This window comes from Camelus ferus, chromosome 1 (assembly GCF_009834535.1).
Source record: "Camelus ferus isolate YT-003-E chromosome 1, BCGSAC_Cfer_1.0, whole genome shotgun sequence".
Classification (NCBI taxonomy): domain Eukaryota; kingdom Metazoa; phylum Chordata; class Mammalia; order Artiodactyla; family Camelidae; genus Camelus; species Camelus ferus.
This window is the reverse complement of record NC_045696.1, coordinates 2,647,846-2,708,793: the sequence shown is the minus strand read 5'-3', so window position 1 is coordinate 2,708,793 and position 60,948 is coordinate 2,647,846. Positions and strand designations below refer to the sequence as shown.

Here is a 60,948-nt window from a genome sequence, read left to right as displayed (position 1 = left end):
GACAGCAAGGTTTTGTGGAGGCAGATCTGGGCACACATTCCTGTGTCTGCTGTCGTCTTCATGGTTTGTGACACAGCAACCAGTTAATGGAGAAGGACACGAGAGCGGCTTGAACACGCTCCCGTTTCATGAGCCACTTGGGTTCCAGGAGCAAAACCAGAGGCCGCATGGATGAGAAACCTAACACTGGCAGGTCCACGCCTGCGCTGCATCAAAAGACTGGCTTCCCTGTAAACGCCAACACAGCCCGCAGCTTCTACCCCCGTCCATGCAACAGCTTCAGAATAGGAATACTGGATTACTTGTTTATACACAGACAACCAGACCGGGCTTTTCCTCACACCGCTCTCCCCGTAACTGGCAGGCACTCTCCCCCCGACGCGGTTCACCTGCACCGCGCGTGACGGGCTAAGAGCCTCACCGCGAGGGCTGGTGCCGTGCAGCTCCGCGAATGAAGACTTCAAGCAAACGCTTTCCGCAGAAATAAGGTACACGAGAACACTGTATCACTACAAATTTTATTCAGAAACCCATCTTTGTTTTTTTTTGTTGTTTTTTAAAAAAAATTCCCATTATGAACTGGTTTGGTCAATCGACTACAACACTTTCTAGCAGACATACGTAAAAACGGCATGGCTCAGAACCGCCCCGATCTCTCCCGATCTCTCGACCGCCTCCTGTCGCGCTCCCGTCCCCCGCCGCCGCCGCCGCCGCCGCCGCCGCCGCCTCGACCACGGTCTCTCGACCGAGAGCGACGCTCCCGGGACCGGGACCTTGACCTATGCCTGCAACCAAGGGCGAGAAGCAGACCATGGCTTCCGAGCCAACACGTGTGGCATGAGATCACACTCGTGACACTTTCAAATAAATAATACAGCTCATCGAACTGATGACACCAGTGAAAAAGGGAGATGCTGCCAATTAAGGCACAAGCTGAAGCTGTCAGATGTGCCCGCCCTGATTCCAGACGCTCGAGCATCAGGGATAAAAAGTGGCATCTTGGAATGGAAGAGGAGGACATCTTCTGTGGTGCCAACTCCCATGACCGAGGGAATCAGGATCAGGACTGAACTGGACCTGCACACCCCTCACCCCACCCCCGACCCTGGCCTCAGGTCCCCAGAACCGAGCTGCCGCCCCCGCCGCCGCCGCCCCGGCCCCCAGCTACACTGAGCTCAGCTGCGGTGTCTGCCAGGCCCGCTGTGGGGGTGGGGAGAGCAGGCCCTTCTGTGCTGCTTTTTGTGGACAACGAAACAATCACCAGCAGCGTCTGCATTGCCAAATGCATGCTTAACGGGAGAGGGCATGACAGCCCCTCTGGGGTCACGACTCAACTGAGTGGGCAAGTGACTCCCTACGCTGACATCTTGGTGTTTGCTCTGCTCTGTGACGTGACCGCCCACACTGAAGCACCCGGACCACTAACCTGACTGTTGGTGGTTCGCAGGGCAGTGCCCCTACCCCCACAAAGAAACCTGCCCAACCTGTAAAAACCAAGAAACCCCCAATGGAAATATGCAGCCCGTGAAGTCTGGATATCCATCTGAGGACACACATTGTGTAAATAAACCCGATTTTAATGGTGACCTGCTTAACGGCTCCCTCAGTTACTAAGGTCTGATCTACTTGAGAAGGTGTGTGTGCATGGAATGTGCTTCCAGTGTACACTTCCATATTCTCAAATACTTGCTACATTCTAAGCACTGCCTTTTAAAGAAGAGAAATGCACCAGGCCAACCTTCACCTTGAAAATACTATTTTGGTTACACTTACACACAGAGTCACGGACACACTTAAATACTCACTTCTTGCGACGGCGCCCGTACAACTCCCGCCGCAGCTCCCGAGAAATGGGCTTCAGATGCATGAAGTTGCAGAAGCCTCCTCGCGTGCACTCTCTGGAGGGAGAGCCAGAGGGTCACACCGTGCGCGCACACGCTCCCCCAACCTTCCCAGGCGTGGGCCGTGAGGCCTGCCCCACACCTACCCCATCTCGTACTGCCGGCAGCAGGCTTCTCTGAAGTCGGTCACGGGGGAGAGCTCGGCGTGGATGGGCTGCCCGTTAAACCAGCGGTTGTTCAAGTCAATCACAGCCTTTTCCGCATCCTCTTCACGGCGAAACTGAAAAGACAAGACAGAAACACTCGCCACCTGCGCTTTGGTCAGAAGTGTTCTCGATGACCGATTCAAATACACATCATGTGCTCCTCAGGGCAAGCGATTAAGAGGAACAACGTTACAGATCAATTGAAGAAGCAGACACTCACTTCTTTACTCACGATCACTCAGCTTTGCAGTGGGCCCAAATCACACCAAATATGCCATCTTGGTTTTCAAATTCAATTGGTTAAGAGAACAGACGTAGCGATTTGTGCAGGTGGTGAAAGTTTTATTTTAAAAAAAGGGAAAAAGAAACCAAACACATAAGCAGCTTCCTCTCCCTGGTCCAACAGCCCGAGATACAGACGGCCGGGGTGTGGCATCCCCAGGCCGCTGACAGAGGGCTGAGCCAGCGCAGCGGAGTCCACCGGCCGGCGTGAGCGCCACCTGGCCGCCAGGCAGCCCCAGGGGCAGGCGCCCCTCACTCCTGACCCCTGGCCAGCCGGGAAACGGATGCCACGAGCCGCCTCAGTCCTACCTTGACGTACACATTCCCCACGAGGTGGTCTCCAAGGTTGTCACAGACGTTCATCTCCTCCACCTCCCCGTACTTCTCCTCCATCTCCGTGAAAACCTCCTGTCGGGGAGGACACGGGTTTAAGGGCTACAGTACAGAGGAGAGCCACTGAACAGAACACGGGCAAGCATCTTCATCATGGGGGAGAAGCTCCAATCCCTCCCAGCAAAGGGGGGCAGCCAGCAGCTCACCTCAAAGAACTCATCATAGTGCTCCTGCATCTCCACGTCGCTCACGGCACCTGCAGACAACAGAGATCTTGCTGGTCAGAGCGGGGACCGCGGCCTGGGCTCTCGAGCTTAAACTCAAACTGCTACAGTGACACACATGAGATTGTCTAGAGAGAGAACGAGGGCTGCCCCAGCGGAGCACTGACGACACTGCGTGACACGGCTATGTGTGACAATTTCAACGTGTGCTGAGGTTTTTAAATGCCCCTTATGACAGTCTCAATCTGGCCATTAAAATACTGAAATCACAACAGGTTTTAATCAGCATCAAAGGGCCATCATTTTCAGAAAGTCTGAGGAAAAGCTGACTCTCAAGGAGATTTTAAAGGAAGATTTCTTCCTCTTTAGATTTAAAGTAGAGGCTAAGTAATCACACTGATTTTTCACCTTTCAATTGACTAGAATGAAAGCTGAAACCAGGGTAAGTGATCAAAAACGTATGATTCCTGACTAATTTCTTTTACCGATTATCAGCCACACAGAACGTTACATGATTGTTTCTGATGCGATTAAAACCCAATGACTGAAAATAAAGACTCAGTAAGATAATTGTTCAATGGCAGTCCTCTGAAGGCCCTCTTTTGCATAAAGGGAGAGTTACAATGCTTTGTTGAAGAAAGCATCATTTTGTATTTCAAACTATTTTCATCAAGTTTATTCTTTATAATCCACAGGCACTAAGTGAAACCACGCCCACTGTGCGGACAGACTTTGCAAATTTACATTCTATCCTCATCGTCATTCTGCCAAATGTTACCATTCAAACTCCGTAAAGTTCTCCGCGCCCAAATCGGAGAAAGCACAAAGCTGGCATGTCGTAAGTGGGCGTTCCAAACAGCCAGGCCAGGGAGTGGCTTGGAGGCTGGGCCGCCCTCCTGGACTGGTGGCCTCCTCCGGGCGCCCTGCCCGGGCCCTGGCTGTGGGCCCTCTCCACTCTGTGCTGCCTCGGAGAAGCTCCCTGGCTCTCTTGAAAACCTTTTTACTTTTACGGGTAAGAACTAATAACTTCAATCTTTTGATTCTGACAATGATTTGAGTTCCCTTTCTAGTCATGGGGAGGGAGGTGTCCCTGCATTTTAGTTATTTTTGGATTTCCAGGAACCCCGCCTGTTTGAGAACACACAACATACTGAATGCATCAGGCAGCATCGGCTACTCCTGACAGCGCATCCCAGTTTAAAGCTATCATGAACGTACCTCCTTTCCTGAGGGGAAATCGAGTTCCAAACAACAGAGAAGCTAGTCAAGAGGAGCCCATTCCAAAGGGCAGAGTTTAATATTTAAAACTAACTTCCTTCTCCACATCAGAAGAAACGAGAAGACAAAAATATCTACACGCTCAAAGTTTTAGCAACATTGAGAGTAAGTTTTGGTGACTGTTAAAATGCTGTCTGTATTCACGGCACTTCTGTTCTGTCACTATATAGCAGAGCACTGTATTTCAGCAACTCATGCAAAGTTGCTCTTTGAAAACACCTGACAATGGGCACATTTTATCTTCTATACTCTTTAATTTTTTGAGTCAATCAACATGATGTGAAAGGCAGAGATGAGCAATTAAAAAACTGATCAACTGAAACATTTACAGGACTTAATATATTTTAAATACAATTCAAAAATACCCAGTTTTCTCACAGAAATGTTCTTAAACTAGGGTTCTGTACATGTAAGTTTAATCCAAGAGTAGAAAGCTGACTTTCCTACAGATAAAAGGGAATTTTAAAAAGAGCCAGTAACTTTAGGAAACTGAGGAACCTCGCTGGCTGGCATTCTGTCTGGCCTGCTGCCAAATAGTTTAGGTTTATCAACTTAAACTGACATTCTTCCTAAATTGTAGCATCAGAATTTCACTTAATTTATACAATCTGGACCCCAGAACTGTAATATTTAGCACAGCTAAACTTTTATTTTGTAGCATACGCAAAACAAGAGTGCTGTGAATCACATATATAGACACAAAAAATAAATACAACATTCTTCTGTCAATAAAACATGTGCGCATCCCCAGGAAAACCGCCAGGGCAAAGACTGATTAACTGCTGCCACTCAGCCATCTACTTTTCACTTTTTCCCCAGGGTAGGGCTGTTACAAAAATTGTTTAGTAAGTCCACAGAGAAACAGTTTCCTCCACCTATTGCTCTTATTTCTTTAAAAAAACCAAACCAAACAAAAACCAGGCATTTTAAACCAAGGGCTACCAAGTAAATCCTGCTCCCATCAGATTCAGGGAAAGAAGTTAATTCTCTGTCAGGTCAGCATCAGCATCAAAACCACCGAGCGTCTTGGCAGGGAGACTGTACACACCGCCCCCCCCCAGACACGGCGCCGCCCACGCACAGGTGCACAGCCCGGAGGCCTCCCAGCGCAGGGCCAGCCTGAGTGGGTAGTGGCTGCTGGGACCAGGTCACCTACAGCCTGAGGGGCTCCAGGCCAAGGGCGTGTCTGACTCAGGTCTGGGGCCACCCACGGGTACCTTATGGTATTATTTTGTGATCTATGTTTTTCACAGTTTTAAAACAGATTGGTGAATGAGAAACATCTACCTTTTGGTTTGGACCCCTTGATTCTTGATTTTAAGATGAGTCCAGGATGCTCATTTCAATTTATCCATAGGTGACTAAATTTCTTCTACAGCTTAAGAGTTATAAACCTGAAATTTTAGTTTCTTTAACTTTCCAACAACAGCAATATTAACCCTGTTCTCTAAATGCTACCCCTCGGGAAATACAATACTCATAACCCAAAATGAGTGTTTCCCAACGTGGGAAGAAACCGGCAGTGTCCACGGGACGCCCAGTTTAGCCCTGCTCCCTACCGAGCATCCTTTACTTTCCAAACGCAGTAAGCTAACTCCTGACGTTGGAGCTAGCCACGTAAAGTACGTTAGTGAAACCTGAGTCAGCACAGGGCTGGTGGTGAAGGGAAACTTGGGGTCAGTGCACCTTGTGGGGCCCTCATTTGGGAAACACTTTCAGAGCAGTGCTCTCACAATGAAAAGCATGATCTACAAAATGGAGTCTCAGGGACAAAAAAAGTTTAGTAAGAAATAAAATCTGAAAAATAACTTCAGAGCACTTTTTCTGTAAGTCAGAGAACGTTCACTCTTACGGGGGAAGAATGTGGCCACACGTTTAAGCCGCCACGTTCTCCCTGATGACAGCCAAGGGCAGGGAGGGCAGCAGCTCCAAGCTCTTGTTGAGGACGCCCTCTCCAGTCCCTTTCTTCCTTCCTAAGTAAGTGGGTTCAAATAGCAAACAGAGGCTTCCACGGGGTCGGTGGGACAAGCTCTCGACACCGCTAATGAAAGGTGGTCCTTGACGCTACAGTGCAGACCAGATGGAGTTGACACTGAGCTCTGACACGCAAGCCCAGGGAACCAGGGAAGGAACTTGTATGAACTTACAGCGCAAACCGTCAGCAGACTGGGAAGAGTTTTGAGGGTTACGGTAAATGTTCAAGAGGGCAATGGTCTGAAATACAAAACGCAACAACTTTATATTATGGAAAATTAAATGTAAACACTTAACCGGTCTCCTGCGAAGATCGCTTCAGTCAAGACTCAGTGCTGAAAAAAGAGCAAGTTATTTTCTTTGGAAGCAGAGACGTTTCTTAGTTGATGGCTGTCTTGGAGCACCCTAACACTGCGATGGAAGAGATCCCATGATATGATAATACTGTATTTCTGCCACAGACTGTAACAATTCTCCAAGTTCCAATCCAGTTAAGGCTGCACACAACTTGGCAGGCTACTACCAAAATACTCTTGTTGCAGAAAACTTTTAATGAACACATGAGAAAGAAAAGTGCCTGTGTAAACTGATTAGAGAAATACAATTATTACATATCATGAAATCTCCACTTCCTAGAGGAAAAATCGTAATGGTGAAATAAAACCCACACTTACTGGGCAACTTACCTTATTGATTCCTAAGCATTCCTAAGATTTTTGATTTTACAGAAAGAACTTAATAATTGCCAGGGGTTCAGTCACTGCAAAGACCAATGATTGGCTGGTGACGTTCAGATGGCACAGGGACGGACCCCTCTTGTTAAGCAACGTCAATCAAGGGAAGAGGCCGGGCCATGACCTTCCCCAGACAGCCTGCTGAACGTGGCCAAGTATCAAGTTCTTGCTGTGCGCACCACGGACTTCCATCACCTTGTCCTGTTTGCAACAGCTCTATGTCAGCAGCTCAGAAGCCAACATTGTTTGTCTCAATTAAGAGTGGGCTCTTTAACACCATTGTTTTAAAAAAATTTCTCCAACTGTGGGACTTACAGTGTGAGCCGTCAGCCGTCTGTGCACTGTTTTGGGGATTACGATAGATGTTTTGAATCAAGATGGTCTGCGGGGAAAAAAAAATAAAAAGGGGAATTCTACTGGCTGCTGTGCATATATTAGACAATTGCAAAGAGACAACTTGTTTGCAAATGGCTCAACGCTTGCTGTTTGTTTGTTTCCTGCAAGTCAGACACTTGTCTTCTGAAGAACACACCCAAACCATCATATTATGAAAACAGAGTTTGAGCAGTGACTTGGGTCAAGTCAGCCAGCAACCAAGAAGAAACTGTAACTGTTACTTTGAGTAGTAGTCCCACGTTATGGAAGTGTTTTAAGGCAAGGTAAACAAGAGAACGCTAACATTTTCTTTTACTTCAAGCTAGCAGACACTAAGAGGTCAAAAAAAGTCACATTATAATCATATTCCCCATATGAAATTATTATTTTTTAAACCAAATGCATAACTCAGCTATATGCAGTCCATCAAGCTCTCTTGGTCTCGTAGGAAACAGGACACCGAATGGGTTTCCTAACTGTCACGGACACCTATCACATTCACATTTTCTTGGTGGGATCTCTGTTTACATAATACAATAGCTTAAAACATTTGCTCTTTTCCGATCCTTCTTTTAAGGGAAAAAAAATCCTTTTAGCCCTTGTGCTTTAAACTGGATCAGGCAGACTTGAAACCTTACATTGTACCGTTCTTCTTAAAACCAAGTTGTCTGAAAAAACAAACCATGTTTAAGTTAGTAGGCTAGTATATTACATGAATCCTAATGTCCACATCACTGTAAGCTTAAAAAGAAACCCACACTGAATTATGCTAGAGGTTTACAAGCTGAATCAATAAGCTGCATAATTTAGGAAAACACTTAGTCCCAACATGTGGCCACGGCAGTCTTGTAAGTGGTTTTTACAAACCCAGCCAGTTCCACCTCTAGCTGCGTTTTGAAGGGGAGTGGCTGTGAGAGCCCCCTCAAAGGTCTGCTCTGGGAAACCCACTTGGGAGGACGCCCAACAGCCAGACAGCACACCCCTAACCAGACTCCCCCCCCCCAGGGCCTGGCCTCCTGCCCAAGCCGCTGAGTACTGCCCAGAGCCAGCTTATCTCGGGCCTCAGACGCCTCCCACTCAGAACCGGACTCCCACCAGCATGACGACTCTGGTGGAAAGCTATCCTGAGCCCAGTTACTCAACAGGAAACTAATCTGAGGTCTCACTTGGGCCATCTGTGTAATGAGGGAAACTTCACTTAAAGAGAGCAGTGCAGCTCCATCAGAACCAGGGTGGTCAGGATCACCCAAAACCAACCAATCAATCAAGACAAGAGGCTCAAGTTAACACGTACAATCGAGCCCACTAAATTTTAATGGAATCGTGGCCACTGGCCTAGTGGGTGAGATTCAGTTCATAAATTGAGGCACTTGAAAAAGAAATACAACAGAAAGTGTAAGGCAAATTCTCCAATATTCTGAATTTTGAAAGAGACGTGTTCAAAGCTAATAAATTAGGAAACACTGTCTCTTTCTTACACCAATTGGCTGATTTTCCTAAATACTTACAGGAAAACATTGTTAGAGGTTCAAAACGTGAACAAACACCGTGCGCTCACAGGCAGAGCCCGGCAGACCCCGCGGGCGCTGAGAGGCCCCAGGGCCCTCCGTCGGCAAGGACAGGGGTTCGATGTTTTCACGTTCCAAGTGGTCAAGCAAACGCGGGCAGAAGTTTTCTGTTCCTCTTAGAGGTGCTTTCTCCCTTTGATTCACTTGCAAGGGTGCAAACCCTTGTGTTTTCTTCAATTAACCAAAAATAACTACCAAAAATCACAAGTTTTGACTGGTCTGAACTCACAGCAGACCCAAGCCCAAGGTAACAGGCATCTCTCGATTAACTGAATAGACTGCCCACGAATAACTGAAGATAAACGCCCCACGTTTCAATGTTAAGTTTCATTTTTCCGTAATTTCTCTGACATGACACAACTTGGTGTTCCCCTGACTGGGATCTAAGGGGACACGCCCAGGAGCACCAGAGCCCCCGCACGCACAGCACCACGGCTCTGCTGACAACCACGCAGCACCTCTGCTGAGGTGGCTCCGGACGCCCCCACGGCTGGCGAGAGCACCAGGCAGGAAGCGTGCCGCGTCCGCCAGGGCTTGAAATGAGGCTAAGTCAGTGCTGGCCGGGCCGCCCTCCCCACCTGCGTCTGTCAGAGGCAGGGAGGGTGGCTTGGCAGTGAAAGCCAGTCACAGCTAACATGCCAACGTGTAAAGTTTCTTTTTAAAAAGTTTCTCTAATGATAAAAATAGGGGTGATGCTCTCAGACCTTCCACTAGAGGTGGGTCACCTGCCTCATTCTCATTTAAACAAAACACTTATGAACACAAATGGAAAACTAGAGGGAAGAAAATGACCTGCTTAACATGAAAATTATTAACTGCCTCTGTAAAGTACATGAAGTTTTGACAATTTACATAAAAACAGGGGGAAGAAAAGGAAAAACAAACAAACCTGGCTAAAGGTCGGTTTGTTGTGCAGCCGAGAGCATCTGTCTCCATGGCGACACGCTCCGATCTTGAAATAAAATGAGCAGTTGACTCTGTGAAGGAAAATAGGAGCTGATTGTTTCTCTGGGAAGATACCAAACAGATGGAAACGCATCATCAACATGAGACATGCTATCAAACTACTCTCCCTCCGCCTCGCACACACACAGGCCAGCTGTGTTCACTGGTCGCAGTGTCTGCCCCTTCCTGGTAGCATTCTGGGACTACTCAGAGTCAGTTAGCTCCTCTACAAACACGCAGCCTTCCGACGAAGAGCGCTCTCTTCTAACTCGAGTCCTCCTCACCCCAATCCCCTCCACTTCCAAACACAGCTGACCTGCGAACAGCACAGGTTTGGACTACATGGGTCCACTTATACTTGGGTTTTTTCCACTTACTAAATACTGCAGTACTACGCGGCCCATGGGTGGATGAACCTGATTCAGAGCAGCAGACAGGCAGGGCTGACGGCCACGCACTTGGCCCGCACCACTGGCCGTGTGGGGGGCGGCACGCTAGCCCCGTGCTGCTCCAGGGTCAACTGCACTTCTTGGCTCTACTGTTTTCTCTTAAGTTGAATATGAAATTAGTCTAAAACTATATTTAACTTAAAACCTATCTGTTCTCTAGTCTCCCACGATAAAATTCTCTGGAGGACATCCACACAGGGCAGTGAGGGGTCAAGATGTGACTGCTGCTGCCTGTCCGGGCCTGAGCCAGTTTTCCCAACAGTGCGGGTCTCAAGAACCATCTGAAGACTGAGGAAAATGCCAACCTGGCATTGTTCCGAGAACCAGGATCAGATATACCGTCTGTGTGCTCATTGCACAGTGCTCATTAAATGCAATCATCGTCATCTACATAAAACACAAAGTCAGGTTCTCTCACCCAAGACACCAAACCAATAAAAAATTTCCAGAAGCAGGTCTGAAGTAAACAATTCCCCCAGCTTCAGTACACTGAAAACAAGCTCTTAGGGAGTCCACTCTACCTACAGGGCTAACGAGGCCACCTCTGTCCCCACCAGGAAGCCCTCCCTTATTATGCCCAATACTTGGACGATCCCGATAAAATCAAAAGCAGCAACCCAGCCAGCACGACAGCAATGCAGGGGGGCTCAGCAGGCCTGGGAGGTGTCCAAATTCAGACGTGAGGAGGGAAAGTTACCCTGTAGATTCAGTTTCTAGCAAGCGCCATGAGATAGCCAATCCACAATTGAGATCAAAGGACCTCGATGAAATCTGATGGGCTATGAAGATCAACTAGCCACTAATTTATTATTAGATGGAAGTAAAGATGGAAAAATCTGAATTTATCAGGGGAGAAAACGATCACTACACTATCTGCCAAATTATCTTACAAGTCTGCTCTTACTTGAGATTATTTAATTTGAGCATTAACACTGCATCTCCCAGAAGTCACTCCAAAATGAAGCGCTTATTTTAAGAACATCTCAGAATGGACAAAACTCCTGTCTCAACAATTAATACCCAACTATCGCACGTAATTAAAATGATCCTTGTCTCTGTACTTCCAGAGATGACTTTCATTTCAGGATGCGCAGTTACTTCCTAACAGTGACACAGTGTATCAGCCGGAAGTGTCCTAGCGCTCTGCTTACTAACCTACTGAAATAAAAGAAAAAGATGAAAAAGACATAATTTACTATCACAGAGAAGATAATAGAGGCTAATCCATGCTTACATTTAGATAATGTCCATAACTTTACATGCGTGATTAGCTAAATATTTTTAATTGGTAGAGGCCTACATTTTACTTTTAGCTTAAATTAAAAAAAAAAAGTTAGTGGGAATCCTCATCTTTAGTTTTTAGGAGTTGAGATGTTTCCTGGAAATTAAAACCCCACCAAGTCTCCCTGAAACAAGAAACCTGGATTAAATGATCAACTTTGCAGAACTGCAGCCATGACTTTTACAATACAGCTCCAATAGACTGAAATGTGGTTATTTACAGCAGGAATATAAAAAATGTTATTGGAATAAATCTCTGAACTAAGAGTTTTGTAGAGTAAGAAATAGTGAAGACACCACATTATGCAGCTTTTTACAAGAACAAGGGGAAAAAACCTGCATGAACAGGAGTCATGGCCCTTACTAGGATCTGCTAGAGTGAAATTAACATGGCATGTCCTTCAGAAAACTGGGAGAAGCCTCTTTTTCTACTCAATTCCAGAGGTGGCCAATTCATTCCCGATCATGTTCCCCAAGCTGCCTCCTCTGTGAGCCACATCATTCGGAGCACACACCTCTTCCACAGCACTTAACACGTTTAGGTGCATTTTACTTTAGTTACCCTTTACGCAACAAGCACCCCTCTCTCTTTGAGTTCCTTGAGAACAAGATCCAAATAAATGTTCTCCACTTCTGAGTCTCCAGATTTGGTCTCAGGTTGACACCCAATAAATGTTTCTGGAACGAGTATGACTGACGATTCTGTCTTGTGAATTTTACTAGGAAAAAACATGAACCCCTCTTCTAAACAACACAGATGATCCTAGCATGTGCAAAAGCAGACATTTTACAAGACAGACTGCACCCTGGAAAACAATTTAAATAGTGTTCGATAAAGTGGTATTAAAACATTATCTATAGCAATCTTAGGAGTTTATCACTAAAAACATTCACATAAGCCTTGTACAGCCCTGAAAAATCCCGATGGTAACCACTTATTCAAAGAATAGATTAAGCTAAGCACTCAATCTTCAAGTTTTCAAAGTAAGAATTATCCTCCAAAGTGTTGAAAAACATCCCCTTTAGTCTAAACTTCGGTGAATGCACTGGAAATTAATACATGGTAAAGTCAAAACTACACTTTTTACTTTTAACCTAACAACTGGCTAGGGAAGGAATGCAACCTTAGAGAGAGAAAAAAAAAACCTTGTTCTTATATTTGAACCGCATCTTAAAGTATTTTAAAAGCAGACTATGTCTTTTATGGTCAGTTAAGCCGTAATCTCCATAATACTTTTTTTACATCAAATGTCCTTAGGACCGGCCCGATCATCGCTCAAACACGCAAAAGTCTCGTTAAGCGGATAAAGCCCCCAGCAGTTAGGACCCTAAGTTACCTAACGATGTACCACGGGCGAGATCTGCACCACAGCTTGCCCGGACTCGACCTTAAAAGCTGAAAGTTGGGGGAACTGTTAACGTTGACAACTTCAGCACAACTCGAGACGACTCCGGAGAGCCGGGGGCCCGGGGCGCCAGCAGGCGGGCCGCCGAGGGGCCAGGCCGGAGAGGCCGCGCCGCCCGAGCGGAAGCCCGCAGCCCGCCCGGGCCCTGTCGCCCGCCCGCCCCGGCGCACGAGGCGGCGGCGCGCTGCTCCCGAGGCCGGAAGGCCCGCTGCGCCCCTCCCCCGCCGGGCCTCCCGCCGCCGCCGGGACCACGCTCCCGAGCCCACGCGCACACCGCCCGCCTCCCCGGCCGGGATCCCCGGCGTCCGGCTCTCACTCACTTGTCTTTCTCGGTGCCGAAGATGGAGGCCAAGTACTCCGCCATTTCCCACCGGCCGCCACCGCCGACGCTGCTGCCGACGCCGACGACCCCGCCCGACGCCCGCGGGAGACGTCACCTGGACGCGACAACGCTCGCCCCGCCCCGACGACGTGGAGGCGCTGCCCAATCGGGAGAGGCGCTGCCTGCGCGTAGGCGGGGCTTGGCGCGCGCGGGAGGCACCGCCCTCTCAGCCGGGAGCCCGCGCGCCGCCCGCCAGCACCCCCACCCGGCGCTCGCCTGCCCCACGCCCGCCCTCCGGGCTCCGCGCGCCCGGGGCTGGGGCTGAGGCCCCCGATTCCCGCCGGCGCCCCCAGTGCCCTGAGAAGCCGAGCGCGCAAACGGCGGTCGGGGAGGAGGAGGCCGCGGGCGAGGGGCTTCTCCACGCAGTCTCGGGGGCTGAGCCCTGGGCGCGCCCTCCCCGCACTTCCCCTGTGGGACCCCCACCGCCCTCCGAGCCCTTCCCCCGGGAAGACCCCATCTCCAGCGGCGCCGTGGGCAGGGAACGGAGTCGGGGCGCCCCGGGTCCCGGGAGAGCCCGGCGGGGTGCGGAGGGGCCCCGATCGTCCAGGGGGCCAGCGGCACGTCTTCTGGCCGAGCCGCCTGACCCACAAACATGAGCGGTGCGCGCGGTGGGCGCGCAGCGCGCAGGGGCCGGGGGCCGCGGGGTCTCGGGCTTGGGACCGGTCTGGGGACGCGCAGTAGGTCCCAGTACGTAAATCCTGAAGACCGCGGAAAAGCTGGATCGCAGGGAACGACGCGGGGAGAGGGGCAGGTGCAGGAGCGGAGCACGAGGTCAGACCCACGGGGACGCCGGGTCCTTCCCACGGAGCTCCCCATTTTCATCTTTCCTCGTTTATTCTATTTTTTGGAGGCCCATCCTTTCTAGCACTGTTTTTCCCACCTTGCCCTCTTTTGTGTCACCATCCATCCTGGAGGTGGCTCCCTAGGAATACGTGGTCATCGTCCTGACTGCCCCGAGCGCCACTGTATGGTGATGAATCGCTCGTTCAACGAATCACCTGTTGATGGGCACATGGGATGTTTCCAGTCTCACTTTTCCTAGCAGTTCTTCAACAAGTGGCCGCCTGCAGGCATCTTTTTCTATTTGGGGCAAACTCACACCTGGTATATTTGCCCACCCAACTCTGAAGTCTGGGGGATGCAACACGAGTTTTATTCCTGGGAGAAGGGCTACACAAAAATGAGTTATCCTGGTGGTCTCTAGTGTGTGAAAATTTGGTATGGAACAGATTTGAGGATGGGTCACATGTGAAGAGGCAGAGATAATCAGATGCTCGCGCAGACCTCAGAGCAGCTCTGAAGAGCCTGGGCTTTGCACGTAGTTGCTGAACTGCTGTTTAGGTCATGGGTGTCACAGCGGGAGCTATGGTCCTATTTGTCCTGTTGGCGAGGGGGCCGTTTCCCCTCCACCGCTCTTGGATTCTGGTGGCTGGCCTAATAGTAAAACTGACATGAGAAAGGTTAACAGGAGAAAAAAGCTCATTTGAATTCATGCGCATGGAGGTCCCACAGAAGAAGTGGCCAAAGCAGCAGCTTTTATACTTTTTAGACAAAGAAGCGGTAAATTTGTGAGGACTTGACAGGACTAAGAAACTTAGGTTTTGGGTGCCCAGTTAGAGAAGTAACGAGATTTGTTTGTGTAAGCTTCTTGCCCGATTCCCCACCTTTGGTGATAAAGGTGTCCTTCCTCCAGATGCAGAGGGGGCTCCTTTCACATGGGAAATTTACTTCCAGCTCTCAGGGGGGCAGAAAGAAGGGTCAGAGTGTCCCTCTTGCATTGCCTGTTTCTTAAGTAACTTTAATTCAAAATAATCAATATGCCATGAAGGCACATTTTGAGATGGCCTCTCCTGGGACCCAACAGCCCTCACACAGGGGAAGGGAGAGCTCTCTGGGATCTCTTTTATAAGGACATTAATTCCATAAATGAGGGCTGTGCCCACAGGACCTGATCATGTTTTAGAGGTTCCCTCTCCAAATACCATTGTATTGGAGGTTAGAATTTAACAAATGATTGACAGGGAGGGGAGTAGGTGGCTGCTTGGTTTTAAACTTCTTTGGACCCAGGGTTTCCATTTATGAACGGGAGCGGTAACACCTACCTTGGTGAGTAGTATTGAATTTGGCACCTTGCAGGTGCTCACTGTAGCTGAGCAAAATTTGCCACCCCAGAATGTGTCTCTTTGGCAGGAGGATTAATTTAGGCTGATTATTTTTGAGAAACAGGACTCAGGAAGTCTTTCTTTTTACCTCCCCGTTAGCTGCCTAAATAAATGAAGAAAGGGCCTGCTCCCGGAACAAAGCCACGACCAGAGATATCTGCAAAGAACGGGTGGGTGTGGCGGGGAGACCTAGAGATCGGAGTCCCTCTGTCTCAGTGTCTCTGCACAGCCCACGAGCATTTGTTCACCCAACACGTGCTTTTCCATCCTTGTGCTCGTTGCCTTCCTTGCCTTTGAAGTCCCACGCCATCCACCCAAACACCGTCTTTTGTCTTCTGCTGAGATGGCATTTAAGGTGAGAGCTGCAGCTGTTTTGGTGAGATACTTCCTGGGTTTCTCCCATGTGTACACGTTACTCGACTTCTGTCTGGTGTTCTCCTGTTAACCTGACATGTGTCAATTTAATTCTTAGAGCAGCTGGATGACCCTAGACAGGGAGAGGGGAAGGTCTTCCTCCCCGACATCAGTGAGCAGGAGCCGCTGGCACTGCTGAGCTGTGTTCTGTTTGCTGACGGTTCCCTCTTGCTGAACTGTGAGCCCTTTCCGCTCCCCGCTTCTATCTTTTCCTTGATTCCGTGGCAGAACAGACCCACAGCCCCTTAGCTGCAACCAAAATGCAAAAAGCTTTAAAAATAGCCTTTTTTCCCCCTGTAACTTTGGTGGTAAGATTCAATTTGCTGCAAAATCTGACCTGACCTGACTGCTGCAGTCCCATGCTCCCAGGGGTGCAGGCACCTCTGTGGGTTGCTGATGTGTGTTCTAAATTTTAAAATTTATTTCTCCTTTTGTGACTTCGGGCTCAGTTGCATTATTCATGCATAAAAAAGAGTTACACACCCCACTGCTTGCTACGGGGGAGACACAGAAGTACTGACCCTGCCAGTATCAGGAAGCCAGGGATGTTGGGACCCCCATGATGTATGACTTTGGGAATCAAAGGAAAGGCAGTTGAAGTTTTGCAGTATTGGTGATGTCCAAGACCCACTGAGACGTGGAAACCACTGCAGGTGGGAGGTGGGCGGGGAAGGAGATGCTGACCGGAGTGGACGTGACGTTCGCAGTGAGGACACCAGCGGATGCCAGGCAGCGACTTGCCGCTCATGGAACAGCTCGGTTACTGCAGGAACTGCTGATCTTTAAAGGTGAGCACGAATATTCAGAAGGTTGGTTGTGGAAATGCGGGAAGGATTGTGATGGAGAACAATCTAAATGTCTGTGGTGGAAAACCTTCCCTTTGGGAAACAATGGAAAAGCATCCTGATGGATTTGCCAAGATGGTACCGGTGTAAAAGCCTAGTCTGCACCAGTCTTCAGAGCTGAGGAGGCAGGGGGGGTCCTGTGCCGCATTTCCACAAAGGCATTAGGGTGGTTGAGGAGGGTGCAGATGGGGGTGGTTTCAGGTCACAAAGCACAGGCTGAGTCGGGGTGAAGCTGCCACAGGTGCGCGTGGTGAATGCGTCCCTGCGTCCCCTTGTGCAAACGAGCACGCACTGGATACTCAAGGACTGGTTTCTGCCTGATTGGATAGTCCCTTTCAGTCAGCAGCGTGAATTCACTGCAGGTAAGCTGGGCCCAGGGACAACTAACGTTTCGTTATTTCTGCACGGCAGCACCGTACGGCTCCTTCCCGAGTGTCTTCTGAAAGGGATGTTTCTGACATTTACTTTGCCCTGACTTGTGAGAGGAGTTTACACCCCGTGAAGAGTGAAAACGAACGCCTTTCTGAGGTGGAGCTTGGGGGGGGGGGTGCGTGGGAGGATGCTTCCTGCTGCTGACTTAGGTCCAGGGCTTCTGGAATAAGCTCGCCCGAGAGACGGCGGTTTCCCCAATCACTGGTGCTTGGGCAGTGGGGGCGGGGGGGCTCCCTAACACAGGCGTGGGCAGGCGTGCGCAGGACACGGCGCTCAAAATGGGCTGGAGAGGAGACCCGCCCGCAGGAGGGAGGAAGGTGATAGCAAACTTCATTATATATATATATTTTTAATTCTTATGTTTTATGGAAGTGTAGTTGATTTGCAGTGTTAATTTCAAGTGTACAGCAAAGTGATTCAGTTTTTATATATATATATATATATATATATATATATATATATATATATATATATTAGATCATTTTCCACTACAGAAAAGAAATTGAATTTAGTTCCCTGTGCTGTACAGTAGTAGGTCCTTGTTGTTTATCTGCTTTATGTGAAGCAGTGTGTACCTGTTAATCCAAACTGCTAATCTGTCCCAACCCCCTTCCTGCCTGGTAACTGCAGTTTGTTTTTCTATGTCTGTGAGTCTATTTCTGGACAGACTTCATTTACCCTAGAAGTTCATCAACCGAAAGTGTAAGGTGAAAAGGACATGGAGGAGATGCTGAGCAGCGAAAGGGGGCTGGTCTCATTACTTCCTTGAGGGACAGAGGAATCCCGGTAATGGACCGAACACAGAGGAGGAGGAGTGGGGATGATGGGGGAGCCCCCGTGAAAACTGGGGGAGCCCCTGTGGACTACCTGGTCATAATGTATGACCTGCCAGTTGCTGGCTTCAACGTTGATCAGCCAGCAGGCACTCACCCAGCTAAAGAGACAGCTTAGTTCTGAGCTGGTGACCTGGGAGACGTGCCAGGAAGCACCGTCTCTGGGGTGCTGCATCGTGGCGCGGGACAACCATCCTCCAGCGCCCACCTCCAGCCTGGTGACCGGAGCCACACGACAACGCTGGGCCTCCCCCCAGAGCCCCTGCAGCCAGGTGTGGGGACGACTCACGGCACTGACACGTCCAGGCATTAAGCTTTGCTTGAACTTGTGTATGTCTGAAGCTTTGTAACATTTCCCTTGGGAATAAGAAGGACTAGGAAACGTGCCGCCTGTGGTGACCTCAGCATCTCGGGGACCGCTTTAGTACTGCATAGATCAGCCGGGAGCAGGCTGCAACACTGCGTGGGGTGTGTGCCCCCTGAGTGGGGTGGACTTGGCTGCAGAAGTGCTGGTGTGCTTGAGGTTGGGGTCCCACCACAGGCCCCTACGGAGGTTAAACAATATATAGTATGTGCTTTTATTCACTTGTATGTTTGTTTTTCTTAGCTCTGAATGCTTTGAATTCCAAAGCACAGCTGGCCCTGGATGACTCAGACCTGGCGCTCAGCCAGAGGATCCCAGGAAATGCTTGTGAGCGATTGAGAAGTGGTGAGGAGGGGTCACTGCGCGTTGAGAGGGACACTCTGAGGGCAGGAGCAATGGCTGGGCCAGCCCCGGGGAGAAGAGGGGAGGAGGGCAGGGAGTAAGCCCGCTCAGCCAGTCCCTGTACCTGACCGATGCTCTTATGCTCAGAAGATGCGGGGGGAAATGCCTTGACAGCACTTCCTGTGCCCATCAGACACTTTGTCCCTGGGCAGTGCTGGGGCCCGGGTGTCAGATGAAGCACAGGCGTCCCAGTTAAATCTGCATTTCAGATAAAGGAAGAATAAATTTTTAGTGTAAGTATGTCCCAATCGTCGCATGGGATTGACTGTCATTTACCTGAACTTTGTCCTGCACTTCTGTGAACTAGGTCTGGCACCCTCGCGTGGGCCTCAGTCACCTTTGTAGATGGTCCCTGGCCTGGGGCTGTGGAGGGCACGCACGGTGGGTGTCTGTGCAACGGCCGACCAGGCGGACGGGCCTGGGGGCGTGGGCTCGTGATGGCTCTCAGTCTGCTACTCCCACCATCAAGGCCTCCCTTCTTCGCTGCTCTGGGCTTTGTGAATGGTTCTGCTTCGCGGCCGAGTGGTGTTGAGCCCCGTCTGTACAGGCACCGGTGGGACATGGTGGCGGGAGGGTTTCTCGTCCTGGTTCCAGTGTGTAGGCCCCGCAGCGCACAGTGGCCAGTCCTCCCACAGCCCCCGCCCTAGAGTGACCTGGCAGGGCACCTCCCGCGAGCAGCTTCTCCCACACTCCCTTGGGTGGCTTTGCAGAGTCCCGAGGCACCTCCTGGCACCCCCGAGGGCAGACCTCCAGCAGTCCCACCGGTGAGGCCCTGCGCGGCTTCCCCACGCGGTCAGCCCCGTGCCTGCCCCACGTAGCCGGCCACGCTGGGGCCACACTGGGGGCAGGCCGGGCTGATCCAGCCAGGTCTGCGGTGTCGGGGGTGTCCCCGTCAGTCTGAGGGCTGTTCCCTGCATCCGCCCTTCCTGTATTCTTTAGTGTTCTGTCACTGTTACTGCCACTTCCCTGTTACTCCGAGGCCCTGTTTACAGCTCTTCGTAACAAACCTTCCCGGTCACGTGACCCTGTGGCTCCTGTCTCCTGGCGGGGCTTTGCTGGCCCAGCCTGAAGCATCTTTAGAGCTCTGTTTTCGCTCTGAGCCAGGGCTGCTTTCTGTTTTAGAACAACTGGGGCCTGTGTTTTCATGGTTGGCCTAATTCTTTCTATGGAAATATGACTGCCAACAGCAAATGCAGCCCAAAGGCCTCCCTGAGGCCCTTAGACCACTGTCCCCTCCTGAGAAGTGGCGGTCACACAGCGGCCTTGGTTTCCACTGGCCTTCCCCCCCTCCAGTGTCCTGGCTGAAGGATGACGAGGAGCCAGGTCTCCTGGGCTTGGCGGTGGGAGTAGCTGGGCCAGCCTGGGGCTGTGACTGGGGGTAAGGAGACATGGAGAACTCGAGGCAAGACTTTTCCCAAGGAGGCGGGTTTTGCAACTTTGAGCTAGCTGTCCTGGGGGCTCACAAGGACACTGTGTTCCTTCTGGGGCCCCAGGGAGAGAGCTCTTATTCACAGACTCCAGCGGTTCTGTTTTGGGGGGGCCCAGGGAAGCCCACCCCAAAATATGCTCAATGCCATATTGATTATCTTGAATTAAAGTTATTTCAGAAACAGCCAACACAAGATCCTCTGACTCTCCTCTCTGTCTCCCTGAAAGCAGGAAACGAACCTCCCATGTGAAAGGTGCCCCCCCTGCCTCTTCATGCAGAAGGACACCCTGTCGCCAGAGATGGGGACTCCAGGCCGAGAAGCCCAGATGAACCACCGCCTTCAGATACACACGACTGCAGAGAAAACAGATGAACAGCAAGGGCCTACCGTTTAGCACAGGGAACAATATTCAGTTTCTTGTAATGAGCTGCCATGGAGAAGAAATTGAAGAAAAAATACATGTATCTGTATAACTGAATTGCTTTGCTGTGCCCCTGAAACTAAGATTGTAAATCAGCCACACTTCAATAAAAAATAAGAGTTAAACAAAGGACTTCTCTGAACAGATCTGACTGCAGCTTCGGCTTTGGAGACAGACGTTTCACACATTCAGAAAACTGTAAAAAACCAAAAGCCTCCTGGCATCTTTCATTGGCCGCCCTGAGCACAGCCTGTTTAGCGTCTTCACTCACTGGGCTCCAAACCTGATTCTCGGCCTGGCAATGCCTCCCGTCTTACTGTTTCTTCTGTGCCTAAGAAGAGCGAGAGCTGCTGCTTTGGCCACTTCTTCTGTGGGGCCTCCACATGCAGGGGTTCGAGTGGGTCTCTCTCCCCCATTAACCTGCCTTGTGTCGGTTTTACTCTTAGTCCAGCCACCGGAACCCAGGAGGGCTGGAGGGGGAGTCTCCCCTCCTCGCCAGTTTCAGGCAGGAGATAAAAATCAACCCAGCATGTTGTGACTAGACCAGCGGACAGGGTCCTTGAGGGACCTCCTTTGACAGCCTAAAACCTGTCACCAGCCAGTGCTGCCACCCTCAGATCTCTACCAGGAGACTCGGGCCAGCGGGCCCCTCATCAGCCGAGAGGTGTTGGGAGGAGGCCTGGCTGGGGGCCTGGGGCCTCGAGGGATGGTCCTCAACCCCTTTGGGCTCCCCTGGCATTTCTGTCTACACTTCAACTGAAACGAAACAAAACAAACAAACAAAAACCCTCCTAAGGCAAAAAGAGGCCCGAGGATTTATGACCTGAAGTCCCGGGTTCACCTGCCTGCAGCCCGTCTGTGGACATCCCGTGGGGGCTGCAGGGGCTTCCCTTGTCGGGCTGGATGGAGTCCATGTGGGTGGAGTCGTTGTGAAATGGGCGTCTTCTGTCTGCTTTGGGGTGAGAATCACGTCACTTCTCCAGCCGCCCTTGGGAACTGAGCAGGGGTGTCTGAGTCTCTAAAACCATGTGACCAAGTAGTGACCCCATGACCTGAGCTGGACGTCCCTGGTAAAAGCAGAAAACAACCCATCCGGAGAGCTTCGGCAACAACGTGGGCTTGAAGAGTTCCCGCTAGTTCAGACCCTGGAGTTGCCAACTCAGAGGCCGACGGGCAGGGCCGGGCAGCCATGGCTCCAAGGAGACCCTACGCTAAGGATGCAGGTCCAGAGCTCCTGGCCCGGATCTGGCCACGACGCTGCAGGACGGCACGGGTTCCCCAGGGCTGCTGGTGGCCCTGAATTCCCCCAGCTCCACCTTCCTGGAGTAAGCCCAGACCCCTGGGTCTAGGAGCCCTCTTCTAGCCACAGTGAGAGGCAGGGACCTCTAAAAACCACATAACTGTGCCTTTACAAGAGTAAACTTTATGGTATATGAATTACACCTTAATAAAGCTTTATTTTTTTTTTAAGCAGAGCTTGGCATGTTGAGGGGTAAGGCAGCCAGGGAAGACTGGTTAGGGAGCTGATCCTGGGAGGGGGACCAGGGTGGGGGCGTGGAGGTGGAGCAGACGGGCCAGGGAGAGCTTGGGAGGTGGGCGGCCAGGCCTGGCTGATGGCTTGGATGTGGAGGGCAAGGGTATGAAAGGAAGAGGTTTTTGGCCTGAGTGTCTCACCCAGGCAGGCTGATGGGCGTCTGTGCGGGGAACCAGGGTGGACAACAGCTTGGGACCTTGTCTCTGGACACCCCGAGCCCCCAGACCAGGCTGAACCCTGGCTCCACTGCCTAAGGCCTCCTGGTCCTGCGGGAACTCAGGGAAGGTCTTGGAGGCTATGCTTTTTCTACAGACAAGAGGCAGGTGGAGGACAAGGGGGAGGTTTGTTCTGGCCCCAGAGTTCCTACTGGGTTACAGCTTTAGGCACATTCACATTATTGTGTGACCATCCAGCTGCAGAATATTCCATTATCCACAATGCAACTCTGTCTCCATTAAACGCTCACTCCCCGTTCCCCTCCCCTCAGTCCCTCATTCTATCTCCATGAATCTGAATCCTCTAGGGACCTCATATCAGTGGATCAAGCAGTATTTGTCCTTTTGTGACTGGCTTATGTCACTGAGCTTGATGTCCTCAAGGCCCATCCACGTTGTAGCAGGTGTCAGAACGTCCTTCCGTTTTGAGGCTAAGAAATATTCCACTGTAACGGGTGGACCACATTTTGTTTATCCACTCATCCGTCGACGGACATTTGGGTTGTTTCCACCTGTTCGCTTTGTGAGTGTGCTGCTATGAGCTTGGGTGCACACATTTTCATTGTTTCGACAGTTGCAGAAAATCCCACGCAGTGGGGTTTGGTGCGCCTGCCCCGGTGCGCCTTTAGCCAGCGCCTGCTTTTGGCATCACAGACAGCTGCACCAGGTGAGCCCGTGCGCAGGCTGCTCCAGACCTGTGCGGCTGCGCTGTGGGGTGCTCTGCCGCAGGTGGATTTGCGGCGTCTGTAAACCCGTGTCTTTGAACTCTTTCTGTTTGGCAGCTGTTGGAAGCTGGTTGAAGACGTGCCAGATCTTGCAGGTGATGGTGTGAGGGTTGTGGGTGTATTTACCAGGCTACAGTCATGGACAGACTTGGCAGAATTCAGACTTTTGCTGTAGTTGGAGCTGCACCTTTGACAGAACAGCTGCTCTGCCCTGGAAGCGGGAACCCCCTGTGTGCTGTGGGGGATGGACACCAGGGGGCGCAGCTCTGCCGCTTTTGGGCAGGGAGAAGGCTCAGTCCAGTTCTCCGGTTCCGCTGCTGCACGGATGGTTATTTAGGACTTGAGTCGAGGGGTGGGGCGGGAAGTACGGTGTTTCCTAAAGAAAGGCTACACAGGACTTGTTTGGGTTTTGGGTGGAGAACAAGTGATGAAGATGGAGACCACTTCTGGGGACTCGGGGATTCCTGGTGGTTCCGCCCAAGCCTCAGCCCAGCCTGCTCTTCAGCCGCTGCCTCTCCCGGGCACTTCGAGCCAGGCCCCACGGACACAGGGCCCCACGGACACAGGGCCCCACGGACCACAGGGCCCCACGGACACAGGGCCCCACGGACCACAGGGCCCCACGGCTGCTTATGTGTGATTCTTTTACACTGATGACGGTGTGTTTCTTTATTGTCTAAACAAAATACCTGTCCAGTGGCCCTGCCCTTCAGTTCACCGTGGCCGGGCACACATCGTCTCCTGTTGTCTGTTGACCATGACTGGTGGCAGGGCCCCCCTGGTGGCTCCAGGACTCTTGGTGGGATGCTTGCTGGGTGAGGGCGGTGGAGGGAGCGGGGCCAGGTCCTTCCTGGCTGTCAGTGGGGGTCAGCGGGGTCTCTCACTTCCTCCTCCTGCCAGCACAGCGCGGGGCCACCTTCCTACCCCAGGTGTCCAGCGCTCCTAGGTTTCGGGGTGTCTGAAGGAGCTCAGAGGGGCCGGGGGCTTCCAGTGTTTCTAGTTAGACTTTGAGAAGTTCACCTGCACACTTTCCCCAAGAGGAGGAGGAGGATATAAACATTATACTCGCTTATTTTGCATGATTTCATGAATTTGCTGGGACAGTTCAGAGGGAGTGTGGTCATCTCGGCTGACACTTGATTATTCGGTACAGCAATTCCGCTTCTGGGAATTTGACCCGGAGAAGTGCTCGCTGGGAACGCGGGCAAAGCCGGTTGCTGGGACGTGGTCCGCAACCAGCCCGACTGGAGGCATCTGCGTGCGGCTCCCGGGTGATGCCCGGGTACCTTCGTGTACGCGGGTGGATGGGGGGTCTCCATCAGTTCTCAGAGCGAGGCCGGCCGGGGTCTGCTGGTCCAGGAGTGGGTGCCAGGGCTCTGTGTGGTGCGTCCCTACCCCGAGAGCCTGGAAGTCACTCCCACAAAGGCAAGCAGTCCATGCAGCCCCTGGGGCGTCACACGCAGTCAGTCGTCTCCAAGTGTCTAAACACCCTCATTTTCTTACTCCTCCTGCCCTGTCACATATTTAAGCCGAGTCCAGGCATCAAGCCACCCCTCCCTCCCGGCTCCAGGTTACTCCTCTAAGGACAGAAGACTTCTTACAGTACCACGGTACCACTGTCAGACCTATCAAGACTTGGCAACTGGGGAGAAGGGGAGGGTGGGGCTCAGCGGTAGAGCACGTGCCTAGCATGCACGAGGTCCAGGGTTCAATCCCCAGCACCTCTGTTGAAAGACAAACAAATAAAAATAAACAAACCTAAGTACTTCCGCAAAAATAATAAAAAAATTAGCAATCAGTTCTTAATGACACGCAACAGCCTGTGTCCGAATTTCCCCAGTTGCCTCAAAGCTGTCTTCTTACAGCGAGCTTGGGTGTGGCTGTCACGCTCTGCAGGTCTTTGCAGACGGAGCTGGAGTGCGCGTCGTGTGCAGTGACGTCTGTGTCCTGTGGCTGCTGTGACGAATGACCACAAATGTAGTGGCTTAAAGATAACACAAATGTGTTGTCTTTTGCGACAAGACAGAGAGGCCCATTGACCAGAATGGGCCCCCCCGGGGCTGAAATTAAGGAGCTGACAGGCTTGCATCCCTCGTGAAGGCTGAAGGCTCGGGGCAGAATCCTCACATTTCCCTGCTTCTCAGGGCCACCCACACTCCCTCACTCACCCCCTGCATCCCTCTGCTCTGTTTCCTCGTCACATCTTCTGCGACCCTCCAGCCTCCCCTCTTTCCCTGTGATGACATTGGATCCACCTGGATAATCCAGGCCACTCTCCCTGGCTCAGGACCCTTCATTTAATCACAGAGTCCCTTTTGTCATACAAAGTAGCGTAGTTACAGGTTCTGGGGAGGAGGACTGGACGTCTCCGAGAGGGCATTCTTCTTCCAAACACAGCAGCCAATAAGTAACAGCTGGGATGGAGACACAGCAATGACCTCACTGTGGTTCTTTCAATTTCTGCAGCCAACTGGGGGCTGTCACTCCACTTGTGAGGGAGAGGCAGGGACATGCCTGGGGCAGAGAGGGAGGGACGCTGCACACGTCACTGTGTGCACAGGAGCCGAGGTTCCGCCTAGAAACAGCTCAGCCACTGCCGCCAAAGGGGGTTTGCTGCTCGGAACCTCTGCTGGCCACAGCCGGCTCCGGCGGGGCGTCTTCTGGGCTCCTGGGGGAGTTCGTCGCCCCTCCTGGGGGTCTCCAGACTACACCCTGATCAGAGCCCGGGATGGTCAAGATGGAAAAATACACATACTATAAAATCTATTGATTTTTAGAAGTTTTAAAGCGAATAGGTCTGTGGCAGTAAATACATTCACTTTGCTGTGTGACCATCACCACCACGTGATGGTCAGTTTTGTGCGTCAGCTTGGCCAGCTTCTCGTCCCAGGGATTCAGTCAAACACTCATCTAGGTGTTGCTGGAAAGGTATTTTGTAGGCACGGTTAACCCCTACCACCAGCTGCCTTTGCTTAAAACAGTTCATTCTAGAGGATCTGGATGAGTCTCATTCCATCAGCTGAAAGGCCTTAAAGGGGAAAAATTGAGGTTTTTCTGGGGAAGAAAAACTTCTGCCTCAAGACTGCAGCGTCAGCGCCTGCCTGGCAGGTTTTGGACTCGCCACCCTCTTCCTTTTCCTTGTTGGGTCTGTTTGCCTGTGACCCGTAGTGAGTTTGTCTGTGTGTCTGTCTCTCCCAGGGGACTGTAAGCTCTCTGAAGGCAAGAACTGGCTTTTCCGTAGTTGCATTTGATCAGGATGGCACAAAGTGGGTGCTTAATAAAAACGTGGTTACCTCTGACTTCGCCAGCCCTGGAATGCAGGTAGACCCAAAGGAGAGGGCTGTCCGGGCTGCGCCGATGGCCCGATGAGCGACCTTTGGTAATGCACGCGGGATCTCACATGTTCCTTCTCTCCTGGTGCCGTCGCCCACCCCCGCCTGCCCCAGGTGGTTCCGTTCACTTTGAGGAAGGGAGTGATCTTGGGGACTCTTCCATTGGTGGGTCACGGGGGCCACCTGGGGCTTCTGCTGCCTCCTCTGGGAGGCCCACCCTGATTGCTGGGGCGGGATTACCCCTCCCCTTGTGTGCTCTCATTGCACCTGGGACTTGGTCCTAGTGCCAGACCCATCTCGTTCATGCATTCCTTTACTCATTCAATAAAGCAGGGAGTGGATTTGGTTTGGGTCTTGGTTGGAACAAAGCTGTAAAAGGACCATGTCTGAGACAATCAGGGATGTCTGGTGAGGGACTAGCTTTTGGGTGACACCAGGAAATTATTGCTGTCAAATGTGAAATGGAATTTGTGCTTATACGAGGAAACGTTCATTAAATTTTTTTTGCTTGTTCATTTTGGGGGGTAATTAGGTTTATTTATTTATTTTAATGGAGGCACTGGGGACTGAGCCCAGCACCTCATGCATGCCAGGCACGCACCCTACCCCTGGGCTCCACCCTCCGCCCGAAATGTTCCTATTTTTAAGAGGACTGACGTGTGAAGGGGGTGAGCTGACATGAAGTCTGGGCTTTGCTTTAAAAGATTTCAGGAAAGGAAAAAAGAGCAAGCGAATGGGGGCAAAATCCTCACAGTTGTGGGGTCTGGCTGGTGAGTATGTGGGGTTCACTGTACCATGTTCTTTAATTTTTCAGATGTATGAAAAATTCAGTAACAAAGATAAACCCAAATCAAATAGTACTTTACTCTCAAGACAGAAATGATTGAAAATACGCAGTGGGGGTGAGGAGGAGCGCGTGTCCCACCGCGGGCAGACACAACCTGGTGTGTCTGGGGCAGAACTGTCTCTAAGTCTCCACCTTAACTCGTGTCCCCTGCAGGCAGTGTCTGGGGGTCCCTGCTGGGTCTCCGTGCTCAGGTCCGTGCTCCGTGCTCCGTGCCCTCCCCCCCCATCGACCGTGTGGGGTCGGCAGGGGGCTGTACGTGCAGCCCACACACCTGCTGAGGAGTCAGCACTGCCGAGGGCACAGCCAAGGCTCGCTCGTGCTGACCATAACGATGCCTGTCCGCTCATAGGGGCAGATTTGTGGGTGAGCCCCGTGGGGCCCTGGAGTGGAAAATCTGGGTGCCAGGGCTTTGTGATTGCGCCTGCAGACTGCTGGCGCGTGGGAATCCTGGGCGTAAAGCAAATCCCAGCCTTTGTGTGAGCAGGGCTGGCATTTAGCTGGTGTGCAGCGGAATGCAAACTGCTGAGAGCGGGCTTAGCCGGCCACGGAAACAATGGAGAGGGGACAGCCGGTCTCCCCAGGGTCGCCCTCCAGGCCGCATTTCCTGCCAACACAGGGCTTTGCAAGGGTCTGACCCCAAATTCCTGACAGCCCGACTTGTTTGGATGTTGGAGAGAGATGATTTCAGGGACTGTGGCTCATGCTCCCCCAGACACACAGAAGCACACACACCACACACATGGACACTCACACTGCACAGACTCACACAGAAGCACACACACCACACAGACATGCACACACAGCTCACACGCACACCCACGTACACACACACACGCAGCACCCCCATACAGACACGGACACAAATGTCCACACACAGCCAGGGGTCTGCCCTGGTGCCCACACTCCCCACACCCATCCCGCTGGTTCCTTCAGCCCTGCCCTTTCCATCCTCAGACCCTCCCCATCAGCGCCCCTTCACCAGGTCTGCCCGCCTGGGCCCCCTTGCTGGACTCCCCCACCCCAGGAGCCTCAGGCTGGCTCACTGTGACGGCAGGTCCCCCAGGATGCAGATCCCATGTGGGTGCTGGATTCCCTTGGATCTGCAGATGGCGTCAGGCCTCAACAGAATTGTCTCTGGATTCCATTCCTTTTCTTGGCTTTAAGAGAAATATATTCTTTTTTCTTTGATTTTTGGAAAGTTTGTATTTCTTCTCTTCAACCTGCCACGTGGGTCAAGCCTGCCGGACACCCTGGGATGGATGAAGTGTGCTGGACCCCGGCCACTCTGGGCAGACTCAGGAGAGCCACGTGGTCACTGTGTCCGTGGGCCTTGTTCCCCCAAGAGCAGTGGTGACAGCAGTGGCTCCTTCAGGGTGTGCGAGGACAAACATCCACGTGGGGCTGGCTGCACACAGAGGGCCTCGGGTGAAGCCGGCTCCACTGCGTCCCTGAGATCTGGGCAGGCATCTCCAGGTCACCTCCTGGTCCCCTGCCCGTCCGTACCCACCAGCTTCCCCGCCTCTAAGGCCAAGGCTGCCCTGGCCCGTAGGGAGGGGCCAGTCACACTCTCCAGAGTCTCCAGGCACAGACGGAGGAATGGCAACCCTCCGGGAAGCCAGGGATTAGGGAGCTGGGGGCCAAGAGATGGCCAGTGAGGAGCTTCTGACACACGGGCCCAGGCTGGCCGTGGTCACAGTCCTTGGGGAGGAAAGCACGGCGCAGAGGCACCGTCCTCCTCACTCAGGAGCCTGAGGTCAGATGGCCTCCTGTTCCTGTCCTCCCTGGTCCCCAGCCCACCGTGGGCCTGGTCCTCCCTCTCTGAGTGGGAGCTCCAGGGCTGTCCCTGCCATTGCTCTGCACAGACCTGGCCCAGACGTCAGGGTCACACCCCTGCGCACTTCCTCTGCTCCCTCACCTGTCCTGGGGGTGGTCTTGGGGTCATCTCTGTAGCCTTACAGGGACCATGGCTGGACCAAGTGGGAAGACCTCTGTTGGGGTCTCCATGACAGGCTGGAGGGATGGAAGCATCCCAGCACAGCCGGTCCCAGTCACCAGGGATGTGCACAAAGCAGGGTCAGGGCCCAGGATGCTCTGGCTCATGGCTCAGCATGAGGACAGTGGGGCTCACTGCACAGATCTGAGGGGGCGCCTCCATCCCAAAGAGGACCACTGGCCTCGCCCCAGGACCCGTCCTCCCAGCCCACATCTCAGGAGCACGTTGCTGGAGTTCTGTGGCATCGTCCTCCCTCTGCACACCTTTCTGGTTGGCTCCAGGACCCTAATAAATAGCCCAACAAGCCAGTGGGGGAGCCTCACCAGCTCCTCTGACACAGCCTGTTGTGAACACTCAGGGTTTGGTAGGATAAAGGGAGTTTCCCCACTTTAGATTTATTGGATTTGCTCAAATTCTGAACAATGACAATGTGTCGTTTTTATAATAAAATGTTATTTAAAATAGAAAGAAAATCTACAGTCTTATCAGTCCTTCTAAAATCTTAGTTCACAAGACCTTCTTGGAAAAGCGTCTCCTCGTCAACAGCCTGCTTCTGTGCGTGGGAATAATAAACAGGACACAGAGAGGGGCTGTGGGCACCCGGGGCCTCTGTGGGGCCGCGCAGTCCTCAGAGCGCAAGCCTGAACAGTGAGGATGGGGGCCAGAGCCGCTGCCCCAGGCTGGTTGACCAGACGGCCCTGCTGCCAGGAGGCACGGGGACGGGGAGCCTGGCCCTTGAGGCTTCCTGATGTGGGCTTGCCTCGCGCATCGTTTCCCAGAGCTCCTGAGGGGGGTGTGTGGGGGGTGGGCTTCAGGTCTGCCCCAGGCTGCGGGGGGCCCCCTTCACTCTCGCAGGCCTGTCAGACTCCCACGGGCTGGCAGCAGGTGGCCCGGAGGAACCCGAGGCCAGCGGTGTGCCTGGTGTGTTTGACGCCCAGAGCAGGTCACTCTGGGACTCTCCCTGCCCCACGGGACAAAATGGTTTCTGGCGGGGGAGGGTAGAGCCCAGGGGCAGAGCGCCTGCCTAGCCTGCTCGAGGTCCTGGGCTCAACCCTCAGTAATTCCATTAAAGAAAAGAGGATTTTTCTGTGTAATCAGGGAATGATCATGAATAATCATGATTTTCTTGATTGGTTCTTTAAAACAATGAACAATAAAAAGACTATATTTCCATCTTAAAGGTATTATTCAAAATCAGTGAAATATTCCACCGAGAACAGCCGTCTGCACTGAAGCATCTCACCTCGTTGTCTGGGCTCCGTCTCACAGGTTCACATTTTAAACGTGCTGTAAAAGCGCCAAGAAGTCACGCAGAATGGCAGAGCTGAAGTGACGCCGGCTCTGTCTCCACGCGGGCTGCCGTCACTGATCTGAAACCCCGTGTCTAAGCACAGAAAGACGTCGCATCACAGAGGCTGGAGGGAGAGCTGTCCCCGGCCTTGGCAACCAGCTCAGAACACGCTCACAGACGGGAGTCTGCTGGCGTCGGGCCGGCCATGTAACGGGAAGTTCTGGGGTGGTTTCCACTTAGTAAATGCGTACAGAAAGATGAGGAAGAAAACTGCTTACCTGGAGAGCACACACGCACTGGGGTAAAGAGATGTGCGGCCTCGGGAAACTGGAACAAGCAAGTCACGTATTTTCCCCCAGAGCCTCCAGGAGGGACCAGCCCTGCTGACACTTTGATCTGAGCCCAGTGAGACCCACTTTGGACTCTGACCTCCAAACCGCGAGGTAACACATTTGTGTGGTTTTAAGCCACCGAGTTTGTGGTCTTCTGCTACAGCCGCCACAGGAAACCGATACCACACCACGCTCTTGGGTCTGAAAGGCACCTGAGGGCTCTGCGGCCACCCCGCTCGCTGGGCGCAGGCTCTGCGCCGTTGGGGCTGCAGGCTCAGTGCTGGCTCACCCCGAGGTGCCCTCCGGCCCCGCTGTGGCAGGTGCCACCACAGCCCGCCGAGGCCTCCACACATGGGCAGGGGCTGCAGATGAGTGTCTGGACACTCCTGTGTCTGACGGACCGTGGCAGACCCCCGGCCACCCCGAGCTGGGTAGCCCATAGGCCGAGGTTGTGCCCAGCCCCTGCCTGCAGCCCCAGCCTGTCTGAATGACCACACGGAGGGCCAGGTGCAGGGTGACAAGGTGCCAAATACCAGTGGGGCCAAATGCAATCATGAGGATAAATCATCTTTTTAAAAAATTTTATTTATTTATCTACTTATTGTAACGGAGGTCCTGGGGATTGAACCCAGGACCTTGTGCATGCTAAGCATGCACTCTAGCACTGAGCTATACCCGCCCCCCAAGGATAAATCATATCTTAACTTGATGTTTAAACAAATCAAAATGCATGCAAAAAACCAGTGACGAGCAAAATATCAAATTTTAAATAGAGACGGGATCTGCAACGCCTGCTTTTCCTTCTGTCTCAGGCCTCCATGTGGCTCCGCCCAGCCCTGACCACGCGCCTGGCCCTGCTGGACCCCCCCATGGAGGGTACAGACAGTCGGATGCTTGTGCCCCTTCCCCCACCTCCCCATGCCCGGAGCAGGCAGCCTGCACTGTGTAGGGCCGCCCACCGCCCTGCCCACACCCCTGCCACACCTCTCATGTTGACTCTCAGCCTGGGTGGGGAGCCTGCTCTGAAGCCCCCTCCCCTTCCTCCACACTGAGTGACCTGGCACAGGGTTAAACCTTGTAAGCCCCACTCTCCGGGTCTATGAAGTGGGGAGATGGGACCTGCATGCCACATAGAGTGGCTGCAAGGAACCACGAGGTCACCATCAGTGTGGCCTGGGGCCAGAGGGGTGCCCTCCACCCCCTACAGTGTTGATGACCTGTACCCTAATTGCCCCTTGTTGCCTGACCCCCTGGGGCATTGCCCCCCAAGACTGTAGACTTGCAGGGCAAAGGTTGGTGTTTGCAGATTTTTCTGGGCCCTTTATCACTGGCTGGTGTCATGCACGTCGCAGGTGCTTGGAGAGGCAGGGAGGAAGGGTTTGATTCTGGGCATCGCCAGTTGGGGAGGGGCTGTGTGAGGGATGCTCTGAAATTCCCGCTTTTGACGCCAAGTCCACCTTGGATGTGCCAGGCACAGTCCCGCTTGCATAGCGGGTAAGCGCTCTTTCCTGCCCTGTTAAGTCCAGGGGTGGAAGGTAAATTGCAAAGGCCCTGAGTGCTCTGAGGATGCACTTCGTCCACAGACATGAGATGGACGCTGGACAGAAGCTGCGCTAGGGCCCGGTGGTGGGGTGCAGAGTGACTGAGGAGCGTCTCAGGAGGGCTGCGGGAGCGGGGCCCCCTGCGCCGTGGGCGGGGCTGGGTGCTGAGTGGTGGTAAGTCAGTATACGTCTCCTCAGAGGCCAGGCTCCTGAAAAAATACGAAAGCCTTAAACCTGGGAGCGACCTGACCACGGAGACAGGAGCAGACCGGTCACCAGGCCAGCAGGGTTGGGCGCCTTCTTTACTGGCCGTGCCTCTGTCCGACCCCAGGTTCGCAGGGACAGTGTCCAGAAGAAAGCCCAGGATATGGGGTCTGCGTGTTTGTAAATCCACACCCACCTCCCCAGCTGGACACGCACAGATCCCGCAACAGGGCTCCCTGGTGCCAGAAGCACGGGCACCTTTTCATTTCTTCTCTGCATTTTCTGTCCTTCTGGAGATTCTTCCCAGAACGCATGATTTTGGGGATCAGGAAGAAGTGACAGAGGTAATTCTGTTTGAAAACACAATGTACTCTCACATTGTAGCTCTGGGATTTGGGGACCACTCGTCCAACCCCTGTGCCTCAGTTTCCTGTCTATGAAACGGGGGCCCGAGGCCTCGCTGGTGGGGAGGCCATGGGATCACAGGGGACCACGTGCGCAGACGGCTGGTATGATCCCTGAGGCACACACCTTCCCCCAGGATGGGGGAGAGGAGTCCCCACTGACCCCCAGGTGGGTGGGGGTTGCAGAGCCATGCCGAAAGGAGCTCCCTGGGGACACTGGGTGTCCAGCTCCCGGCTGGTGAGAGCAGCAGGCCTGGGGCTGGGAGCGGCGGGCGTGCAGCCCAGCCCCCGTTCCTGCTGACTGGGCAGCCTCCCTCGTGAGCTCACGCTTTCCAGACAGATCCCCTAATCCTTCCTTTCTGTCCCAGGCGTACATAAGGAGGGCCTGCCTCCCTGTTCCCCACCACACTGCCCAGAGGCCCCTGCCGGACGCCCCAGCAGCCCCAGCCCCTGCAGTGCCGACGGCCGACATGGACATCGCCATCCAGCACCCCTGGTTCAAGCGTGCCCTGGGCCCCTTCTACCCCAGCCGGCTGTTCGACCAGTTCTTCGGGGAGGGCCTGTTTGAGTATGACCTGCTGCCCTTCCTGTCGTCCACCATCAGCCCCTACTACCGCCAGTCCCTCTTCCGCACCGTGCTGGACTCCGGCATCTCTGAGGTAAGGGCTGCTGCCTTCTGCGGCGCTGCCCCCGCAGGCCTGGGCCGTGCGGAGGGGAAGCAGGGATCTCTGAGGCCCAGCCCGGGGCAGCCGTGGGCTCCACCTGCTCCCGCCTTGTTTCCTGGATGGTGACATCCTCAGGGCCACTTCCCTACCTCCCCTGACCTCCTCCCGCCCGGACGCACAGAGGCCGGGCGGGCTGTCCCCCAGCAGATCCTCCCCTGCCTCTGAGAGGGGGGCCGGCAGAGGACCCGCCTGAGCCCGACCACAGTCTTTCCTCCCATCAGCTCATGACCTTTATGTGGTTGGTTAAGGCCCCCATCGCATGCTGGGAGCCCCCAGAACAGCCCCGCCAAAGCCAGCTTGATGGTGGACAGAGCTTTGTGCTCAGGGGCCGTGCTTTCCCCCCCAGCAGGAAGCCTGGGGGTGGGCTGTGCCGCCTGAGGTCCCGCCGCAGAGCCGCAGAGCCGCAGAGCTGCAGGGCGGGCTCCCGCCAGGTCTGCCCGGCGCCGGAGACCAGGCCCCGAGGGGACGCAAGGAGGCCCATGGCCTTCCCTACCCCTGAGCCCCTGACTCCCCCAGGGTCCAGCATTCTGGAGGTGCCAGGTCCCACGACTGCAAAAACAGGGGCCTGCCCAGAGCTGGTACAGCGGTGGTCACTCCAGGGGCCAATGGAGCCGAAGCGCCTGTCCCGTGTGAGGGTGAGAGGAGAGGGGATGAGGCACTTTGTGTCTGAGGAGCTGGGCAGCCCATGCGGGCACGCAGGCTCACCACGTCCTATTGCAAAGATGGGCCCAGGCTGTTTAGGGACAGGCGAGTGGAAGCCAGGGCCGCGACCTTCTTCCAAGTGCGCAGTCCCACCAGCTAGCCAACCAACCCATGACCAGCCGACCAACTCATAACCAGCTCTGTAATCATAACCTGCCACTCAGCTCATAACCAGCCACCTAACACGACCAACCAGCCCCTCAACCCGCAACCAGTCAGCCAGCCGGCCCCTCACCAGGCAGGTGCTGGGTGTCAGCCTAGTGTCCACCCCGTCCTGAGTCCCAGGCCCTCCGTCCCCCGGGCACGTGGAGGGAGCGCTCAGAGACCTGACCTGCAGTCTCTGTCCCGAACTGGGGACCGAGCCCCGGCTGCTGCACTCCGGCCACTCCAGCCAGCCCTGCAGGGGCCACGGCAGTCTCCCTCCCTGAGCTGCGGTGCGGCGGAGACCCATACGAGTGCCTGGTTTCAGGTCCGATCCGACCGGGACAAGTTTGTCATCTTCCTGGACGTGAAGCACTTCTCTCCCGAGGACCTGACGGTGAAGGTGCTGGAGGACTTCGTGGAGATCCACGGCAAGCACAACGAGAGGCAGGTGAGCTGGAGCTCGGCTGCGCCCCCTCCCTGGGCAAGTCCGCCTCCTGGTGACCTGCAAGCCGGCCCCAGCCCTCCGCAGCCTGGGCAGCGGGCCGTCAGCCAGTGGGGGACTGCAGGGACCCCCACCCAAGTACGGCTCAGCATCCCTGGCTCTGTCCAAATCCCCCGAGTGACTGGAGAGAGTAAGAAAGACCCCAGCAGACGCTGGCGCCCAGGGGACGCGCCCTGCAGGGCTTCACCCCAGCCTCACGTGAGAGGACCGTGCTGCTGGGCCTGTCAGAGCCCAAGAACTGGGGCCCTGCTCTCTCCAGGGGGCGGGGCACAGCCAGGACAGCGCTCAGGGACCAGGGCTTGGTCCAGTGGTGAGAGAAGCTGGTGGTGTGGGAGAGACCCCACCCCTGTCTGCTACTGGGCCCCTCTAGACGCCCAGACACTTTCCTGGGGCCTCAGTCTTTCCCCCTGGAGAGGTGGGAGTGGGGCCTGGGGACCGAGCTGGGTCCAGACCTGTCAGGAGGAGGGAATGCCGTTGGGCCCAGGCATGGCTTTCTGACCTGGTTGGATGGACAGCAGGGACTTGATCCTCGCTGGTCAGTGGGGCCACAGGCAAAAGGAAAGCTGGACCCCAGGGCAGGGCCAGGGACGGGACCGTTCATGGGATCTTGGAGTGAAATTAGTCTGAAGCGCCAACCTTGTGGGTGCCCAGACCTCCTGCAGGAGGCAGGGAGGTCCCGAGGTCCCAAGGCCCCGGATCCAGGCCAGCCGCACCCCTGCCTATGACAGTGTTGTGGGTTTGACCCTCGGGCCATCCTGGAGGGCCTCCTCCGCCCCTGGCGGTGGCCTCTGTGACCCCCTTCCCGCCCCACCCAGGATGACCATGGCTATATCTCCCGCGAGTTCCACCGCCGCTACCGCCTGCCTTCCAACGTGGACCAGTCCGCGCTCTCCTGCTCCCTGTCGGCGGACGGCATGCTGACCTTCTCTGGCCCCAAGATCCCGTCCGGTGTGGACGCCGGCCACAGCGAGCGGGCCATCCCGGTGTCGCGGGAGGAGAAGCCCAGCTCTGCACCCTCGTCCTGAGCGCGGCCTCAGCCTCGGCTGCCACCCACTGCGGCCCCCGCGGCCCGTCCACCTGGGCCTAGGCAGGGGCGTTGGTCTCCCCTGCTTTCCTCTTTTTCGTCTCCTTCTCCTCTTCTCCCAGGGAATGCAGGTTTGAGAGAGTAGTCGGGGGGGCTTGGGGCCTTGGCCTGCGGTGCTGAGACCTCAGAGTGACCCGGACCCCAACCCCGGCCGGCTGGTGGAAGTGACCTCCATCCCCGCTTCGTAGATGACACGCCGCCCTCCCGAGGCAGGCCTGTCTACGCCAGCCGGGAGGTCGGGGAGCACCCTGGCTGAGCAGTCTCTGGATGACCTCTGGTCTCCCGGGCCAGCCGGGCGCGTCTTGGCCCTCGGTGGCGGGCGCCCTCATCGCGGCCGGGCCGGGTGCTGTGAGGTCCGTATGGCGTGGGCCCCCGTGCGCCTGGGCTCCCTGCAGCCTCCATCTCTCAGACCACCTTCCCTTCAACCTCCCTGTATGTAGTGCTGCTCCTGGGGCGTCTGGTCACCCATGAGAATGCAGCTCGTGGCAGTCAATAAAGAGCAGGTGACAAGCAACTTGCTGTGTGGTGGCCGTGCTGTCTGTGTGGGGAGTTTGGAGAGCAGGGGGGAAGGCGCCGTGCAAAGCGTTGCTGGGGTGTGAGGGGCGGGTTGAGGGGCCCTCAGGGGCTTCTGGTGACCAGGGCTGAGTGGCCCACCCAGAGGGGGTGGCCTTCTCACTGTCTGCCCAGACCCCCGAGATGGGGGGAGACTAGCGTGAAGGCCAGCAGCCTCCAACAGGGAGGCGGCGGGGGCTCAGCCAGGGACCCTGCCGGCTGCATGGTGACCGGTGACCACGGGGAGGGCCAGGTGAGTGGCCAGATGTGGCCTCCGGGAGCAGAAAGCAAGCAGACGCCACAGCTGGACGGGCACGGCTGGTGTGTCAGGCCGTGTAGAGGCGCTTTCCTGGGGAGTGGAGGCCAGGGGCCTTGGGGACCCTGATGGGGTGGTGCCCTCACGCCTCCTCCCTGGAGAAGCTGGCCACCAGCAGGGGAGGACCCGGGGGAGAATCTCAGACGGTGATCCCTGCCCAGCACGCAGCAGGACAGTTGCTGCCGTGTGGGTTTTAAGTGGAAAGCAGGGCATTCGTGCAAACCTACGCGCGCGCGCGCACACACACACACACACATACAGACACACACACACATGCCCTTGTAGCTCTCGGGCACTCTGGTCCCTATCGACAGAAGGGTCCTCACCCTGTGGGAACTTCTCCAGACTCCTCCCCCCACCCTCCCTCCGCCCAGCTCCTTCCAACAGGAAGCCCCTGCGGCTGTCCTGTCTTAACCAACATCCAGTGGAGAAGAGGGTGCCCCGTGTGGGCAGCAAAAGTGGCCATGGCACTTGGGGGCTGCAGTGGGTGCTTTTGAAGTTTGGAGTCTCTGAGGCCCTCTGCCCCCCCGGCCTCCCCAGCTGTTGTCAGAAGATGGCTTTGGTTTTGCACAGCCTGGCCCGTCGTCGCACGGCTTGGTGGGCTGGGGGCCTGCCGGCCTGGCTGCAGCCAGAGCTGGGCCGTTGTTAGACACCGCTGGTCTTGCATTCACTGCAGTTCTTGCCTCGGCCTGGTAAAGGGCTGAGCTGTGATCCCCAAACCCACCTGCTGAGGTCCTCACCCCTGGCACCTCGGAATGAAACTGCTTTGGAGATGGTTAAGGTAAAAGAGGTGGTTAAGGTAAACGAGGTCATCAGGGTGGGCCCTGATCCCGTAGGAGGGCGTGTTTATAAGAAAATGAGACCAGTACAGACACACCCAGGGGGATGACTGCGTGAGGACATGGGGAGGAGGCGGCCATCTGCAGGCCCAGGAGGGAGGCCTCAGGGGAACCAAGCCTGCAACAACTTGCTCTCAGACTGTGAGGAAATGAACTTCTATTGTTTAAGGCTCCCACCTGTGGTAGGTGTTACGCAGCTGGAGCGGGCTAACACAGGCCTGAAGACGCAGCCTTTGGCCCTCTGGCGAGGGGTGTGCAGCCAAGTGGGAGGCCCAGGGAGTCCTGGATTGAGCTCCTTGGTGGTTTGCAGGGAGTGCTGGGGCTCAGCCCAGGCAGGGAGCTGAGAGGACTTTCCCTGATGGCACGTGCGCTGGGAGACCCCGTCTTGCCTGGCCTCGTCTGAAACCACCTCTTCTGTCTCAAGTCTTATTCGAGATCTCCGGGGGGTGGGGGGACCTCATCCCACCAAACATGAGACTGGAATGTGGTTACGTGGTTCTGGATCAGGAATGGGCATGTCCCCTCCTGGGATCTCATTTTTGCCCTGAGCAGCAAGATCATTAGCAGCAGCAGCTGCAGGAAAAGCATTAACTGAGCACCTACTGTGTGCCAAGCGCTGTGCCAACCACACTGGCAGCTGGCAGCTCCCGCGCAGCCCAGCAGCCTGTAATGGGTTCCACTGACAGGGAGGAAATCCAGGCTTCCAGGCGGAGTCACCTACCTGATACTCCCCATGGGCGAGGGCCTGGCCGGGCCCCACCCTGTCTGTCCGACCTCAGAAGCAGGACTGGCAGCCACTGCCTTGTGGCCATTATCATACAGCACCACCCTCAACCTGTCAGGAGGCAGTGAGCAAGCCAGGCTGGCCCTGTTCTGCAGCCCACTTGCTGTGTGACCACAGGCAGATTTATCAAGCTCTCTGAACATTGGATTCCCGTCCTCACCAGTTCGCGAGGATGGTGGACTAGTCACTGCGATTCCAAGAGTCACCACCAGGTGGCAGCAGAGGCCTCACTTTGGCCGCCAAGACCTCGCCGGAAGGAGGAGCCGAGCCTGTCTCAAAGGTCACCTTCACGGGTCCAGACCGCGGGAACGGCCCAACACACATCCTCAGAGGGCCTCGCTCGAGTGGGCCTGCCCGGCCATGCAGAGCCCTGGGAGACCCCGTCCTGACCGGGGGCGCCGACATCCAGCAGAGGACACTGAAGCAGACATAAAATCTCCCACGGGGAGCCAGTGGTATTTCTTTATAATAAGCAGTTTTTGTTTCATTTGCTTGTTTGTAAAAGCATTTGAAAAAGAGGAAACCACTGCCTGGCAGGCCAGCCCTGCGCTGGGGGTCCCCGCGGCTCTGGTGGAATTTCCTCCCGCGTAGAATGACGTGGTGTGTCGGCCCTCCCCCGCCGCTGGCCTCCCCGCTCCCGTGGCCTCTGCTGGGAAGGCTCCCAGGGCAGCCTCCGGCCCCGCCGTGTCCCAGGAGGGGCCGGCCCTGGCAGCTGCCCCAGAGCCTGACACAGGTGGCCAGGTCAGGGGTCAGAGGTTCCACCAGCCAGATGCTGGGCTAGCCGCCCGCCAGCAGGCTGAGACCCAGAGGCTTAGGCACACGTGTCAGACCGCACTTTGAAAGGGGGCGGCAGCAACAGGGCCTGGGAGCTGCCGGTCAAGGCCCCACCTCCTCCCTGGGGCCGGCAGCCTTCTCTCTGCAGGGCAGGCACCTGCCACCCAACACCCCACTGCGGCCAGCAGGACGGGAGTGGGGGTGCAGAAAGGGAATTCCCGCTCAGGCTGGGGCCAAGCGAGGGGTGGCCTGGGGAAGGCGGCAGCTCCCCCGTGGCCCCCATCAGGGCCAGCTCCTTGGCGGCTGGTGTGGCCGGGCTGGGGGCTCTGCTGGTGTGTGGTTTCCTCCAAGATTCTGGGCCTAGGATTGAGTTTACAGGGGCAGGGGAGGCTGGCTGCTGTCACGAAAACAGAACCAATTAGAAGATATGCATGTACGTGCGCACACATGCCTGCACACACACGCCTGCGACACACATGCCTGCACACACACGCCTGCACACACACGCCCGTACACACACGCCTGCACACACACGCCTGCGACAGCCCCAAGCAGGCTCTAGACTCTGCTTCCTGCCTCCTGTTGGCTTCCCTCTGTGTCAGATTTGTACTTGAACTTGAACTTGAAGACACACTCATACAAAAACATTTCTTGCCTGCTTCTCCACCTTGAGGGAAACCTCCCCGCGTGACCAGCAGACACTCTCACATCGAGGTGTTTTAGGGAGACCTGACATTGTGTGTGTTGCTGAAGCACCTGGTTACCTTCTGTTGCTGGACACTGGGAGGGTGGGGCCCCTGCTCAAGGGCATCTCAAGGTCACAGGGACAGAGTGTGAGGAGCAGGCCAGGCGGCGCCTTCTTCCCGGGAACTGTCAGCCTCCTGATGCCCGCAAGCACTTTCCTTCACCCCCCCACCCCAATCCTCGCCTCCCCTGGAGCCAGAAATCAATTGGAAAAAAAAGGCCTGACTCAAAAATGCAGCTTCCAAAGCCTCTTCAGGTGGAGCCTCACTGCATTTAAGGGAAGGTCTGCAGACTGCTAAGCATGGGGGGTGCACGGGGCCCCATCAAAGGAGACCATTCAGACCTGGGGGACCGAGGTGGGAGGTGGGACGCCCACATTCCATCCACATGTCTGCAGGAACCTGGAAGCCCCACGCTGGCCCCAGCAGCTGTCAGAGGTGAGGAAGGGGGCGGTTCCTGGAGAGGCCGGGGCCAGTTTCCTCCCAATGGCGGGTAACAGAGATGTTTGGGGTTTTGTGTGCAGGTCTCTGCTGAGGCCTCACCCGGGCTCACTCGGGGGTACCTACCAAGGGGCTGCTGACGCTTCTGCTTGTTTGCTGGAAAAACCAAGTTAAATGATTGCTCTGAGGATCCGGGGCCTCCGAGGGGGTTCTGGGGTGTGAACCCCAGCTGTCCCCTCCTGAGCCCACCCTCCCTCTCCTCGCTGCCCGTTCCGGCAGCCGCTGTAAAGCCCGTTTCCTCTGACGGGCAGCCCAGGTCCTGCAGGGCTGTGCTGGTTTCCTGGGGCCGCAGACGGCCACAAACTGGGCAGCTTCAATCAACAGAAATGTATATGGAGACCAGAAGTGTGAAATCAAGGTGTGGGCAGGCTGTCGCCCCCTCTGGGGGCTGGAGGGGAGGGCCCTTCCCGCCTCTTCCAGCTTCTGGTGCCGCCAGCATCCCTGGCTTGCGGCCCCCTCCCTCCCATCTCTGCCGCCCGGCCCCACGGCCTCCTCCCTGGGCCTGTGTCTCTGCTTTTCTTGGAAGGACACCAGCCGCTGGATTTAAGTTCTTCCCGGGGATCCAGAATGATATCATCTTGATCCTGACCTTCACTACATCTCCAAAGACCCTTTCCCAAATAAGATCAGGCCTGCATGCTGTGGGCTTAGCACTGAGACGTCTTTTTGGAGGCCACGATTCCACCACAACAAGCACCGCGCCGCTGACTGCCACAGCCCCTGCCTGCGGGGACAGCCCACGTGCGGCCCTGCACCTTTTCCTGGAAGGGAGCCTCTGAGGGCAGCGGGATGGACACCAGCCCATTTTAAAGAAGAGGAAACTGAGGGCTGGAAACGTAGAGCCAGGGGGCAGGGGGCCTGCGGTGGGAGCCCCGGCTTGGCCACTGGCCGGGTAACTGGAGCTGAAGTGCTGCCCACGAGTTGAAGGGCAGCTTCCTAAGGTCCCTTTATGAGAAGGTTCTGTGATGCCTGGATCTCCTGATCTGTGAAAGCGAGTGTCTGTGGCGCTCTTGATGAAACCCGCACCAGGCCAGGCCGCTCCCGCGGCCGCCCTCGAGGTGGGATGCTTCCGCATTAAGAGTTTGGTTTGGAGTCACAAAAACCAAAAAGAAACCAAGCTAACACAAAAGAAAATTATCAAACCAGTAAAATACCACGTGATATCACTTATACGTGGAATCTTGAAAAAAAAAAAAAGACGAACGGACTTATTTACAAAACAGAAACAGACTCCCAGACAGAAAACAAACTTACGGTGACCCGAGTGGGGACGGGGGTGGGAAGGGATAAACTGGGAGTCTGGGATTTGCAGATACTGACTGATACATGTGAGACAGATAAACAGCAAGTTCGTCCTGTGCGGCCCAGGGAACCATATTCAATACCTCGTAGTGACCTGTGGTGAAAGAGAACGCGGAAACAAGTCTAATGCGTTCACGCCTGACTGAAGCACCGTGCTGTGCACCAGAAACTGATGCAACCTTGCAAACTGACTGCTCTTCAATAAAAATGAAAAAAAAAAAAAAGAGTTTGGTTTGTATGCATCCATGTGAGGTGGCCCCAGGAAGGCTGGTGCCCCCGCCCCCGCCCCAGCTACCCCAGAGCCCAGCCCGCCTTCTAACCCTTGGAGGCCTGTGCTTCTGGTTCAGGCGTTGCCATGGCAACCCTGGGACGTCCGTCTACGGACGACCTGAGGTCCAGTGTCCATCAATGATTGACCTATTAACAGACTTGTGGGGTTGTGGGGCAGCCGCTGCCCCAGGCCGGGGCACTGCCACCCACGGAGCCCCAAACATTCCTGCTGGGAACCAGGAGACGCTGCAGGCGCCACTCAGGGTTCACAGGTTCAAGTCCCCACCCTGCCAGCAAGGTGGTCCTGGACCTGAGTCCTTGCTCAGGGATGCGGCCCCCAAGGCCATGTGCAAAGGAGGACTTGACAGGCCCTGGTCACCTGGTGGGGGGGGGGGCGGGTGAGGGAAACTGGGGCCTGGAGGGGGCTCTGGGTCCCCACGAACCCGGGGGCAGGGCACACCCGGACAGCTGCATGACATGCCTCCACCTTCAGCTTATTGGTCCAGAGAGGAGAGCCAGGCCGTGGGCGATGGGGGCTCGCCCCCCGCCCCCCATTTCTGGTGAGAATGGAGGAGGGCAGTGATGTGTGGTTTCTCTGTGTCCGTGTGTGCACGTGGGGCCTGGTGTTAAGGGGGGATGGGGAAGGGTCTACATAAGAAACTCGGTGCCCTCTGACACCTCTTCCTGTGTCCTGAGGACTTGGGTGTTTTAGGATAGGGTGTGTTTCTGGGGTGAATCTGCCAGGCGGTGAGTGTGCATCTCAGGAAACAAGCCGAGACCTGCCGTGGGAGGCGGGGAACATTCCCTCTGGTCCACGGTGCACTCATGGATCACAGGGAAGGGCCGTGCTCTCCTTCGGCCCGGGCATCACCAGCCGGCCCAGGAGCCCGCACCCTGGATGGTGGCCACCGTGGGTGTGCTGGCTGGGAGGTTAGGGAGGCTCCAGAGGGCAGCAGTGATGGCTCTGACAGCTGAGGTGAACAGGATGGGAAGTGGGGTGCCTACAGACCCCCTTTGGCAAGGGCTGGGGGCTCTTCCCATTGTTCCCCGGCCCTGCCACAGCTCTCCCTCTGCTCCTGGGCCCCTGGGCTCACCACCTTGGCACGTCCCTCCCCTGCTGCACCTGGACCCCGCCCCTGAGCCTGGGGTTTGATGGGTGGGGAGTCAGGGTGGGGTGGGTGGGAGCCGTGAGTCCACGTGTGGCTGGGTGACTTCCCTCCTGCACGCTGAATGGGGGTGGGGCTGGGGACACTGGGCCACAGCCCCCTCCCTGACTTTCTCATAAGTGCCCCCACTGGGCACCGAGGGTCCTTTCCTCAGGTCACTGGGGCCCTCACCTGACTCCCTGAGCTCCAGGCCCGGCCCCTCCCTCTGCCCACACCCGGCAGCTTCCACACCTCTCTCTCCTCTGGCTCATTAATGGGATTTAGGGCAAACTGATAGACTCGGGCCCCTGAAGGTGTTAACTCCCTGAGTGGAACGATTTCCGTTTTGGAAAACCAGGAGATGCAATCCTCACCCAGAGCCACGCCCTCCTCCCCCCCGGGGGTCCTGTGGGGGGTCCTGTGGGGAGCCCGTGGGAAGAGCTGGGTGCCGAGGTAGGTGAGAGGGAAGCCTGGGCCCAGGTGCCTCCGGGAGCTGCTCACCTGTCCTGGGCTGCACCCTCCACCTGCAGGGCGGGAGTGACCTGTGGGGACTGAGCCGTGGGTGTGAATGGACCCAGGCTGCCACGGAGCCAGCCGTGTCCACACGGCCCCGCCGCCGCTTCCTTTTTCCTGTCTTGTGTCACACCGCTTGGGCCTGACTCAGGCCAGAGGCCAACCCGGGGGGGGGGCTCTGCCTTCTGAGAGGCTCACAGGGGCAGTGAGGCTGGGGGTGGGCCTCACGGGCAAGCCTTGATGGGCAGGGGGGTGGGTTCTGCCCCCTCCCCGTCCGGGGGCCGCCCCTGCGGAAGCTGTGCAGAGCCTGCTCCGGGGGGTGCGCTGCGTCCGCTGGCCCGGCGCCCTCTCCTGCCTCCGCTCCCTCCTTGCTCTCGCTGCCCTGGGCTCACACTCCTGAGTGTGGGCTGCTTATCCTCGATCCAGGCTCTGCTTCCTGGAGCAGCCCTTCCCCACTGCACCCGGGCACCTTCCAGGAATGAGGTTCCCACCCAGCAGGTGGGAGATGCCAGCTGCCTTTGTGCCCGGCTCCCGGCCACGCCGCAGTGGAGTCTCTGATTAGGCCTGTGATATTAGGGCTGCAGGCGGCCCCCTCCTCGTCCCCAGCCTCCAGCTGCCCGGTGCCTGTTTTCTCAGACACACAGTGGGGAAGAGGATGAGGGGCGTCTATGGGGACAGCCTGGGGTGGGGCTCACGTGCACCCTGATGTGGGGCCCGGAATGGCTCCCCTCCACGCCCATCGGTGACCCTCCAGTGGGAGGTGGGGGTGGGGCAGGGCCGGGAGGATTCTGGGGATACGGGAGTCCCAGGCTGACCGTGCTCCTGGCACCATCCCAGCAAGGCCAGCTCTTCAAATGCATCCACCCCCACCCTGTCCTCCAGGTCCTAGCCGGGGTGGGGGGTGGGGGCAGGTCCTCTTGCCGGCCCCACTTTAGGCACCAGTTGAGGTTTGGAGAGGACAAGGAACTTTCTAGGTCACGTCTGGCTGCTGAGAAGCAAGGGGGGATTTAGATCCCAGGTCTGAGCCCCCAGTCTGCTCTTGGCCACCCCTCCTGGTTCCCGGGGGCCTTCAGGGCCCTTGCTGCCCCAGGGACCCCACTCCTTCTGAGGCCCGGCCTTTTCTCCTCTGAACAGCTGGGTGACCGCAGCCTCAGGTGGGGAGAGGAGTCCCCGGGGCCCTCCCAGTGGCAGTGGCCGGTGGGGGCCTGGCTTCAGGGAGGGAATTGGCCCAAGCCCCCCAAAGCTGCCAGCTGGGAAATCCCTGACTAAGAAAGGGCCGGGGGCTTCACCCAGAAACTCCTCTGCCTGCTCCCCCATCCCTGAGGGAATCCCCAGAGGGGAGCCGCCAGAAAGAGTGGTTTCTTGTGGCCCTCCTGACCTGGGAGGACAGTGGCCACACCACAGCACCCACATTTCCTGCCTGGACGCCCACTCACTGCAACGTCCTCTTCCTCCCTCAGCCCCTCCTGCGAGGGGCACCACGGCTGAGCTCCGTGCCCGGTGGGTGGGGATGCTGGTGAGGGGACGCAGGGCCCCTTGACCAGCAGCCGACACGGGGCCCCTCGCCTGGGGCCTCTGGGGACTGTGGGTGGCTAGACGCTGGGTCAGTCTGAGCCACGGGCCCTCGTGCGGGGCGAGGTGGGGCCGGGTCTCCCGCAGTGAGGATGTGGGGGCGGGGCTGGGTGCCTGCCTCTGGGGCCAGCAGGTCTGGGTGGAGTCACAGGCTGGGGCTTTGGGCTTCTTGCCTCAGTTTCTGAATCTGTCAAGTGGACGCTGACACTGACCTCATGGGGCCTCTGTCGCCCTGGCCCTCCCAGTGCCCAGTTTCCACCCAGTGGCCGGAGCGACCCCTGCCAGACAAGAAGTGTCCCCAGCCCGCTGGAAATGCTCTGAGGAACCATGGGTGCCTCCGTGGCGCCAGGAAGTGACACTTGCTCTCCAGATGGGCCAGCACCCCCTCACTGTCAAAACGCACATCCACGCAGGCGCTGAGGTCCCAGGACAGGGCTGAGTCCTGGAAGAGTCCCTGGACAGAGGCAAACCCCGGGACAGTGTTGTTTAAGGAGCCGTCCAGTCCTGCTAGACGTGAGTGGGCCCAGCGCCCTCTGAGGAGGAAGAAAGTCTGCTCTAGGGCCTACGAGGTCTTACTTCCTTCCCGACCAGTCGCACTCTGCCCCAGGCACCCTGCCTCTTGCAGGCTTCTGCCCCAGGACCTTTGCACGCTCAGTCCCTCTGGCTGGAGGGCCCTTGTGAACGGCTCCCTCCCCTTGGGCCCCGTGCTCTCTTGCTGGAGGGCCTTCCCTGAGCGTCCAGCTAGGCAGCACCCTCCCAGCGGCCTTGACCACACCTGGCGCTCTGACAGCTCATCCCCCCAACCTGACCGGACATGAGCCCCGTGAGCACAGTGGTGGGGTCTGTCCCATTCACTGCTGCTCCTCCGGGGCCTTGGGCAGAGCCTGGCTCCACACAGGTGCTCCGTAAATTCTGTGGAAGGAATGAATGAGCAAACGAATGAATGAATGAATGTGGGGATGATCAGAGGTGCTGTGATGACAGAGCTCAAAGCTGAGAAAGTCCTGGAAATTACCGCGAGAAGAGACGCTCCACAAGCTCCCCTCACCATCGCGGCATAAACCCCTCCGCTAACTTAGCGGTTCTCAGCCTGGCTCGTCCTCAGTTCCTGAGGAGGTTTTGAAACGACTGATCCAGGGCCACCCCCCCCCCCCGCCTCCCCGTTTGGACACAGTCTGGGTGGGCCTCTACAGGTGTGTTGTAAAAACCTCCAGGTGATTCCACGTGCAGGTGGGGTCCAGGACTCAGCTTTGGCTTTATTTCAGTGCTCTACCAGTTAGAGGGGCGTTGTGGCTAATGAGCGGGTCTGGCAGGTCCCATCAGCCATTCACTCCTGAGTATGAATTAGCGGAGGAGCCTGTTTATTTTCTGTCGCTGTGCTGGGTTAGGCAGGTCTGAGGAAGTGGAACGTTTTCTGGCTGGGAGAGAGAAAAGAGGAAGCGGTGTCGGGACGAAGCCCCTGGGAGCAAGTTCGGATCAGGGAGGGGCGGCTTGAGGACTTGGAGGCAGGGAGGAAAGGAGCCAGCTTTCAGGACCTGGAAGGGAGGCTGGTCCTGCTTTCCAGGTGTTTCTCAGGACCAGACTTAGGAAGGTAACCCCCACCCCCACCCCCACCCCAAGGGCAGAGAGAGGAACCTGGGGTGCTCCGGGCCAGGGCTGATGACCTCGTGGTGACAGTCAGTTGATGGCTGGGCCTTGCAGACTTCTCGTGATCGTCCCTGCCATCTCTCTCTGACCCCCCGCACCCACGTGGATGTGCCCTGGCAGCTCTCAGTCTACAACGCCCTCCCCACTGGTGGTTTGACCTTGCCAATGTCCTGCAGCTGTGGTTCTCAAAGCCGATCCCTGCACCAGCAGTGGTTTCTGAACCTGGGCAGCCCTGAAGCTGCTGGGCGGGCTGGGTTCTAACAAGCCCTCCAGGTGACCCTGTGCCCACTGGTCGCAGAGCTCTGCCTGAGAAATGGATGTGACCCCGTCACAGAAGGAGGGGATGAGGGCTGAAAGAAGACTTGTCCCTGCAGCCCGGGGTCTCTGAGCGCACGAGGTGTCTCTCACACCCAGGGCCTCCTCACCGCTCCGCGCCTGCCGTCCAGGTGAAGCCTCCTGCAGGCGGCCCCTGGGAGCGGATGAACCACATCCCCTTCTCAGAGCCCGGGGGTCTGCGGGCCACATCGCTGAGCAGCGGGTGACCTCGAGCAAGTCACGAGGTCACTGTCATCGGTCATCCCAAGCCTGAGCAGGGGCCAACAGACCCTGTGCCTGCACCGTGAAAGGGGAAGGCCGACAACCTTAGACTGAGTCTGAAAGTAGCAAATCAAAAGCAGTGAGCTGAATGCATTTCACCATTTTAAAATTCAGTAAAACGTTCTTTAATTAGAGCGTTCGGTCTTCATGTTAACGCCCTTGGCAGTCGGTGCACGGCTTCCTGTGTGCAGGGCCTTCTCTTGCACTGCTGGGGTGGGTCAGCCTGGGTGCAGGGGCTGGGTCCTGAGCCCTGCGCCCTGGGGAGAAAGCAGTGTGACTGGGGTTTGTGGGGGTGAGCACCTGGACTGGGTATCAGAAAGTCTGGCTGCCCAGCAGAGCCACTGAATGAATTCCAGGGTGGCGGGCATGAGTATTCAGCTGTGGGCAGAGCGGGGGCCTGGCCTATTCCACATGCCCAATGTGGTGTCTGGCTTTGGGGCCAGAGGCCAGGGGTGCTGGATCGCCGAGGTTCTACAATTCCTTCCCGTGGCTGGTCTTGCAGGTTCCAGGGGGCCCCGGCCAGCGCGGAGGGAGGCAGGGCTGGGTTCTGCGAAGGGGCAGATTCTGGTAGGCAGGGTGTGCAGGTCTGAAAGCCCGGACATCAGGGCACCTGGATGCCTGGGCTATGTGCCTTCATCAGTAGGTCCCGTCCAGGACAGGTGAGAGTTTAGGACGGGAGCAGGCCCTGAGCTCGCAGCGGGGAACCAGGTGCTGGGGTCAGGACGCCTGGAGCTTTGATGCTAGAACTAAATGTTCCCAGCATCTCTGAGAAGCTAAACTGATCAGTCCATCTTACAGCCCAGGAGACCGAGGCTCCATGGCAGCCAGGCAGTGCTGGGTCCAGGGAAGGCCTGGAGGGGCACGGACAGCTTCTCTGGGCTGCCCCAGAGTCGGGGTGTGGTTGTGGTTGGGGGTGGGGTGGGCAGTGCACATTCTTGGACAGGACATCAGCTGGTCTGGGGGGTGGGCACCAGGCTCCCGAGCCCCCACCCGGCAGTGAGGACAGGTGGCAGAGTGGGAGGTGGTCACCTGTTCAACCCCTTCCAGGTCCGCCTGGGTCCCCCCTCCTGGGAGAGGTTGCAACCCTGCCTAGAGAAGGGGCCCTCCCCACCGCACCCACAGTCACCCAGGCACAGGCCTTTGACTGTGGCTGTAAGAGGGACCTGATAACCCTGGTTCCAGGATGGTAACCCTGAAACCAGCCCAGCCTGGGCCACCCTGGCCTCTCTGAACCTCAATCTCTTCTACTGACCAATGGGAATCTCAATACGGTCATGGAGTTTGGCGACCAGACAGAACTCTGCAGGTCAGTGGTGATGGATTAGGATGGGCAGATTCCTAGGGCCAAGGAAAGAGGGGCACAGACACATGGTAGGAAGTCCTGGGTACCAGGCGTGGTTCTTCTAGGCTTACTTGTGTCCTCACCTGCCACGGGGGTGGAGCCTCCATGGCCGTTCCTGTGCTTTCTCCCGTCCTAGGACACAACCTTCTGTCTTGGCAAGTGTAGACGCATTGTAGACGCATATAGCCCACGCCCGAGGAGGCAGTGCTGGGGGCTGACCCCATTCCTGCCTGTCCTGCAAACTCAGCCCCTGTTCATGCCCAGCCCCGGTGAGGTCTGTCGCCCTGTAGACACGCACGCACGTGCCCACGTACATACACGCACATGGAAACCCGAGGGAGGCGAGCTCTCTGCAGAAAGGGCGAGGTCATCGCACGTGGCCATTTGAGCCCTGGGCTGCTGAGACCCACGCCGATCGCCGCTCAGCCCAGTTGTCGCAGACCAGCCTTGGGTTTAACCATACGGGGGCTGAAAGAGACTCAGGCCGCCCACGCTGCAACATTGGTAGGAGGAGGCGGTGCCACGGTTTCACATCCACTGAGGAACAGTCGTGGGGCCTGGGATGCTGAGCGTGTGTGCTACGTGTGCACGTGTGTGTCTGCGCTCTGGATGGCACCTCCATGCACATGCACAGGCATGTTTATCTGCAGGTGTGCATACCTACGAATGTGTAGACATGTGTGTGTATATCCCCTTGGTTGAAGTGCTCTAATTCCATGACAATGACCCCTGCTTCCTTCAGAACTCTGTGCTGAGAGTGGTTGCAGCCTGATTTTCACAGGGCGCCCCTGTCCAGGGGGCCCCCCCCTTTGAAGCAGAGCTCGTGTTTCTGGGTGGGCTATGAGACTGTGTGCAGAAGGCCATGTGCGCTCAGCACACACAGGGCTTGGTCAGCTGAGGGAATATGTGCACTTGTCACTTAACAGTGAATACTGCGTCCTGCCCAAGGCAGACTAGTGGGTTCATCCACTCATCGACCCATTCATTGACTCACTAGTGACTTATTGGGCATTTACTGCATTCTGGGCTGGCCTGGTTTGGCGAGGCAGGTCCTTGTCCTTGGAAGATGCTCTACTGGAGAAGGAGGTAGGGGAGGAAGGAGGCAGACAGGGTATACATGGAAAGATGCAGCTATTGAGGAAACCGATACCTTAACCAGACCCAGGAGGAGGGAGACAGGTGGCCTCCAGCATTTGTTCCTGCAGCAGTCAGGAGAGACTGCTTGTGCTGCATAACAAGCATGCCTGAATCTCAGTGGCCTAGCACAGCCTTGCCTCTGACACTGGGACCAAGGGCTTAGTTATGGTTGTTGCTGTATGACCTCACAGTGTGGCATTATATCCTCTCTTCATTTTCAGTGCCTCTTCCTGAGAAAGGGACTCTGCTCCCCAATGTGAGATGGGCTGCGAGTGAAGAAGAGAAAAGTGGGGCTCGTGGTTTCCTGCCCCAGTCTGGTGCCATGTGGGGCACCCAGATGTATCATCTCATTCATTCACTGTAGCCCTAGGGCATGGGGGTCACTGTGACTGTTTTGGGCAGGGGAGGGGAGGGGGAGGTAGAGGGACATTCCTTGGGGAATTCTCTATGTGAAGAGTCACAGGACTCTTGTGACTTTTATTGAGGGAAACTGACCCAACCTCAAGCATGGGCCAACCCCAGGGTTTCCCAGAGATGGCAGTGGGTGTGTAGCTGCCTCTAGACCCTTTCTCTGTCCTCAGGGAGCAAAAGAGGAGGTGTGCAGCCTGTGTTGTTGCAGTAATTCAGGTGGGGTAGGGTGAGATGGTTCTGGAGTCCTGCAGAGTCCTACCCTTTTCATCAAGGAACAATACCAATGGTCCTGGTCTCCCTGACAGCTATTCAATCCAGAATATTTATTGTAGTCCAAGCACATAATAAGGGTCCAGTATATAGCAGTTCTGATTGTTCCTAGATTAGAGCCCAGGGCTTGAGAACTGTCACTCTTTAAGGATGTGTGGCCACACTCATCTCAAATACACTCATAAATATCCCAGCCTTTCTGTTGGCAAGTGTGACTCCGAGGTCCACAGGGCAGTGTGGCATCTCTGGTACTGGCCATTTCCCTCTGCTGTCCTAGATCATTTTTGACTGACCCAGACAGTTTCCCAGGAAAGCCACTTGTAACAGTTAGCTATTGCTTTGTAACAAATGAAACAAAGCCAAAGCAAAACCGTTTATTTAGCACATGACTTGCAGGTCAGGAGTTTCTGCTGGACTCAGTTGGCGGCTCTGCTGGTCTTGGCTGGGCTCTCTCATGAGGTGTCTGGGAAGGTCACTTCAGGTCAGCCAGCACCTGTGCTTCTAGACGCTGGCTGGCTGTCCAGGGGATGCTCATCTCTGCTCCTCTGGCAGCCAGCCAGCTCATGTTTTTATGATCCAGGTAAGGTCCAAGAGAGGACAAAGTCCTCAGGGTCTCTTGAGGTCCAGTCTTGGAGCTGGCTGCCATCACTTTGACTGCCTTCTACTGGCCAAAGCAAGTTGCAAGCCCCACCCTAGATTCAAGGGGAAGGGAGCTAGCTTGCACCTTCTGCCATCACACCGCAGAGAGTCACACTCCAGGGAGGCCTGGGATGCCAGGGCTACAGTCAACCCACCAGGGGGCTCTTTAACCCTCCGTGTAGAGGGATGGGCTCTCATCTTCTCCCTTCTTTGGTTTTGCAGCTGAGCTGGTAGCCCAGCCATGCAAGACACTTCCTCCTGCCTCAGGGACACTGTGACTCAATGTTAAGTCTTCCGTTGGGACTTTCCAGGCACTCCCTCCCCCTCTGCCCCATGTCCTTGCTCTAAAAACGGAGAGTCCTGTATTTGGGAGGTGCAGGGTGGGTTTTCCCTGTCAAGTCACTGTGTGTGCTGACAGCCGCTGGGTGGAGGGTTCTGGCTGCCTGCCGGGCTGGGGCAGGGCTTGGCTGAAGTCTGCGCTGGTCAGAGCACGTCTCGTCTCTGCTCTGTTTGTCACCATTCGCTGAGGGCCTGCAGGCGGTCTCCAATGTGATCTGTCTGTGCTCATGACACGTGTGGACTGGCAAGACATAGGGATGGGAGGGCATGGCTGAACACGTGGGCAGAAATGGGGAGCTCTGCTTCAGACCGAATCTTCCTGGATCTTCCAGCGGAATCTTCCTAAGCTCGACCCGCTCCCTGCGTGGGGCCTTTGGTACCTCTGGGGACACTTGAGGCAGGCCCCTGGGGGCAGCTTTCCTGGGGGGTTCTTGGGCCAAGGCCTTCTCTTCTGGGCCCTGCTCTGGCTCAGGGCTGAATGAGCACATGGGGAGGAAAGGGCCCCAGCCCTCCCTGGGCCCTGCCCTTGGGAGCACACGGCTGATTAGAGAGCATCTGACACCCACCCCCCAAAACTGGCTGAGACACCCTGGCTCCCCCACCCCACCACTGCGTGAGACCACTGGCAGGGTGACAACGGGCATCTCTGGGTGCCCAGCTGTGGGGGCCTGGGGGGGGGCTTGAAGTGGTTGCTGGGGTGGGGGCAGTTCCCACAGTTTCTGAAACTTGCTGGCTTCTTTGCTTTTGAAATGGGTTGCAGTGGGCAGGCCCTCAGAATTGGGGGTTGGGACACTGGGTTCTGCAGGCTGCCCCCTCACCCTTCCCACAGACATCGCCCATCCCTAGCTCCTGTGGGGCACAGGACGATGTCGCCATGGAGCCGTCCCCTCCGAGTCTAAGCAGCCGGCCCCTCTGTGACTGACAGGACACACAGTGGGCGTGGGGATGGGTGTTGTCCTCCAGGCATCCGGGACCCCTGCTGGGAGAGGCTGAGTGGGCGGTGCGTGTCGGGGGGCACCTGCGCTTTGACCCCCCACAACTTGAAGGTGGGGGTTCCTGGGTCAGAACCCCCCAAAATCTTTCCTGCTCTGTTCAGATTAAAAGAACAGACAAGAAAAGTAAAAGGAAACAGGGAGCCGGGGGGATCAGCTGTGAGGGAGGAGGTGAGGGCGGCCCACTCCGGGGCGGCTCTGGGCTCAGCTGCTTCTATGGCTGCTGGACAGGCCCCGAGAGGGCGCAGCTCCTGAGCTGCAGCCCCCCAAAGCCGGGTGTGCTGCTTAAGGGCACAGACTTGCTCCTAGCGGATCAATAAGACCTGGGGGTCTAACCCACAGCACAGTGATTATAGTCATCGGTGCCGTGTTATAAACTTCAAAGTTGCTAAGAGACTAGATCTTAATTATTCTCACCTCAAAAAAAAAAAAAAAAGATAGAGGTATTAACTAATGCAATGGTGGTAATCATGCTGCAATATGTAAATGTATCAAATCAACACCTTGTACACCTGAAACTTGTACAACATTATATGATGATTATACAGTAATATTTAAAGAAAGAAAGCAGAATGTACCTTGGAATCGGGAAGGGGTGGGCAGGTGGGACGGGGGTCTCTGGATAAAAGGGGTGGGGCTGGGACAAGGGTCTTTGGATCAAATGTTTCCATAGGGGTTGGCAGATGAAGAACCAGGGGGAACCGAAGGATAGGGTTTCCTTGCAGAGAGTCTGGAAGGCCCAGGGCCATAGGAGGCACTGAGAGTGGGGCCACCTTGCACCCATCTGTATTTCCCCAGGAGCGTGCTGCAGGTCTACTCTTCTTTGGGTCCTAAGGGAACTATCCTGGCTTCTTTCCACTCAACTGAGTAGGGGCAGTGGTAGGAGAATGCATTTTGGGGCAGAGGCCTGCGTTCCTGTCTGCCCCTGTCTCATTGCTAGCTATGGGACTTTGGCAGATTGTCGAATCTCTCTAAGTCTCGATTACCTTTCCTGTAAAATGGGACTCATAAAATGTTTAAAGATTAGAAGAAGATGTAAAACATTTAGCATACTTACTACTCAGCCCAGAAGAAGGTCTCAATGAATTGCAACAACACCGTCATCACCATCACCACCATCATCACCATCACCACCAACATCACCACCGTCATCATCACCACCACCATCGCCATCATCACCACCACCATCATCACCACCATCACCACCACTATCGCCACCATCGCCACCATCACCACCATCGCCACCATCACCACTACCACCATCACCACCAACATCACCATCATCACCACCACCTGCCACCATCATCACTACCGTCATCATCACCACCACCTCAGCACCATCACCACTACCACCATCAGCACCATCACCACCATCATCTCCGCCATCATCACCATTATCATGGTGTACATCATCATGGTGTGTATAGATGTACGTGTGTGTATTTCTGTGTATCTGTGTGTTTGTGGTGTGTGTGTTTGTTTGGTGTGTATCTATGTGTGGTATGTGTGTATCTGTGTGTGTGTGTCTTGGGGTGAGTGTCAGGAAGCCACAGAGCAAGGAGGAAGGGGTTACAATGAAGGCAGGGCAGTGGGTGGGGAGGCTGACCGAGGGGCGTAGCTAGGATGGGGTCATGGCTCCAGCAGGAAGAAGGCTGACCCAGAGGCCTGTGGGCAGGGCCAGGGTGGGGCTGGCTGCTTTGCCGTGTCCTGGAGGAATTCTGACCTGAAGACACAGGGCTGGTCGGGCCAGGCAGGGCAGGCACCCAGGAGGTGGAAGAGGCAGTGGGTGACATCTTCTGTAGGCGGGTGGGTAGTGGGGGGCTTTGTGCTCCATGAAGGTCCCTCTCCCTCCAGCAGCTGCCCCTCCCCGTGGCCCGAGTGCCCACATGGCCTGAAGCTGTGCTTGCGAATTGCCTGCCTCAGCTGGGCCCTGGGGCGCCCTCACAATGAGGTTAGGACTAGCTGTGTACCTAGGGTGGTGTGGGTGCGTGAGTGTGTGTGACAACGGAATTGTGTGTGACCTTGTGTGTGTCCACTAACATGTGAGCATGTCCATGAGCGTGTGAGTGTGCATTAGCGTGTAAGTATGTGTGAGTGTGTGCATGTGTGCACATTGTCCACAAGCACATGACCGTGTATGTGAGTGTGAGTGTGTGTGTGTGTGTGTCCGTGCATCCGTGAATGGACTTCAGAATAGGAAGAGGGTACCAGTCCTGAACCCAGGCACCTGGTCTTTGCAGGGAAATCACCATGTTTGTGGGCCCTCGGGCGGCAAATATCCAGTATTAGCTAAATATCCAAATTCCTGGAGCCACCTGGGAAGGTTTTTGGGGGCCACCCACAGTGTCTCCTCCCTTACAGGACGCAGCCAGGGGTTGACCTCACACCTCAGAGGGGCAGCTGGTTCCCTCTGGGCTGGTTTCCCGTCTCTGCGTCAGCCTGGGAGGTCTGGCTTTGTCCTCCCACAGGCCACTTTAACATGCACACGTGTGGTCTCCCTCCAGGGCACCTTAGTGGGAAGGCAGTGTCAGGGGCTGTCAGTCCTGGCCCGTGGAGGTGGATGCCAGGGCGCTGTGATGGGAGGGGCACCGAGGACGGGTTCTGTGGGGCTGATTTTGACTGCTGGGGTGCCTGCGGGCTGGACAACACTGGTGAAGGTTAAGTGCAGGGCAGCAGTCAGTAGGGGCGTGGCCATCCCGCCAGTCAATCTGCCGGTAGAGCAGTGGCCCCGGTGCCCCCGGGGCGTCTCAGCACGTGTGTGCCATGACTTCCCGGCCAGCAGTGGAGCAGCATCCTGGCACACGGAGGCAGAGGGCGGCCCCTGTACACTTGCAGTTCCTCAGGGGTCCTGGGTGCCCAGTGTCTGTCAGCGGATGAGATGGTGGAAACAGCCGCGGCACGCACGTCCCCGTGTGGGTGGCTTTGCTGCAGGATCAGTGCCAAGCACAGACAGGCAGAGGCCCTTTAAGGGAATTCCTGCTCCCCACTGCGGGACCTGGCTGAGGGCTCAGGCCACCTGCTGGAGTTGCACCTGCTCTAAGTTGTGATCAGGCTAAATGAGATGGAAAAACATGCAGATACAGTTGGAGCTTTTTGGCAAATTAGCATGCGAACGGGCGGAGGTGAGGCTTGCTCAGGAAGGGAGCGCTCGCCCTGTTGGACTCATTATTGAGGCAGGCAAATTAAGGCAGCAGGCTCTCCCCACGTGCATTTTAGAGGGGGAATTATTTCAGCTACATTTGCTAGTTTTCCGAGGTTGCCTAAAAAGGCCAAGAAAACACTACCCTCCTGGATTCCCCCTTGTCGAGTGGGTAAAAGTTGGAGGGTTTTCATACGCACACCCTGGAGGCTTGCCGTGGTCAGTCTTACTGGTCACAGGGTGTAGAACCGCAGCATGTTTTACTGGGTGGGTTATTCCGGCTGCGCTCACGAAGATGGAGCAGTCAGCCCTGAATCCGTGGTCCCCCGTGTGCGGGAAGCAATGGTCATGCTCCATTTGGGGCTGCGACGGCTTAGAGAGCCCAGTTGCGCAAAGATGGTGTTTAGATGTCAGCTGTCTGAGGGAGGGCACACAGGCGGGGACACGCCAGCAAAGAGGATCGGTGGTGACGTGGCCCTGGGAGCTCACGCGGACTCGGCCACGTGTGGTTGGCACCCAGCTCCTCAGCTGGGTGCCACGACCTGGCGTCAGGTCAAGGCCAAAGGAGGTCTGGGTGCCCAGGGGGGACAACGAACATGCATTGTCATCTGGGGTGCAGTGAGGAGCCACTCCACTTTATGCCCGCTCTCTGTGACCCCATCCTTCCTCTGGATGCCCTAGGGACTCCATCCCATCACCCTCTTTTTTTTATTGGAGTCGAGTCAGTTACAGTGTGTCGGTTTCTGGTGTACAGCATCATGTCCCAGTCATGTGTGTGTGTGTGTGTATGTGCATTCATTTTCATATTCTTTTTCATTAAAGGTTATTACAAGATATTGAATATAGTTCCCTGGGCTGTACAGAAGAAATTTGTCTTTCATCTATCTTTATATATGGCAGTTAATATTTGGAAATCTCAACCTCCCAAATTTATCCCTTCCCACCCCCTTTCCCCCTGTAACCATAAGACTGTTTACTGTGTCTGTGAGTCCGTTTCTGTTTTGCAGATGAGAAGTTGTGGTATGTTCATACAATGGAATAGTGCTCAGCAATGAAAAAAAGAATAAAATAATACCTTTGGCAGCAACATGGATGGACCTGGAGATCGTCATTCTGAGTGAAGTAAGTCAGAAAGAGAAAGAAAAATACCACATGAGATCACTCATGTGTGAAATCAAAAAAAAAGGAAAAGAAAAAAGAGGACATGAATGAGCCCTTTGGTTATTCATGCATTTTTGTAACTCCCCAGCGGATGGGAGAACTTCCTTTTATGCCTTCCTGTGATTTGCATTCCCTCCTCCCTCTTGCCCTCAAGAGCAGTGCCAGCAGTGCCAGGGGGTGAAGTCAGCTTGCCTTTGTGCATCCAGGGAGGCCCCCCAGGTGAGGTGTCCGCTGCTCTCTCGGAGTGGCTGAGTGGCAGGAAGGTGTCCCGGGTGCCTGCCTGTTGGGGGAGACACGGGGCGGGAGGGCTGGCCCACAGTGGGCAGTGTCCAGAGATGGCATCACTATCCTTTGCCCTCCGACCTCAGAACTTGGCTAAGCTCTGCGGCTCACGCTTGCTTTCAGGCAAGCCGCACCCCCGAGCGCGCACACCTGTGGCTGGCGGGGCACCAGGGCAGGCGGTTTGGGAAGACGGAGCCGTCAGGTGGTGGGGCTTGCACCTGCCGCAAGCAGGCTGGGGGCGGGCGGGCACGTTAGCCGTCTCGCTCGTGGGGGGTTGGACTGAACCCAAGAGACTTTCTCCCCCTTGGGATGGAATTTGGAGGTGGAAAAAAGCCACATAAAAATGAACGTATATAAAACCTTAAACTTTGGTATTATGAGATTCAGATTTAAAATATTAATAGGACATCGCTGATATGAAAAATTAACGTAGCTAATTAACAAGTATCCGTCGAACAGGCTCCGTCACTTTTCCGGTGTGCTAGCCTGCAGCAGGTGAGCAGAGGTTAAAACAAGAATAGTGACAAGACCAGCACGGCACGCAGACCTGCTGCGGTGTGGACTGTCTTTAAGCGCCTGGCGTCTTTAAGCCTTCCCCCGAGGTGACTGCTGTGGCTGGAGAGACCCACGGCGTCCTCCGCAGGGCTGAACTAGACAAACGGGAAACCCGGGGCCTCGAGGGGAGACTGGACTCAAGACACCTGGAATCGCTGGTGAGGAGAGGTGGGAACCGCCGCTTCTACGCTGTAGGAGCCTCTTCTGCACAGAGCAGACTCACATGTGCATTTGAGGATGACTGTCCGCTTGCTCTGGTCCCCGGTGGTTCTGCACGTGGAGCCAGGAGCCACATCTTATTCTTGGAAGATGTGGAACCTTTTCGCAGTGGAGTTTGGAGCTGTGTTTTAGCAGATCAGTGTCCCCGCAGGTAATGTCTTCTTCACATACGGTGCCTCTTTCTTCATTCGTCACTTCCTGGGAGACCTGCCGGTCCTTTCCGAGCACTGGGCGTTGAGGGGGAACATGAAAGACAGTCTTGCCTCCCCGTCTTCTTGCCGACTATGAACTCTGGGCAGAAGAGGAGCAGCGATTATCTGGCGGCTTTGGAAAGTGCCTTAGAGCAGGAGAAACCCCCGGAGGGTGCGAACTCGTAAAGGAGGGCTCCCCCCTCGGTCGGCTCCCCTCCCGAGGCCCCCCAGACCCCAGACTGGTTGCAGCTCGCGCAGAAGGTGACAGTTCTATCGGGCTGAGGGGTCCGAGGCTAGTGTTTGGGGTGGTCAGCATATCTGAATATTTAGGGAGAAATCTCAGAAAAGCCGCAGGGAGGAGATGTCCCTGCACCTGGCAACTGGCACCTGGCACCTGGCAGTGTCTCCCCGCAAACCCCCGGCCGGTCCCGAAGCGAGCACGTTGGAGCAGGTCTCCGGAGAGTCCAGGAGGGAGCGACGGCCGGACGGTGGAAAGAGCCGAGCACCTGGTGCTGGGAAGACCCGGTTTGGAGTCACACCCACCAGGTTAAGGAACGTGGCAAGCCCCTCAGGCTTTTCACCAGGACCCCTGACGTGGAATGAAGTCCTCCATGTGCTGAAATAAAACGACGGTGAATTATCCTGGGCTGTCAGAGCCCGGACATCGGGAGGGAGAGGCGCCCGCACTAGCGTGGCCGGCTGCCCGCCGGGCAGAGGGAGATGAAGGCCCTCAGGGTGGAAGGCAGGGGCAGCGGGCTCAGACTGAGACCCCGTGCTGAGGTTCCCTGCACGCACCCAAGCCTCCGGGTCCCGTTGTAAGTTCTAGACGCCACGCGGCCTCCCCAGCCCCTGGGGGCACCTGAGGGGCACTCCGTCCCCGGGGAGGACTGGGTCATCAGCAGAGCCCTGAGCTGCAGGAGGAGGGGCAGGGCGCCCCTCACCCTCGGAAGGGCACGTCCAGCCCAGAGGTGACTCGCAACCTCCTTCTTGGACCTCGTCATGTGGAGGGATGGGGGGCTGGCTGCAGCTGCCTGGCCTCCACTGTGAGGACAAAGTCAAGGCTGGGGCGTCTCAGAGAAGCAGAGCCTCCTCCGTTCCCCCGGGTCCCCGTCCTGTGTGAGCTGGCGGGCGGTGGGGCTGACTCTCTGTTCCTCGCAGCGGGATGCTCCCCACCTGGCACACGGTGTGGAGTGAGGTAGCTACTGCATCACTTGATGGCAGGTGCAGTTTGGTGCTTGTGACCTTGGGCCTGACCTTGGGTTTATGGAGGATGTCCCACTGTGAGGTCCAGTCACTGTGATGAAATAATGAAATTGGATGGGCCATGTGGCAGGTCACTTGCTTGGCCTTGGGGCCCTGTGCTGAACCCTGTGGTGCCGCTGCAGGGCTCAGGGGTGCTTGGCGTGGACGAGGCACAGGGAAGGGGAAGGGGCCTGGCACACACTGGTCCAGGTGCGGTGGATGTCACTGTCAGTGTCACTGTCCACACCTTGGGAAATGCACTCCCAGAGCCCAAGGCCACTGGGCCAGGGCAGAGCTGGGATTCAGCTCAGAGCTTGCAATTCTGCAGCCAGGAGCCAGCAGTTCCTTGGGGACTGGGACCCCGTCCTCTGCGACCTGACCTTACAAGTCAGCCGCGCCCACAGGTGAGTAGTGGGGCCCAGGTAACCGGTGCCTTGCAGATGTCCTTGCGCCCAGAGAAGGCTTCCTTGTGGTTCTTCTTTGACTTCTTGTGTGTCCCTTCTCCCCCTGGGCCAGCCCTCCTGTTTCATTGACTGGTTTAGGCTTTGCATTGCCAGCCGCAGCTCCATGTCCCGCCCGACCCAGACTCCCGCGGGGACGCCGTGGCCCGTCTCCGTGGGCCTCGCACAGCGGGGCTCAGCGAGCCGCTGGGGCAGGGCTGACCGACACAGCGTGGGGCTCACGGCCAGGCTGTCAGCCCTCTCGCGAGGTCGGGGCTGCCTGTACCTCCTCCCGGCTCCGCGGTCCGTCTCGGCCTGCGCTCGTGCTCCTGCCTGGGGTCCTGGCGTGGGCGCAGCTTGGCTGTGTGGTCAGTGCATGACCCCTCCTCAGGGCAGCACAGCTGAGGCAGAGGTTTCTGGGGGGGCACACCCGGCCTGCCTCCCCTTCTGGTAACAGGGGTGACCTTGGACTCACTGAGCACCTTAGAAGGGGCTGGGCTCAGCCCCGGGCGGGAGGCAGGAGGTGGGGCTTCTGCCTCTGCTCAGCCTGGACTCACTGGACTTTCCTCCTTGGACTTTCCTTGTCTGTGACGTAGGGACCAGGGTGGGCACAGAAGATCAGGGGCGCCTCTGAAATTGCGGTTGGAAAGGACTCATTTGCAGGAAAATTGCACACACTACACACATGTACACAATTTGTGTACACACACAGCACACGATTTGTGTATACATGCACACAGCACATACATGTACACAATTTGTGCACACAGCACACACATGCACACAATTTGTGCACACACATGCACACAGCACACACATGCACACAATTTGTGCACACACACACACAGAGTCCATTCCAGGGGGCGCATGGGCTCAGA

At 55.9% G+C, this 60,948-nt stretch overlaps 2 protein-coding genes across 5 annotated transcripts; one reads left to right on the top strand and one right to left on the bottom strand.

Annotated features, from left to right (window-relative positions):
* Positions 1 to 499: 499 nt before the first annotated feature.
* On the bottom strand, positions 500 to 13,429 carry U2AF1 (U2 small nuclear RNA auxiliary factor 1). 4 transcript variants are annotated; one of them, XM_032497722.1, is made up of 8 exons: positions 13,217 to 13,429; positions 9,705 to 9,792; positions 6,312 to 6,378; positions 2,869 to 2,918; positions 2,639 to 2,737; positions 1,988 to 2,121; positions 1,806 to 1,898; positions 500 to 785 (listed from the first exon to the last, which is right to left on the bottom strand). In XM_032497722.1, exons 1-8 carry the CDS (start codon positions 13,258 to 13,260, stop codon positions 638 to 640), a joined length of 723 nt encoding a protein of 240 aa, XP_032353613.1. In that variant the 5' UTR covers positions 13,261 to 13,429; the 3' UTR covers positions 500 to 637. The 4 variants fall into 4 exon arrangements, with proteins under 4 accessions (XP_032353613.1, XP_032353683.1, XP_032353820.1 ...); XM_032497792.1 differs by lacking the exon at positions 6,312 to 6,378 and adding an exon at positions 7,188 to 7,254 and having other exon boundaries at positions 13,217 to 13,374; XM_032497874.1 differs by lacking the exon at positions 500 to 785 and adding an exon at positions 1,236 to 1,484 and having other exon boundaries at positions 13,217 to 13,374.
* A 19,939-nt stretch (positions 13,430 to 33,368) lies between these two features.
* CRYAA (crystallin alpha A) lies at positions 33,369 to 36,662 on the top strand. The gene is made up of 3 exons (XM_006175234.2): positions 33,369 to 33,658; positions 34,896 to 35,018; positions 35,888 to 36,662. Exons 1-3 carry the CDS (start codon positions 33,470 to 33,472, stop codon positions 36,095 to 36,097), a joined length of 522 nt encoding a protein of 173 aa, XP_006175296.1. The 5' UTR covers positions 33,369 to 33,469; the 3' UTR covers positions 36,098 to 36,662.
* Positions 36,663 to 60,948: the final 24,286 nt, after the last annotated feature.

Bases quoted from the DNA above. Each gene is read 5' to 3' on its own strand.
- CRYAA (XM_006175234.2), top strand. From the start codon at position 33,470: ATGGACATCGCCATCCAGCACCCCTGGTTCAAGCGTGCCCTGGGCCCC. The intron at 33,659-34,895 runs GTAAGGGCTGCT...GCCTGGTTTCAG, and splicing joins TGGACTCCGGCATCTCTGAG to GTCCGATCCGACCGGGACAA. The intron at 35,019-35,887 runs GTGAGCTGGAGC...CGCCCCACCCAG, and splicing joins GCAAGCACAACGAGAGGCAG to GATGACCATGGCTATATCTC.
- U2AF1 (XM_032497722.1), bottom strand. From the start codon at position 13,260: ATGGCGGAGTACTTGGCCTCCATCTTCGGCACCGAGAAAGACAA. The intron at 1,899-1,987 runs GTAGGTGTGGGG...CTCTCCCTCCAG, and splicing joins TGCCGGCAGTACGAGATGGG to AGAGTGCACGCGAGGAGGCT. The intron at 786-1,805 runs GTGAGTATTTAA...CCTTGGTTGCAG, and splicing joins TACGGGCGCCGTCGCAAGAA to GCATAGGTCAAGGTCCCGGT.